General features: G+C 45.1%; 15 protein-coding genes across 15 annotated transcripts in view; 8 read left to right on the plus strand and 7 right to left on the minus strand.

Annotated features, from left to right (window-relative positions):
* SERLADRAFT_452971 (uncharacterized protein) overlaps positions 1-3,337 on the minus strand; it is a gene marked incomplete at both ends in the record, with an annotated part of 4,449 nt that extends 1,112 nt beyond the window's left edge. The window contains 17 exons of the mRNA XM_007322962.1: positions 1-22; positions 82-324; positions 383-439; positions 495-578; positions 632-858; positions 914-1,070; positions 1,132-1,222; positions 1,271-1,306; positions 1,357-1,378; positions 1,436-1,751; positions 1,788-1,894; positions 2,025-2,230; positions 2,315-2,467; positions 2,534-2,706; positions 2,769-2,883; positions 3,033-3,223; positions 3,278-3,337. The exon at positions 1-22 is cut by the window's left edge and continues 272 nt beyond it. Of these exons, the coding sequence (XP_007323024.1) occupies positions 1-22; positions 82-324; positions 383-439; positions 495-578; positions 632-858; positions 914-1,070; positions 1,132-1,222; positions 1,271-1,306; positions 1,357-1,378; positions 1,436-1,751; positions 1,788-1,894; positions 2,025-2,230; positions 2,315-2,467; positions 2,534-2,706; positions 2,769-2,883; positions 3,033-3,223; positions 3,278-3,337 (2,260 nt within the window). The remainder of the gene's footprint in view (positions 23-81; positions 325-382; positions 440-494; positions 579-631; positions 859-913; positions 1,071-1,131; positions 1,223-1,270; positions 1,307-1,356; positions 1,379-1,435; positions 1,752-1,787; positions 1,895-2,024; positions 2,231-2,314; positions 2,468-2,533; positions 2,707-2,768; positions 2,884-3,032; positions 3,224-3,277) is intronic.
* Positions 3,338-3,926: 589 nt separating this feature from the next.
* Positions 3,927-4,751, minus strand: SERLADRAFT_477702 (uncharacterized protein; the record flags this gene model as incomplete). Its single annotated transcript, XM_007322963.1, has 1 exon — positions 3,927-4,751. A coding segment is annotated over one exon (777 nt), but the record flags the coding sequence as incomplete, so codon positions are not given.
* Positions 4,752-5,544: 793 nt separating this feature from the next.
* On the plus strand, positions 5,545-6,069 carry SERLADRAFT_477703 (uncharacterized protein; the record flags this gene model as incomplete). Its single annotated transcript, XM_007322964.1, has 1 exon — positions 5,545-6,069. One exon carries the CDS (start codon positions 5,564-5,566, stop codon positions 5,738-5,740), a length of 177 nt encoding a protein of 58 aa, XP_007323026.1.
* A 275-nt stretch (positions 6,070-6,344) lies between these two features.
* SERLADRAFT_452973 (uncharacterized protein) lies at positions 6,345-9,114 on the plus strand (the record flags this gene model as incomplete). Its single annotated transcript, XM_007322965.1, has 13 exons — positions 6,345-6,370; positions 6,419-6,553; positions 6,620-6,992; positions 7,047-7,247; positions 7,310-7,318; positions 7,368-7,448; positions 7,504-7,647; positions 7,713-7,928; positions 8,008-8,190; positions 8,242-8,352; positions 8,410-8,643; positions 8,738-8,854; positions 8,918-9,114. The coding sequence occupies 13 exons, from the start codon at positions 6,345-6,347 to the stop codon at positions 8,948-8,950; spliced, it is 1,863 nt and encodes a 620-aa protein (XP_007323027.1).
* Positions 9,115-15,584: 6,470 nt separating this feature from the next.
* SERLADRAFT_477708 (uncharacterized protein) lies at positions 15,585-16,069 on the plus strand (the record flags this gene model as incomplete). The annotated part of the gene is made up of 3 exons (XM_007322966.1): positions 15,585-15,705; positions 15,774-15,868; positions 15,918-16,069. Coding segments are annotated over 3 exons (291 nt in total), but the record flags the coding sequence as incomplete, so codon positions are not given.
* An 813-nt stretch (positions 16,070-16,882) lies between these two features.
* SERLADRAFT_442417 (uncharacterized protein) lies at positions 16,883-19,198 on the plus strand (the record flags this gene model as incomplete). The annotated part of the gene is made up of 3 exons (XM_007322967.1): positions 16,883-17,304; positions 17,368-17,468; positions 17,526-19,198. The coding sequence occupies 3 exons, from the start codon at positions 16,883-16,885 to the stop codon at positions 19,196-19,198; spliced, it is 2,196 nt and encodes a 731-aa protein (XP_007323029.1).
* A 3,900-nt stretch (positions 19,199-23,098) lies between these two features.
* Positions 23,099-25,310, minus strand: SERLADRAFT_358182 (uncharacterized protein; the record flags this gene model as incomplete). The annotated part of the gene is made up of 5 exons (XM_007322968.1): positions 23,099-23,592; positions 23,661-23,971; positions 24,048-24,335; positions 24,407-24,416; positions 24,473-25,310. The coding sequence occupies 5 exons, from the start codon at positions 25,162-25,164 to the stop codon at positions 23,172-23,174; spliced, it is 1,722 nt and encodes a 573-aa protein (XP_007323030.1).
* Positions 25,311-31,259: 5,949 nt separating this feature from the next.
* On the minus strand, positions 31,260-32,444 carry SERLADRAFT_373700 (uncharacterized protein; the record flags this gene model as incomplete). The annotated part of the gene is made up of 3 exons (XM_007322969.1): positions 31,260-31,291; positions 31,490-31,951; positions 32,402-32,444. The coding sequence occupies 3 exons, from the start codon at positions 32,442-32,444 to the stop codon at positions 31,260-31,262; spliced, it is 537 nt and encodes a 178-aa protein (XP_007323031.1).
* Positions 32,445-43,675: 11,231 nt separating this feature from the next.
* Positions 43,676-46,443, plus strand: SERLADRAFT_418015 (uncharacterized protein; the record flags this gene model as incomplete). Its single annotated transcript, XM_007322970.1, has 13 exons — positions 43,676-43,879; positions 43,929-44,077; positions 44,127-44,221; positions 44,276-44,387; positions 44,438-44,483; positions 44,536-44,625; positions 44,681-44,764; positions 44,813-45,306; positions 45,359-45,474; positions 45,529-45,661; positions 45,717-45,806; positions 45,860-45,980; positions 46,031-46,443. 13 exons carry the CDS (start codon positions 43,767-43,769, stop codon positions 46,287-46,289), a joined length of 1,902 nt encoding a protein of 633 aa, XP_007323032.1.
* Positions 46,444-50,967: 4,524 nt separating this feature from the next.
* SERLADRAFT_477716 (uncharacterized protein) lies at positions 50,968-53,174 on the minus strand (the record flags this gene model as incomplete). Its single annotated transcript, XM_007322971.1, has 11 exons — positions 50,968-51,000; positions 51,030-51,312; positions 51,389-51,855; positions 51,925-52,016; positions 52,066-52,077; positions 52,143-52,177; positions 52,244-52,343; positions 52,399-52,655; positions 52,711-52,892; positions 52,957-53,021; positions 53,080-53,174. 9 exons carry the CDS (start codon positions 53,141-53,143, stop codon positions 51,610-51,612), a joined length of 1,053 nt encoding a protein of 350 aa, XP_007323033.1.
* A 594-nt stretch (positions 53,175-53,768) lies between these two features.
* Positions 53,769-55,951, plus strand: SERLADRAFT_442427 (uncharacterized protein; the record flags this gene model as incomplete). The annotated part of the gene is made up of 11 exons (XM_007322972.1): positions 53,769-54,049; positions 54,115-54,278; positions 54,358-54,493; positions 54,560-54,590; positions 54,643-54,747; positions 54,827-54,972; positions 55,026-55,128; positions 55,181-55,261; positions 55,320-55,496; positions 55,555-55,600; positions 55,659-55,951. The coding sequence occupies 11 exons, from the start codon at positions 53,769-53,771 to the stop codon at positions 55,949-55,951; spliced, it is 1,563 nt and encodes a 520-aa protein (XP_007323034.1).
* A 563-nt stretch (positions 55,952-56,514) lies between these two features.
* Positions 56,515-58,514, plus strand: SERLADRAFT_452978 (uncharacterized protein; the record flags this gene model as incomplete). The annotated part of the gene is made up of 9 exons (XM_007322973.1): positions 56,515-56,652; positions 56,711-56,877; positions 56,929-56,964; positions 57,024-57,097; positions 57,147-57,340; positions 57,393-57,468; positions 57,536-57,591; positions 57,648-57,734; positions 57,793-58,514. The coding sequence occupies 9 exons, from the start codon at positions 56,515-56,517 to the stop codon at positions 57,898-57,900; spliced, it is 936 nt and encodes a 311-aa protein (XP_007323035.1).
* A 707-nt stretch (positions 58,515-59,221) lies between these two features.
* On the minus strand, positions 59,222-59,830 carry SERLADRAFT_373705 (uncharacterized protein; the record flags this gene model as incomplete). The annotated part of the gene is made up of 1 exon (XM_007322974.1): positions 59,222-59,830. One exon carries the CDS (start codon positions 59,828-59,830, stop codon positions 59,222-59,224), a length of 609 nt encoding a protein of 202 aa, XP_007323036.1.
* A 5,761-nt stretch (positions 59,831-65,591) lies between these two features.
* SERLADRAFT_400498 (uncharacterized protein) lies at positions 65,592-65,987 on the minus strand (the record flags this gene model as incomplete). The annotated part of the gene is made up of 1 exon (XM_007322975.1): positions 65,592-65,987. The coding sequence occupies one exon, from the start codon at positions 65,938-65,940 to the stop codon at positions 65,719-65,721; it is 222 nt and encodes a 73-aa protein (XP_007323037.1).
* A 1,697-nt stretch (positions 65,988-67,684) lies between these two features.
* On the plus strand, positions 67,685-68,308 carry SERLADRAFT_400500 (uncharacterized protein; the record flags this gene model as incomplete). The annotated part of the gene is made up of 1 exon (XM_007322976.1): positions 67,685-68,308. The coding sequence occupies one exon, from the start codon at positions 68,084-68,086 to the stop codon at positions 68,246-68,248; it is 165 nt and encodes a 54-aa protein (XP_007323038.1).
* Between the last annotated feature and the right edge of the window lie 579 nt (positions 68,309-68,887).

Raw genomic sequence — 68,887 nt, forward strand, 5'->3', positions numbered from 1 at the left:
ATCTGAATAGCTCGCTGAGTGCCTGGCCACCATCAGTGTAAGATGCAAGAGGAAAAAACTCAATATTCAAGGAATACTCACGTCACTGACACCGGCATCGGTCGACCACATATCCACAGTATTCCTGATAGCAGTAAAGAGGTCCTCACGCAACTTGATCATCCTGTAGTCTTTGCGGGCTTGTCGCACCCGTTCAACTTCTACTTGCTCTTCTGGAGACTCTTCAAGGATGAGTAGAGAATCCGTAGTACGAGTGAGGCCTTTGGCTACTCCAGTCAGGGTTTGCAACTGCACCACAATCATGGTGCGAGCCTCTTCAGGAAGCTGTGAATATAGCATGATTGTCAACTAGATGATTCCAAAACGAAGTAAACTTCCTGACCTGTGTAGAAGACTGTAGAGCTTGAACGAGCTTCTCTACCACTGGACTAACAATAGCCTGAACAACAAACATGAGAAAGGTCTGCTAGGATGAACCATAGAAGATACTAAACCTGAACCGGCGGTATCTCTTCTTCTGGTGGCAAAGCCTGGATGACACTAGCGATAGACTGTAGCACCTTACATTTTTCGGTATCCTATTCTATCAACGTTAATACTGCAAATTATTATCAACAACCATCCAACGTACCGGAATACCCGTCAAGCCAGCATGCAGCTCCGCGAATGCGCCAATGTGAGGAGCGAGCGCAGTGCGGTTAGCATCGCAGAGATCACGCAGAGAATTGGCAGCCGAGAGACACAGCATCTGCTCCGGAAGTGCGGCAACGACATAAGATACGGTATTCATAAGAAGAGTCGGTGACGAAGTGGGCGTTGATGTTAGGGATTGCGTGGTAAACCATGAGGCGTATGTTCCTGGTCAAGTATTTGCGTTAAGAAGATGGAAGGGCTCAATTAACAAGTCACTCACCGATGAGGCCTAGAGTTGTGCGTCTGATTCTATCTTGCCCAGTCCTTGGTAAACGGCCAAGTACCTCGTGGCCAAAAAGTCGAGCAAGGAAAGGATTGTCTTCTAGAGGTATTGCTTCCTGAATGGACATTATACAGTGCAGCGTGGCTTCAATGTCCTGGTGAGGTGAAAATGAGTTCAGGGCCAATGTCAATGTACTCAACTAAGCAGATACTAACCTCCCAACCATCACTATCATTCCTTGCCGATACATGTTCAATCAGATCATTTAAGTAATAAGCCAGCATGTCGTTGCGCAGGATATAATAGCTACAGACACATCAGGCATGAAGGTAGATTCTTCAGATTATAACTTACGCATTGATAAGGGTATCGCCAACATCTCTCCGGTACCTAGAAAGGCTTTAGTAATGCTGAGAATTCGAAGCAAAGTGTCCACTTACACTTGATATTTGTCTCTCTGATCTAAATATCCAAGTCTCAGGACAGTAAGGCAGATGCAGTGGTGACATATTTAAATACCTTTTCCCCACCCGCTCAAAACGGTTCGGTCAGGCCAAATGACCTTTCTCTTGAGAACTTGCACCAGTTCACTGTACACAGCCTTCACCACTGCCCATTGTTCTTTTTCTTTGTCGGTTTCTTGCGGTGGTTGCCTATTTCCTTCTTCGTCTTCTTCCAAGTCGTACTCGACACTCCACAGCGATTCCTGAAACAGATACCAGAAACCAAGAGTCATCTCGCTCTCTTCTTCGTCAACACCATAGTATCCTGGAAGAGCAGTATACCCTAATATCAGCCTAAGAAAATTTTGAACTAGATGTGCCCTGGTCCTCGGCTGAGACGATAATGTTTGGCTATCTTGACTTGGAACAACGTATACTGAAGACACGATATTGGACGCGAGATAAGAGTTTGAGTGGTCTCCTAGAGCAACTAGCAATTTGCAAAATGAGTGAGAAAGAGCATCTGCGAAACCAGCTAATCGTCGATAGGTAATTAAATATCGACATTGTGAGCAATTAGCACAAACAAGCAAGACAAATGTCAGATATGCAAGGGAAAGAGGGCAACCTACACCTACAGCTCGCAGTTGATTCCAATATTTTACCTCCGTATAAATCTAGCCACGTCAAAAGTGGGTCGGTGAGCGTCCTGGAGCCAGCTCCACCAGATAAAGAGGATTTTGACGTGATTTCTTGGAGAGCATCGGAAGCAGGGACAAATATTGATTCATCAAATTCTCCTTCCGGATGTAGAGGCGTCACCGATGGTGACAGTAAATTGATCAATAAAGGTATCAACGGTGTAAGTTCACTGTATTTGATTGAGTTTGGTGAGCTTCATGACGCAAAATGCAATGGACCGAACGAAACACAGATCATATTGAGGTTGACTGACTTGCCACGAAGAATAGGAATCCATGCTTGTAGGCACTTCAACGCTGAATTGAACTCTTGGATTCTAAATTGCTCTTTTGGTTGGGTTATGGAGGATATGATGGCTTGAACGACCATCGGTGCTGCGTCCAGTAATGACTGATGCATCTGCATTCTGGATGAATGGTTAGCTTTCTAGTAGAACACACAACTATACAATGCCAGATTGGCTATCACTTACTTACTGGGACCTATGAGCGCAGCGGTGTCTATCTCTTCTGCAACGATGGACAGGAAATCAAGCATATATTCTGTAAATACTCCTCGGCCAGATAGGAAATTGACAGATGATATGATCCAATCTGGCCAATCAGAGGATCCTCCAGTTGCAATTTTCAGGGCCAAGGACGTGAGCTAGAGTAAAATGAGACTTGCAGTTGACTTGATACAGATTTCCACAGCGCAGAGAGACGTACAGCAATAAACAATTTACGCAAGATAACCTTCGTGCGTCCAGCTAAAACGGCATGTACCGTCAATTCAAGTAGAAGGTCACGTAGTTGGAGCGCGTTGTCTTGAGGGAATGAGTCCCTGTGAAGAAATATTTTGAGCCATTCTCGATTCGATAAATATACAAGGCCTTGACGGACGCAGGAACGAGAGAGCGAGGAAGCGTAGGTGGATAACTAACTTTGACCACTAGGTCGCGGAAAGTTTTGATCTGGGGTTGGAGTACTCACCAGTCTCGTGCTATTTTAACTTGCGCAGTATGTGCACCGAAAAACTGGACATTAGGATCCTGGTTCTCTAGGAATGGTACGACGAGCCCCCATGCCTCTGGGCGTTTTTGGATGCTGAGAAGCTCTTGCTGGATACGACGCTGATCATCGGGAGATATGTGGGCTCCAGGCGCATACGCCTGGTGGATCAACTGCGAAACGAGAATGAACGACTAGATGGAATCCCTGAACCAAAAGATGTTTACTTGAGCAGCTTGTTGTACATCAGACACGGATAAGACAGGAAGAAACGCAGCCGGGTTCATCGTCTAGGCGGGAGTTGGATTACAAAATTAATCGCAACACCCTTTGGCAGCAAATATTGAGAAGAAAGACAAGTAATAAGCTGTGAAGAGTATGAGCAGACTGAAGCTGGTTGTTTGCATATGCATTCAAGTCGACTGACAAACGCAGAGCATGGTGAGCCACAGACCCCAAATTTCCCGTTCCGTTTCCGATGCTGCCATCACACTGGACTCTTGCCAGAACCATGTATTTCTATGTTGCGTAACAGAACCGTATATTTTCTTATTTTTATCATATATGCCGGCGTCGAGCACCTCTACGCGCTAATGTTTGGGAATATAGAGTAAATTGCTTCCGACAGCTCTGACGATTATGGTGTCGGACTCGACATGCCAGGACGATATGCTCGAACACGGTTTTATTCGACAACTCCTGCATCTTTCTACTGTAATCGTATCTAAGAAGAATCGTCTCCACCCTGAGGCCGAGCCGAAGACCTTGCATTGATTGCCATCCTTCTTCTCCTTTCCGCGAGCGCTCTCCTTGCAAACTCTTCTCTTGATGAAAGATTCCTCGCAAGATTGGGTCGCATCAGGTCCGACCCAAAGGACATAATTGATGATGTGGATGAAGACGCGCGTTCCATCAGCTTGGGTCTCCCATGCACCCGCTCTCTCCGCTTAGACCTGACTTTCCTCTGAGCGGGATCTTGTCCTCCGCTGTGTGGAGTGGTTTTCGGTGTAAAACTCTGCAGTCCAGATGGGTTCGAAGCAGCCCTACGATTATAGGGATTTGGTCCCACAGATTCAGCAGAGTAAATGCTACCAGTACTCATTCGAGACAAGGCATCAGGACGTTCATTGATTCGCTTGGCTGTCCATCGTCGAGGTCGTGCACTGGCGGTGGGTACTTCCTGGCTGAGCAATGGTGCTTGAGACTCCCGCGTTACTACATTATCTATTCCTGGATAAATGGATTGACGACCGTCCAGAGTGCTAAGCCCGAGCGTACTCCTGGATGGTTTTGGCGATGCATAATCGGCATTATATGGGTCCAACCCGCGGATATGCACCCTTCCCATACCTTCACCTGTTTCTTCCAGTGTGTACAGTCTTGATACACCCGAAGAGGTCGAATGCCCTCTCGTAATTGGATGTGTTCCAAAGTCGCGGTTCCACCTTGGTTGGTTTCCACCTCTGCTGTTTGTCCGCCGAGGAACTGGCGTAAACTTGTCATCTTCATCTGTGCCTGATGAATTGCTCTTTCCCATTACACCTAAGGCATTCAAGAAATTTGTTTTGAGAGTTGATGTCCAACCATCTGAACCTTGTTCAGTTTTCTTCTTATCGACCTCGTCAAAGTTATCTTCGTGGCCCGGTGGAGTCATCTTCTTCCATTTCCCGTCATTTCTGCCGTCGATAGCTCTTCTGGCTCTTAAGCTACCTGAGTTGATTTTGATTGGGCCCCATGGGACATCTTGCCTAGCTTCCTGAAGTTCTGCAGGCTGCGCTGCAGAGCTTGACACTTCCTCCTGCGGAAACCTAACCGTTTCAGAACTAGGTGTTCTCACCATATCAAGTCGGGTCCCTGGGCGACTAGACTCGTCTCCAGACATGGATAACTCTCCGGGTACCATATTCGCTATTTGCAGTGGCCCCAGAGTGCGTGTGCTCTCGTGTACGCTGTATCCACTTATGACCTTCGTCGGGGAAGGGCGCATGAGCGGATATGGACCCTGCATTACTGAGAGTCCGCCATTATTGCTGTCAGCAAGACTGTTGCGGATACTTTTTTCATCGTTTCCGTAAGGGATTGTTCCATCGTTATTTGGAATTGACAAGTTACTGTTAGCAAAAGGACCTGTTGTGCTCATTTGCACAATAGACGCCGGGAGGTAGTATTCGGACCTTTCCTGACGACTGGTATTATGGTAATTGGAGTCTACTTCGTCGTCCAAGCCCAGGTTACGACTACTGCCTCCATCGCCTATAACTTCCTCTTCTATTGCTCTGCGTTGCCGAGCATGGGAGCGTGTCCGAATCCACCATGCTACAAGGGCGGCGATGCAGGCCACACCAGTGAATGATCCTAGGACTATAGCGACATAGAAAGGGGGTGTATGTGATGCCGTGGAAGGTGTCGGTGTCGGCGATGGGTCGACACTGGTTGGAATTGAGGCTGTGATGGTCGACGCTTGTGCAGAAGAAGGAGGAGATGGCGTGACTGCAAGTGGAGAAGTTGGCAACATGGTCATAAGTGTTGCAATTGGTGATGAAGACGACGCAGGGATATCCAGAGAAGACGACATCGTTGTGAATGTTGAGGTCCCAGAAGAGGAAGGAGATTCAGGTACTGGCAGAAGCAGCGAAGACATTGTCACCGAACCGACCTGCGATTCGTCTTGCTCTTGCATAGAAAACTGATTCAAAGCTTGTGTCGGTTTCCCTAGTGGTGTAGTAGTATCCAGTGCATCGGGGTCTGGGGTCTGATCGTCTCCTAAACTGGAGGTTGGGTTGCCGTTGTCATCGTTTGATGCATCGTTTAGCTCAACTGATGTTTGACCATCTGGACCAATGATAATGTCAGGATTATCTCGAGCCTGAAAAGAAAGAAACTTCTGCGGGATCACAGAGCTCATTTCTAAGGTCTGCGCACCTGGCGCAAGAAGATATATTGAGAGCTACCAGAGCACGAAAGCGATGGGAGGGTATGCAATACTCTGTAGAGATATGGCAGTTTTACTTGTAGTGATGCCAGCTACTTAGAAATATGGAGTCGATAATCCATCTTGTGATAGTCTAAACCCCTTTCCACGTCAGCCTCAAACGCCTGAAATTTTGGACTGCCAGACATTATCAGAATGGGGAAATGAGACGTGTCTCGCGTCTTAGCTTGTCACGTGACTAATATTGGTATTTGTTATTCGCGGCAATTGAAGTTGACGGTGGTCAGTGGCTTTCGTGGTCACGCTAAAGGTGTACCGGAAAGCGTTTGTCTGCATCATCGTTTAGTTGAATTACACTGGGTATGGACCACGACAAAGAATTCGAAAGGTTTGTTTTAGATATTGCATATTATGCCAGCTCATCTCCCACCAAAAGGGCGATTGCTCTTAGTTTGCAAGAATCAACTACAACCGCAAATAATCCGATAGTTATATCTGATGACGAAGACGAAGATACACACTTTCAAGCGGATTTGAAAAGAGCGATTGCAGCATCAAAAGCCGAAGGATTGTCTCGTAGCTCTGTGCGACCAGACAAAAGCCAGGACGTTGAGTCAATGTCAGGCGGACCACCCAGCCGCGATACAAATACACGCCCTCAAAGCTTCACCCCGTCGGCATTTTTATCAGAGAGGGCTCAGCTTGAGAAGGAGCGACTTGAAAGACAGAAAAGACTGCGCCAGGATGCAGGTTTTGAGGATGAGAACACAGCACCTCCTGCAAAAAGGCAACATATTTCATCTTCATCTCGGGTGAGCACTAATAGAAGGGCCGACACATCCGTGTCTGCTTCCTCTTCTAGCTCCACCAGCGCAGAGAGTGGTTCTGCAAGCATTCCTGCAATTGAGCAGGTATTCTGGGAAGGAGAACTCAGGCCAGTTGCCAATCGCCACACCGACCCCAGACAAGATGGAAAACCAACTTTTCGACTAACAGAAGTCTTGGGTAAAGTATGAATCATTTGTTTAGCATTACACCCAAAAGTAAACTGGATTGTTGACTAGAAATCCGAAATATCCTTCGCCATCCTTTCCTCCTATTCGCTATCCGTCTCGTGGATATACGAGTTTTTTGACCCATCTGTACCCGTCATTATAGTTGCGCAGCCGGACGAGTCGGGCCAAGCAACTATAAAAAATGTTCTGCCAAATTGGATCAGGACGACTCCGTTTCTGCGCTACGGGCGAGGGTGTATGCACATGAAAGTGAGTATCTATAGCTGCATTAGTAACTGGATCAATGCTGAGTTTCTCATACTTTCATGAAGTTTATGCTCGTCAGTTCAAGTCACACTATCGTCTGATATTAGTCTTATCGTTTCGCAGCTATTCTACAAGACAGGCCGTCTGAGAGTGGTCATCTCCACCGCGAACCTTATTGACTACGATTATAGGGACATTGAGAACGTAGGTCCCTAATGAGAAATGATCGTTCGAGATGAATTCTTCACTGTTATCATAGGCTATCTGGTTACAGGATGTACCATTGCGACCTCAACCCTTACCAAATGATCCAAAGGCAGTGGATAATTTTGCAACCGTGATGCAGCGAGTCTTACATGCGCTAAATGTTCGACCTGCACTAGCAACCCACCTGAAAACAGATGTAAGTTCGCGAAGTATTTACTCGCATGTCAAATCTAACCTATAGGTCAATATGAAAATGACTAGCATCCGAATTTGCCACTTCAGTCCATTGATCACCTCCGATCGCATTGGGATTGGTCGAAAGTTAAGGTAAAGCTGGTTCCATCGATAGCAGGCAAGCATGAAGGGTGGCCGAAAGTGATCTTGACGGGTCATACAAGGTTAATGAAGGCAATTAGAGATATGGGTTTGCGTACTGGAAAGGGCAAGGCAGCTAAGGACCTCGTCATCGAGTGTCAGGTATATGACCTCTACACTTTGTCATTGAAGTCAATAGCCTCGATGGCCAACTTATTGTCTTATCAATATGCAAATTTAGGGATCCAGTATAGGCACCTACTCTACACAGTGGATGAACGAGTTTCACTGGTCAGCGCGTGGCGAATCAGCTGAAGATTGGCTTGATGAACCTAAAACTCGTCGGGCTAAGCTTCCATATCCCGCCGTGAAGATTGTATTTCCGAGCTTGAAGACGGTACAGACAAGTGTTTTGGGTGAACCTGTATGTTCTCACAGATATTTCATGAATATGGCTGATCTTCGTTTTATTCAGGGAGGAGGGACCATGTTCTGCCGGGGGGTGCAGTGGAATGGGGCTAAGTTCCCGCGACAGTTGTTCCATGACTCAAATAGCACTGCAGGTGGGGTCCTGATGCACACAAAGGTGAGTTGCTATATTTCGGGGACGAGCTCGCATGCCATTACCTCGCCTTTTCCATAGATGATTATTGGGACCTTTAAACAGAAGGCTACGACCAACTCTCTAGACAGTCACGATAAGGGCAAAGGAAGACAGTCGGATGCGGATTCAGATACAGAAACGGAAACGGAAGAAGATGATGTTGTCGAGGTCGTCAATGATGCACCTATCGGCTGGGCATACCTAGGCTCGCACAATTTTACACCATCTGCTTGGGGGACCCTCTCGGGCTCGGGCTTTAACCCCATTCTCAACGTGAGTAGCACGTCTTAAATGTTTGGCCTTCTTGGATGTTTGTCCCGGTCGAGCTGAAACATTTTGCTGTTTCAACTACTAATGTCATATTTAGGTCGTGAACTACGAACTAGGAATCGTATTTCCGCTTCAGGACGAGTCAGAGTTAGAGAGTGTGTCATGTTTCAAACGCCCACCTAGGAAATACAAGGTTGGTGAGGATAAGCCATGGGTAAGCCACACCTACATCTACTGATGAGCAGGAATGGCTAATTGAACATCATGGCACTTGCAGATGCAGGAAGAATCTACTGTTTTTCAGCGATAATTATATACGCGCACCATCGTTATGCTTTTCTTCGTTTAATATGGATTACATATAGATACTAGACCTAGCTGTGCGATGGTTAACTTGCATAATCATAAGCCGATACCGTGATCGAAGCGTTTGTAATGCTGGGCAAATGCGACAATGATACCACCGTGACCGTGCCCGACCGCGCCAGTGACGGCCATAGTCTGTATGTGTGGCACTGGCACATACTTTCGTCCGAGCTTATCGATATTTACAAGTCGAAAAACACATATAATGGATCCATCGTTCGAGCATTTGCCGAGTTGACGCGTTCGTCGCATGAAATTGAAAGGTTCCTACGCTTTTGTCGATTTTCTCTATTGCAATGGGGATTTACTGGTCGACACTAGTCGCACAATCCTTCCCACCTGCTCCAACATTCAGCGTAGATGAAATCCCAGACTTGACTGGAAAAGTAGTGCTCGTCACCGGAGCAAACGTAGGGATCGGGAAAGAAACAGCAAGGGTACGCTGAGTTTTCACCAAATTGACTTTACTTCTGCACTTGACATGCAACGCTTAGACATTGCTCACGAAGAATGCTAAAGTGTATCTTGGGTCGAGAGACAAGAAGAAGGGGGAAGGCGCTATTAACGAGTTGAAGGAACTGACTGGACGGGAAGCCCACCTTTTTCAAATAAATCTGGCGAGCCTCAAGGATATCAAGGCATCAGTAGAGGAGTTTTTGAAGTGAGTGAGGCAATAGTTATGACCTATATTGGCTGCTTAAAGTAAGCATGCATGCAGGTCAGAGAACCAGCTACACGTGCTTATTAACAACGCGTGAGTTGTATGTTGCATTTTGTACAATGGTGGTAAGAGCAAAATTCGTGTTTACAGTGGTGTTATGAATGCTCCTGTGAATCTGCTAACTGAAGACGGATATGATCTCCAGTTTGGTACCAACGTTCTCGGTATTCGTTCATTTTATATTATATTTGTTACGCTGCTGACGTTGGATGATCAGGGCATTTTTATCTCACTAAGCTTTTGCTACCCCTAATGGAGTCGACAGTGAAAATATCACCAAAGGGGACAGTACGTGTGGTCAACGTCTGTTCAATGGCTCATATTGTCAGCAACCTCCATTTTAACACATTCAAAGACTCACGCGCAAGGAGAAGGATGCCGTCAATGAAACTTTACGGGCAGAGTAAGACAGTGAGTACTTCGGTGAATCATAGTAAATATCCAGTTAACAGGAAGAGAATAGGGAAACATCGTATTTTCTACCGAATTACATAGAAGGTACCAGGAGAAAGGAATCATAACGATTTCTGTGCATCCAGGCAAGCTGTAGTCACCCCAAAGGATGAAGTTTCGCTCCGTGCGAACTGATATATACTATAGGCCTTATCAAGAGTGAACTGCATCGCCACAACAGTAAAATTTTCGATGCATTCCTGGTTTGCCTCCCTCTACCCTCGTTCTCTGTACCTTCACTTATGGGTTCATTTAGGCTCTTTTCTTATACGATGTCCCGTATGGAGCTTTAACGCAGCTTTACGCGGGAACTACGCCAGACGCCGAAGCACTAAAGGGAAAGGTTTGTCCATCTATTTTCGTCCTCGTTTCCAGCCAGAACGTGGCTTATCATTCAATATACTCTGTACTCAGTACCTCATACCCTGGGCAAGGATAGGCAAACCTCGCGCAAATACCCAGGACCCTCAGCTTGGTAGAAAGCTGTGGGAATGGCTAGAGGGCCAGGTCCAAGATCTGTAGTGATTACTGAGGCGCGAATGCCGCATGCGAGAAGTGCGAGCGGGACAAAATGTTCAAAAAGGAATTTAGATACCTGAAATACTGGAATAATTGTTGATTTTCACGGCAGGCGGAGTAAAGCTTCAGGGAATGCTATTATCCTACCAATGTTCTGAAATGCAAGCAGGGAAAACCATCGGGATACTCGGTGCGTTCACAGCGGCCCATCAGCTAAAAGGAGAGCTAACCCTGTATAAAATGGTAAGTATTGGCAGACGATGATACTATATGTGTGTACCCTGAGGTAACATTGAGGTCATCTAGACTTGGGCAACTACACGCCACTGCCATATCACTAACACCAGTTCCTCCTCGACTCGGTCAATGATTCACTCACGTTAGCGTCCGAGAACAGTCAACGTCAATGTTCGAAGGGACTACTGCGACCACGCCTCAAAATGGGGCATGACCTATAATACCATATGGTGTCCCAGGCGGTGCACACTGCCAGATAAAGCATTTCTGGGCACACGTATACATGAGGTAAGAAAGTCCATACTTGTCTTAAACACGACTCGTCCTGACAATGATTAGGTGGACCGTAAGCGGCGGAAACCTCATGACACACTTTGCATTGAATCTCCTGGCACGAAGTATGTATGGGAGGCATTGACACCTAATTTACAGTTAAAAGTAGGGACGGTAATGGAATATTACGTGTTACTTATCATTCAAGATCTATCCACCGGCGCAGTGATGTGACCCCGACTCGATTGCTGTACCTCGTCAGCCGGAAGATGGAAGCATGGTCACTGCGTAGGGGTGTAGTGTTCAATTGAGAACTTCTGGGAAGTGTCTAGCCACTTGCTGAGAGTTAACAGGGACAGAACTACAGTCCAGTATGAGTAACTAAAGAATAGGAATACTGGATTCTGCAATATTAGTCCAAAGTTTTGTAAACAAAGGTAAACAAATCAGCCACAAAGGCAAAATTATAGAATGCTCAGTGAATACTGAACAATAGAGCAAAAAGAATAAAGAGGAAAGTGATTTAGAAAGAAGGGAAATTAGATAGCACAACTAGGTGCAGAATCACCAAAACTAACATGTAGATGTTCTTGAAGGAGTTGCTCGACATCACTAATGGCTAATATGCATTCATTACAGGAAGGTGACTCGTCACCAGCCCTTGCAATTGCCACGAGGCAGTGCAATGCTGGATAGTATGCGCGGCGCTGAGGTATGTGTTATATCCTATGGTGCGGGCGGTTCACTTGAGTGCCGCTACTTTTGTGCAAAATTCTCGCCCCCTTCAGAAAAAGTCGGATTTTAATTTCCTCTAGTAAAAATGCTCCTTTTGATGAGGGGAACATAATTACAAGACAGATTTTGAATTATGTCAAAACTGAGGGAGATAATTATTTCAATGACCCCAAATTGGCGCATAAGTACAGAAGTCGCCCAAAATCAATCAAAAAGACGTGCAATAGCTTCTGGAACCCGTCTATGAGACTTGTACTTTGCCGAACTATGTAAACTGCTGGACCTGCAGCTGAGCATCTTTGGTCTCAAGTCCCGATCGGTAAGCCTCCATCCACTGATACATCCTGTGCTCCCACAGCCGAATTTCAAGGTGGTCAGGGTTAGTTCAGATGGCCGATTTGGCGCTTGCACAAAAGTAGCGGCACTCAAGTGAACCACACCAGCATCTGCAAAGTGGTCAAACTCGCTTGATAGTTTTATGGCTAAGCGCAATTCAAAAATCTGAGCTAATCCCATTTGGGTTTCCAAAACTTCCTCCAACATACTTTTGAAGACCAATTTCGGTCAAATGCATAGCTATGTGCTACACTATTGGTGCGCTATGCACGGATGTGCCATGCACTGGTGTGTTAGGCAGGAGGGACATGCTACACACTAAGGGAAGGTGGGATGGGGGCGACAAGCAGACTAAGTCCAACAACTACGAAGTGGAATGTATCATGGATGTACTCTGTGCTACAGGGGTCTAATTTCAAAGAGAGAGAGGGCCAAGGACGACACACCTGAACAATCAATTTGTCTGCAGAGAAGGAAAGCATTACAGTTTAAAAAATTGAAACCTGCAATGTACACATACCAGCATTTCAAAAGCAGCTGGCATAGGCAGATCTGCTCAATTCTGAGGAGATACATCCAACGGAGAGACTATTCTTAGGGCTCAGCATGAGCCTATGATAGCCTCCCAGAACTGTCAACTTTTGCATCATAGACCTTACTCGAGACGTCCTGCCACATCAGCCTCATCAGGTGGGCCATACATGTGAACAAGTCAACAAGTGGGACTCCTGATTTATCTAGGAATAGAAATGATACTGTACGGACAATGCTGGCATGAAAAGGATCGTGAGAGAATACACATGGGAATAGCCTTCAATACTAAAGTCAAACAAAGAGTGTGATGGTGACCTGTGAATAGATATTAATTGCGAGACCACAGAAGCAGTGACAGGACATCAGAAATGTTGCCGATGTTGAACATTGAACATTGGATTGTGTACAAGATCAATCCTACCAGAAAATCTGTAAGTTTCAATATTTTCTTGCAGTACAGATTAAAGTTTCGACCTGAATAAGCAGCTGACCTCGGACTTTCATTGCCAGCAACATTGAGGGTGATGCCCATAATTACAGCTAAATCTATATTGATAAACTGTAGAGAGTCAACATTGTCACTTTAACTGTAGAGACAAATCACATGATTCAGACTCGTTACATAGCACTGGACTTTACTCTTGTTTGTTCCTCAGTTGTTGATCATCAACACTGAGGTGTGTATAACATTATATTAAGATTTCTTGTAGACTAATATTCTATCAGCTCTGTCTAGGTTAGAACATTAATAATAGTTGTTGATCATCAACACTGAGCTCTGTCTAGCTTTCTTTAGGTTATGAGCCCTGGGCTTTAATCAGATCAGAGCCCAAATTAGCCCGGAAACAGACGTGCATACAGTTGACAACTCATCAGCTTCACAGACACAGTCAACGCAGTCATCAGATCAAGATGGGAAAATTCGATCACATCCCAGAATTAACAGGTGCCAAAATTTTTCATGAATGGCATCGTCACACCAAAACTATAACAACCAAGAGTTAGTTACTCTGGCGCACACAAGAACACACTATAAAGAAGATGTTGAGGGAGTGGTTACCCCTTAAGCTGCAGAGAGTTTGTTGGTATACAACAGGAGGACTCGCTAAGGAGTCTCCTGGATCTATTGGGGTATATATACTAATACAGAGTGTTTGTACTTATGTACTGTACAGTTGATAAAGTTAGTGGCTGATGATGTTATGGGGCCTAGCCCGCATGACCAGCTCCACTGCGTGAGAGAGTTGTATCTAAAATAAGAAGAAGGCAATGTGGCGCAAGAAAGAGGAGTTTGGACAAAAGGGGAAGTGCCGCATGGCACCATGTGTGAAAGCTAAAGTGTACAAGGTTAAAGCGGAGAATGAAAAAGAAGGAAAGGTCTGAAAATTGTGTTATCGTAACAAAAACACTGTTAGTCGGGGAAGGCCTGTATAATCACATTAGCAAGGGAACTGATCCGACAAATTTCTTTGAATATGCGTCATTGTTGCCGTCTCCTCTCGACCTGAGTGCACCAACATCAACAGAAGTCCAATTGATTCAATCATGGATCAAAGACGACAGAAATGCAAAAGGAATCATCCTTCACAAAGTGAACACCATCATATTAAACATTATTCCGGATGATGTTTCTCTACTAGCTCGTGACACTTGGACCATACTGGCTGATCAATTTGATCACATTGATATCTCTGTTCAGTTCACCATTAAGAATCAGCTGAATGACCTCAGAATGAAAGATGCAGGTGACGCTCAATGCTATGTGTCAGCTCACATCTCTGCAAACAAACACTTATCACGCATACAAGTAACACAAACTCAGATTGCGATCACTTCCATATGTCATTGACTCTCAGTTCCTCTCTAGGTTCTCAGTGGAAAAATTCCGCATTGGTATCTCAGCAAGGACTTACAAGTTGCTTTCAGGTTGATGCAAGGAATAAATCCCGAACAATCTGTCTATCCAGAAAATGGTCACATTTCTGATCCACATTGGGCCTCCATCAACAGTTGCTGGTCGTCTTCTGGGTTTCACACTGATATTACAAATGTATCTAACAGGATTCAACAATTTTATCATGAATCCTTGGAAGAACCTTTCATTGCACTAATACCACAGCCACAACCTCGATGTATTGGAGCTACACCATACACTCTATTTGCAACCACGTGACTTCAGAGAGACATTACTAGGGCGACAACCTCAGGCCCAGGGCACACAGAGTCCGCCACGTTCTAAAGTCTTTCGGAAACATTATCTTCTATGACTGTCACCCGGACACAGGTCCGTACCCAAATTGCTTTCTTTCTGTTCCATCACTGACATATGTGCTGACAGGCCATCTTACCAGGTGTATTAAGCGGTGCATGTGATAGCCTTCGCAGACTCTTGCAGGTTTTCATGCTATGGATTATGAAAGAGATGCCGAAGTCTCTAGTAAGCGATGCATATGTTCGTTGGACAGAGAATCTTAGCGTCATCATTGCCATTTTTGAGGCTCTTGATATGGACACGAGGTTCTTCTCCCCATGACTACGTTTTCATTTCCGCACGGCTTATTTTTTAACCACAGAGATATGAAATTCGACAAGCTCCGGCCAGCACTCAAATACTGTAGTCTGGTCCAAAGTAAGGACCTTTGGCAGGAACCCCCGCTTTGGTAGTAATAGAGAAGGCACCATGAACGGCACATTCGGCTTGAACTCAGCATTTTGTGGCTAGTCACACCAGGAAAAAGCACATAAAGGTTTCAGCTGAAACAGCTACTGTAGAGAACAAATGTTATGTTTATGATCCCTACTATTGTATCGCAACTACGTCAATTTATGTAGCACCTTGAACCTATATGACTCTGAATATCCCATTTCTTTTTGCCTGTGTTTTGGTTCAGGTGTGTCTGCAATTCATAGCGGCGTTTTAATTGGAGTGGCTGACAGTTTCACTATCTCAATGGCTCAGCATCTGTTTGGGATGGAAGAAAAATTTGAAACTAGCATTGTTCGTCATCTGAGAGCTTCACTATCAACTCTACCGATTCGCACAAAGGCTAAGTGGTGAGTTACGCTGGTTGAAGCAATAGCTAGCCTTTAATGTGATGCTCAGCCATATTCAATCGGAGCAGTTGAGTTTAAAATCAAGGTGCCAAAGAGCTCAATATTCGCGTTATTGGTACCGAAGGGAGGGTTCACGCCAAATGGCCTTACTTTGGTGCAGACCTTATTTACAAGATATCGACTTATCATATATTGAATTAGGTAAGCAAGGGAGACTACGAATACTGTCTCATGCACTGCCCAGGAGGCAATATGTCTACATTTTATCGTGCCTTATTCGTCCAACTCTCCTGCTTGCATCAGCAACTAGACATCCACCAGGCTCGTTTTTATGCACATTACTACCGGAGTTACTGTTACTTCATGAACCTAATGTGGCAGTCTGCAATCGACTTGATGCCTGATCAGCAGGGCTACTGCTAGTAGCTTACGGGCTTTTCCCCCCTCCCTATGCCACGATCCTACAGGGACTAATGTTCACTACTGGATGTCTGGGACAATCTTCCTAGATAGTTGTATGAAAGCGGAGGACATAGTTACAGTTTCCGACTGACATTAGCTGCGTTCAGAGTGTAAGCGAAGCCAGGGGAAAGTCCTCCAGAGAGGATTTTTAGACTAACGAAGCGAGTCCCCTGGCGTTCGGTAAAGATAACCGAGGAATAACTCGGGGTAGATTTCATCTAGGTTTAGAATTACAAAATGAAAATACATCGAAAATACCACTTCTACCTCGTATATAAGATCAAAACGAGATCTGGGAAATGCTAGTCTACCCCATCATGCCCACAGCTCTCACTCGAAACCGTCCGACTATCCGCCAGCAACGGCGCCAGCAGTTAGATAGGACTGTCAAAAAGGTCCTTCACCAGCTAATATTCGTGGCAAACCTGAATTTGCTGAGGCGGATATTCTTGGGAAAGCTAGTATATTGAAGTGCCGATTCAATCCCTTCATTGATGGGGACGCTCCTCCATGTGATGACCCACTAGCAGCCTTCAAACCTCGAGGTTCCTCATGTCATCCCACAGCGTCGACGACATCTCCGACAACGACAATCAGAGCCAACAGCTGTCTGGTGAAGGCCACAGCATCACTAAGACTCTTACAAGTTGCAAGACAGGATCAGTGCAGACTCTTGCGTCCCAAGGCAATCCCCCGGCTCCATCTCGCATTACTTGGTCAAATCAACGCACTGACCGCATAATGGATTGGCTCGAGAAACATCCTGTGCGACGTCAAATGCTTTTTTCTGATTCCTTATCTGTAGCTAGGGGAGAAAATCGGCCAGTTGTGAGGAACACCAAGAGCGTCAGGGTCCCAATTGTCAGAAGAATTGCTCGACATGTCTTCAAGAACGACTCAAAGGAAGAACTCCGCATTGCAGTTGACCATCACCGCAAGCAATTTGGAGAATCAGTGCAATCAAGACTCGACCAGTACATATTTATATATTATTTTTAACAGACATAATGATATTAACATGATGAATACTTCTGAAGCCTCGGGAAAAAATATAAGGAGTGTGTGCGCACATTGTCAGGTACAGGTGCTGGATTGTCTGCTGAAGAGTTGGCTTCGTCGGGTTTTAGCAACCCTATTGGTGAGCTTTGAATCAGTTGGGATTTCGGAATGGAAGCATATAAATCTCTACATTTAGAGAAAGTGCGTGGGCAGTTCAGATGGTGGGATCGTCTGCATGCAATGTGGAAGTCATCGCCAAAGTACACATCACAACCCGAGTCGTCCCTGCCTGGCCAAAATCTCGAAAGTAGTGCTATGTCGCTGCTGTTCGGTGCAAAGGCTGATCAAGATCCCATGGACAACAGCAACTGCCAGAGCAATGGTGACTGGAGCCTCATGGAATACGAGGATGGTAGTTTAGTTCAGACGTCACAACACAGCATGCATCACCCTACGCCTCAGCAGCAGTTCGCTAGTCAGCAGCAGCAATATTTGGCCCTCCCTCAGCAGCAGTTCGCTAGTCAGCAGCAACAATATTCGGTCCTCCCTCAGCAGCAGTTCGCTGGCCAGCAACAATACACTGGTCAACAGCAGCAGCAGTTTACCGGCCAGCAGCAATATGCTGGTCAGCCACAGCAGCAGTTTAACGGCCAGCAGCAATATGTTGGTCAGCCGCAGCAGCAGTTTAACGGCCAGCAGCAATATGTTGGTCAGCCGCAGCAGCAGTTTACCGGCCAGCAGCAATATGCTGGTGTTAGCACTCAGTCTTTTGGCGGGAACCATGTATATAGGAACCCACTACCCTTTCCCGCCCATCCCTCTTTTTCTAGTGCATCATTTGACAGTTTTAACTCCTCGACTCCTTCTGTACACTCAGTTTCGTCGCTCAATTGGCCTCCCACTCTTGCACCAACCCCAAGTACACCAGCCACAATTGCTTCGCAATCTGATCATTCGCTTGTGACGGGGCCATCCACTACTTCAGTTCTTACGTCGCCATCCGCCACATCTCTTCCTGGCACGAGGTCTGTTACCGCTATTCGTCGGCAAAGTCTCCAAGCGAGCGCCAGTGCAATCCGGGGCTCTCAAGATGCTTCCTTGAGTCAGACGCCTGCGCGAGGTGAAGATGACTCCCTGAGTCAGACACCTTCACGAGCATCCAAAAAAGGCAAAGGGAAATGGGCGCGTGTTGATGATGCACCAAACAACCCAGCAGATGATGTATCACAGACTCGCCCCTCCGAAGCTGATCAGATGGCAGACTTCATGCAGCCAATCATTCAGTCTGCAAAAGAGCAAGAGACTGCAGCATTGGAGGTCAAGCGGCTGAAACTAGTTCACGGAAGCGACGTCATACGGTACAAGAGTCTCAAAGTGCAATCTAAAATAGACGAAACAAAGAAAGAAGAACAGATTGAGATCACTAGGTTGCAGGTGGAGCAGGATCTGAAGATGGAGGAGATGAGGCTGAATACACACAGGATGGAGAATGACGCAAAGAACAACATGGAGATGAAGAAATTTGAGTTGTTGGCACGCCTGGGCGTATTTGGAAACCAAGGCGGAAACCAACAAGTTAACATGTTACGTGGCCTGCTAGGATCCTCTGTTCATCTTCCCTCTCCCCCTGAGTTTTCTCCCTCACAGATCCCGTCAGAGCTGCATATTGGACGCGCCAAGATTAGCCATATTAGGCTGGTGATTACTAAATTAACTCCCTCTGCTGACATGAATTATGATGATGCTGATATGCCTAGTCAGTACACATCCACCTCATCCGGCCATCATCATCATCCGTCGGCCCAAAACCCATCCATTTTTCAAAGGGACTATCACAGTGGGGATGCTATTTATGAGAACGATGTATAACTTTTTGCTTGCGTGTAGATATGTCCATGTTGTTTTAGCAATGTTTATAGTGTTATATGTATGCTTACAATGTATGAATGAATGATTATACTGCATTCTCTGATTATCTATATAAGTGGCTAGCAAAAAGAGCGGCCAAAAGGGTGTCTCTCAGGTTCTCCGTTGTGGCCAGGTCTATTTCAAGGTCCTCCTGGTCCGATTCTTCCAAGTCCCCATCAGTTGACGCTTCTAAGCTATCATTTAGTTCTCTCCGCCAGTCCCTGTCTATCGTACTTTTATTTCCCTCTATTTCTATGATCATATTGTGAAGAATGAAGCAACACCGAATCCAAAGTTTGGTGTAACTGAGTCGGTGAACTGAGCTGACTTGAATTCGGAGTTCCTTCAGTGACTGGAAGCGAATTTTCAGAAGCCCGATTGCGTGCTCAGACCGAATGCGGACACGGGATAGGTAATAATTGAAGTGCCGCTGTCGGCGTGTCAGAGCCCCATTAGGCGGCTGCTTGAAGGGTGGGACGCATGTGGCTGATAGTGGATAAGCTGAGTCAGCCCAAATCCACTCCCCAGGTCCCAAGAATGATTCTGGTTGCGTTCTCAGGCCAGTGTCGAGATATGCTGAAGCATCGTGGATACTACCTATGTGACCAACACAGTAATCAACAATTTTCAGATTATGTGGGAGAGTCACAACCTATATTACAAATAAAAATTAGAAAATGAAAAACAGTTTCTATCAAATAAAATTACCTGTGCATTAATGGAATAATTAGACTTCCTATCATAGAAAGTCTCTCCATAATGGCTAGGTTTTTGAAATAAATTGAAGGTTGTCCCATCTATGGACAAATACCCATTTCGCCAAGCAGGACAGACCTGTCTCTCGACCCAACATTTAGCGGCTTCTTTTTCAGCGGGAGTTGGTGCCTTGATGACATCATCATGGAGGGAAATGATCGCGATCATGCACCGCTTTGTGCATAACTCAACGCCTCCCACGGAAACGCCAGACCAATCGGCAATGTCAGCCACCGAAGCCCTATTGCCATAATGGCCTAATCGGGTAAGGAATATGGCCAATTGGACCTCAACTGGAATTTGCTCATTATTTGAATTGTTGTGGTAAATAGGGTGGTGGCGTACTCGGGCAAGTATTGCGTCAAAAGTGGAGGGATATACCCTCAATTGATGTCGGAAACGGGTCTGATTGTGGTTTCTGGACCATGCCAGTAAATTAAATTGGGGCTCACGTGGTGCAGGCGGGTGCACTGTGAAAACGCGTGTTTTCTGAATTTGCTGACATAAGTGACGGTATTTAGTAATCACCAGCCTAATATGGCTAATCTTGGCGCGTCCAATATGCAGCTCTGACGGGATCTGTGAGGGAGAAAACTCAGGGGGAGAGGGAAGATGAACAGAGGATCCTAGCAGGCCACGTAACATGTTAACTTGTTGGTTTCCGCCTTGGTTTCCAAATACGCCCAGGCGTGCCAACAACTCAAATTTCTTCATCTCCATGTTGTTCTTTGCGTCATTCTCCATCCTGTGTGTATTCAGCCTCATCTCCTCCATCTTCAGATCCTGCTCCACCTGCAACCTAGTGATCTCAATCTGTTCTTCTTTCTTTGTTTCGTCTATTTTAGATTGCACTTTGAGACTCTTGTACCGTATGACGTCGCTTCCGTGAACTAGTTTCAGCCGCTTGACCTCCAATGCTGCAGTCTCTTGCTCTTTTGCAGACTGAATGATTGGCTGCATGAAGTCTGCCATCTGATCAGCTTCGGAGGGGCGAGTCTGTGATACATCATCTGCTGGGTTGTTTGGTGCATCATCAACACGCGCCCATTTCCCTTTGCCTTTTTTGGATGCTCGTGAAGGTGTCTGACTCAGGGAGTCATCTTCACCTCGCGCAGGCGTCTGACTCAAGGAAGCATCTTGAGAGCCCCGGATTGCACTGGCGCTCGCTTGGAGACTTTGCCGACGAATAGCGGTAACAGACCTCGTGCCAGGAAGAGATGTGGCGGATGGCGACGTAAGAACTGAAGTAGTGGATGGCCCCGTCACAAGCGAATGATCAGATTGCGAAGCAATTGTGGCTGGTGTACTTGGGGTTGGTGCAAGAGTGGGAGGCCAATTGAGCGACGAAACTGAGTGTACAGAAGGAGTCGAGGAGTTAAAACTGTCAAATGATGCACTAGAAAAAGAGGGATGGGCGGGAAAGGGTAGTGGGTTCCTATATACATGGTTCCCGCCAAAAGACTGAGTGCTAACACCAGCATATTGCTGCTGGCCGGTAAACTGCTGCTGCGGCTGACCAACATATTGCTGCTGGCCGTTAAACTGCTGCTGCGGCTGACCAACATATTGCTGCTGGCCGTTAAACTGCTGCTGTGGCTGACCAGCATATTGCTGCTGGCCGGTAAACTGCTGCTGCTGTTGACCAGTGTATTGTTGCTGGCCAGCGAACTGCTGCTGAGGGAGGACCGAATATTGTTGCTGCTGACTAGCGAACTGCTGCTGAGGGAGGGCCAAATATTGCTGCTGCTGACTAGCGAACTGCTGCTGAGGCGTAGGGTGATGCATGCTGTGTTGTGACGTCTGAACTAAACTACCATCCTCGTATTCCATGAGGCTCCAGTCACCATTGCTCTGGCAGTTGCTGTTGTCCATGGGATCTTGATCAGCCTTTGCACCGAACAGCAGCGACATAGCACTACTTTCGAGATTTTGGCCAGGCAGGGACGACTCGGGTTGTGATGTGTACTTTGGCGATGACTTCCACATTGCATGCAGACGATCCCACCATCTGAACTGCCCACGCACTTTCTCTAAATGTAGAGATTTATATGCTTCCATTCCGAAATCCCAACTGATTCAAAGCTCACCAATAGGGTTGCTAAAACCCGACGAAGCCAACTCTTCAGCAGACAATCCAGCACCTGTACCTGACAATGTGCGCACACACTCCTTATATTTTTTCCCGAGGCTTCAGAAGTATTCATCATGTTAATATCATTATGTCTGTTAAAAATAATATATAAATATGTACTGGTCGAGTCTTGATTGCACTGATTCTCCAAATTGCTTGCGGTGATGGTCAACTGCAATGCGGAGTTCTTCCTTTGAGTCGTTCTTGAAGACATGTCGAGCAATTCTTCTGACAATTGGGACCCTGACGCTCTTGGTGTTCCTCACAACTGGCCGATTTTCTCCCCTAGCTACAGATAAGGAATCAGAAAAAAGCATTTGACGTCGCACAGGATGTTTCTCGAGCCAATCCATTATGCGGTCAGTGCGTTGATTTGACCAAGTAATGCGAGATGGAGCCGGGGGATTGCCTTGGGACGCAAGAGTCTGCACTGATCCTGTCTTGCAACTTGTAAGAGTCTTAGTGATGCTGTGGCCTTCACCAGACAGCTGTTGGCTCTGATTGTCGTTGTCGGAGATGTCGTCGACGCTGTGGGATGACATGAGGAACCTCGAGGTTTGAAGGCTGCTAGTGGGTCATCACATGGAGGAGCGTCCCCATCAATGAAGGGATTGAATCGGCACTTCAATATACTAGCTTTCCCAAGAATATCCGCCTCAGCAAATTCAGGTTTGCCACGAATATTTTTTGGGTTTCTATCCACAAAAATACCGTAGGGTTTGAGGTAAGGCCATTCGGGTAGCGATGACGTGCCTGTACAGCAGCTACGCGAAAACAGTCTGTAGCTAAGCGTAGCTACGCGAGGACGCTCTGAACAGAGCTATTATACTTTACTTCAGAATCAGGCATTACGTGTTAATTTGATCTTGGTAACTGGAAACCCAACAGGGCTCGCGGTGAACTAGATCTTCGGTGACCGAGGAACAAAATCGTCCAAGTGTACTCGATTTACCTTAAGGTTTTCGTAAACATTATTGGTTCACTGGTCTTTCTTGGTGCCATTAAGTCCGTTTACTCAAAGTAATACTTTAAATATTACACTTCCTCTTACCATGATGCAACTACAAAAGCCCCAGCACCTACACTCCCGAACATCATTTCGTCTGATCCTGCCGTCGCCTGCCCGCTCTCAAACAGCGTTTTCGTAGCACCTTGGCTCTTTAGCCCAACATCGCTCCACTTCACGCTGGCACTCTTATAGTTGGTATTCAAGCCCACGACAAGCGTCTCTCCATTCACAGACCACGTCGAAACATCGACGCCGCCTATGAGGTAGTTTGTTTTCACCGCAATGGGAGAGTATAGGAAAGGCACGAGGGATGGGAGGGCCAGAGCGAGCGATGAGGCGGAGGTTTTGATGTCAGCTGGTGTGGGGTCGTCCCAGGAAACTATTCCCAAAGCGCCATGGTTAACACCAATTAGCGACTCAATGACGAATTCTTGGCCTGTAGGTGCGCGAAGCCAGTATCTAAATCTGGAGTGTTAGCTGATTGTGACAGGAGTGTAACATGTTAAATCATAAGGGCTAGTACTGACTCGCTGCCTCCAAATCCTTGTGGGACCGTCCACAGTGCCTTGGTCCTCTCCCAGCCTTGGGCGACGAGCCGGTTGAGGTGGGTGTCCACACGATCACTAATATCGAAGAACGATGAAGAGCAGTCCTCGCCTACGCCTGTAGTGGCATTTCCACCATAGCATTCACCAACACAGTTATCACATCCACAGTCGCCATAATCAGGCGTACACACAGTTTGCCATTCGTTGGACCAAGTAACATTGTTACTGATGGAATAGGCGTCTTGCATAACAATGTCCGTGCCGGCGGTATAATATTGCCATTCATAATCCTGGTAGATGAAAAGCGAGGATCAAAAATTTAAGGTCTCAGGTGTGGCGCTCCGATCAAGGAACCTAACGACATACCTGGCAGTTGAGCACCAAACTAACGGGATGGTATCCATCAAGACTATAGATAAGATCGTACGCATTCGATGTAGCGTTGAGGGGATCAGATGTGCCGTCAGGCTCGTCCGCTGTGTACCACAGAAGTAAGTTGGGCCGGTTTTTGATTGAGTTGACTTGTTCGGTGACTGAAGTGAGGTTCATGTAGGTGAATCTCATATCATACATGAGGTACATCCCAACTTCCTGCATCCGATCGAGGACCTCTTCAAAGGCTGTCATGTTGTCAAACGTCGGTACAGGGTGTATCTAATTGGACAACAACAGAATTTAGTCAGCGAGACTCCTTCGATCCGTGCTTGAAGAGGTTCAATACATACAACGGTGAAACTGAATAAAAACGGTCAACTCGAGACCATACGAAGCGAAAGCAAAGAAGTACTCACCCTTGCTCCTTCAGCTCGTTGACGATGGACAAGTTGGTTGACAAATATCCATCAAAGGTGGTATAGAATCCCATCGGAAACACAGGTGCATACTCACCACCCAAGCCTGTGGCAGGCTTTGCTAGGAGTGCACCTGTTCTGAGATCCATCTTGGTGACAGAGCTATTAGTAGGGTTGGGAATATACGACAGAGATGCCGTTGTGCTGAACGACTGGCTCTTTGCGTCAGAGGTACCGGAGTATGTCGCCGAGCAGGTCAGATTGTACGGTGTCATCTGGGGCGTGAGGCCTTCCAGGCTGAACGGTAGCTCAAAAGCAGTCGTATTAAGGGGAACATCACCCCGTGCAAGCGTTTTCCCGTCGAGTGAGACTGTAACATCAATACTACCTGCCTGAGAAAGACCTCTTGAAGGAAGAGAGATGGGAGCAGCGCCTGTGATCTCATAGTTCACGACAAGCGCGTCGATGAGGATGGCGGCGGGTGAGTGTACGTCTTCAGCGAGATAAGGCTTGATCGCAGGACCACAGCGTAAAGCGAGAAGTGGGGAGTGTGAATACGTGGGTATAGGAAAGTTACCACCGGGGGGCACGATAGACTGGTTAGCCATATAATTCTTGTTGCACCATGTCTGTGCTGAAACGCCTCCAAAGAGGTGAGTGCCGAGTAAAGCAGCGAGAGTGAGCAAGACCATCGTCAATGGCGGTCACAACTGCGAGGACGACGTCGAGGACAGCACCAATAGTGCTTGCTGAACGAGCCTGCGAAAATGCCTATGATATATATGTTTTGTGGGTGAACCATGTGGTAAAAGCGGGACTCGGACTCGGACGCGTGATGACATTTGGGTTCTTGTTCTCAGCGAAACTCTTCGAGAACCGATTAGCTGGACTTGGCAGGAGTTAGTTCGTCGTCGTGGCTGTCATACGCGACTTGCCGTTGCTGCCTTGACGTGAACTTGGACGACAACGACGAATATGAGATTTCCAAGTCGTCATATGCCTTGCTGACGCTCGTTGACATCGGCGTCCACAGTGGTCCTGGAAAAGGACACGGCTCAAGTTATCCGAGTCCACAGCCCGGCATAGAACCTTTATTCCATAGATGTCTCATGCCAGTACCTAGAAGCCCTACCAAACTGGAACAACGGATCTCCGTCGAAAATGAAGCTCGTATCACAAGACCAACACACGCATGTGTCTAGTACACAATGAATGAAAATCATCCAGGGAGACATTGTGATCATGATGTGATCATAGCTATTAAAATAGATTCATCCAAGCGTCAGATTGATATACGCCGAAAGATGCCGACCTGACTCGCCTGTCAAGGTCCTCAGCACAAACCAGGTGCGATAAAGCCCTATAATGTCTGTCCAGTATTGGGATTTTGATTCAATGATATATGGCAAAATAATTTGTAGATAATTTGTAGCAATATCCATACATCATTAATTACTGGTTACAAAGAGGTTGGACTGGGTAGGTTACTACAATATGTCTGTTATGCTAATACAATATACAAATCAATGGCTCTGTTCCAATGAAGTTAATGTCTTAAGTCTACTATGGAAGCAGGTCTGAAGGGAAAAGTAACAAATGCTGGATCATATAATTTAAGAAGTGCATAAGGACATCCATTTTAATGTTATAATAAATAGAAAGTAAAAAGTACAACATCCTGTGATATCCAATAAACTAGTCAACATGAGCAATAAGTGGATAGGGATACATAGAAGAGATTAGAGCTGAAATATAATCTACAAATGTGCCGCAGCATGCCTGCAAGTGAATTTTGGGGCAGGACGGTTGTGGTCAATATCATCATCAAAAAGATTGTTGTTGTCTGCAATATTGTATAACAAATCTAAGTGAAACTAACCCACTGCCTAAGAGGCTATAGAAACAACTTTATTATTTACCTAAGTGAAACTACAATAGATGTTAGTTTAAGGTGATCTCTAATAAATGTAATGTAACATACCTCAGCCACTGCCTAAGAGGCTATAGAAACAACTGAGGTATTCTTATACTAAACCCCCTACTACTTATAGTCGGAGGTGCTACCCGCTACAGTATAATAGCTCCTAGGAGTACAATTGTGCTTCTAGGAGAACAATGGTGACTCCATGAAGCAGCCATTATGCTCCATGGAGAACAATGGCTGCTTTAGCAGAGACCAGGTTTATCCGGTTTTGTCATTGTACCCGTTATCCTCCAATTGAACTAAAGCAGAATCATTATTATTCAACACCTTCACATTGCGCTGGCCTATACCAGACATCCACATGACAATGAACTGACCTTCAAGAGGAATTTGGCTGTCCCATTCAGGCCAGTTGCCTTGTGGGAATGTAGAGTGTGTGGACACATACAAAATCCAAAATACATCCAAGTGCCAGCTCCAGATGGGAGGGCTTTGTTTCAAACCATATTAAATCAACCATAATTGAATAGGTGGTATCAATTTTACCCAGGAAGATTGTTCAGTGAAGTCAAAGAAAGGAGAGAGGGGCAAAAACAATATAGCAATATCAGGAGGTAGTGGCTGTTTAGTAAAATCAGGTACAGGGGAATCCAAGTTAGCTCTGAACTAGAAACAAAAAATTGATTGTAAAATAGTACTAACCACAAACAGTGATGGACACTCACCATAATGTCACTTTTGACCAACATACCCTGGCTTTGAAAATTGCTGGCAGAATGATGGTAATTCTCAGAGAGAGGGATCTAGAATAATAATAAATATTAACAAATAAAGTATGTAGAAACAATCTAATCACCAATCTTGAAACTTCAGAGTACCCAGCGTCTATTAAAATGTGCATTTCATGGGGTGCAGGTTCGGTGGAGAGAACTCCAGAGCTTTTCTGAATCATGGGCAAAGCAAATACAGCATATTCTTTGGGAAGTTGTACTGATACATATACTGGCTAGAGAATGCTGACAATAACCAAGAGAGTGGGAAATCAGAAAGGTAATCAATCTCACAATGTTTTGAGCTGCAAGTGCAGGAGGCAAATCTCTTACAATAGATGTCTTCAGCTTTACAGAAGGGCAGCCAAGCTGATTACTGTGCTTTAGAGAGTGAGAAGGATTGGTGTAAATGACTGAGGTTGCCAACAACATTGTGACAACAAGAGAAGGGACTTGGAAAGAAGAAAGCTTGCATGACACAGCTTTGGGAGTTTGAGCAATGCTGTCTCCAGTGTCCCATGCTTCCTGTTGTTGAGTCCTGCACTTCCAAAATCCACCTGGATGATTGGTGTTTGCTCAACGGCCCATATGGCGAAGCAAGATCATGCATGGGACAATGTATCCTACATGAGGCATATGAAATAAATGAGTTTGCATTCAAGGTTACACACAACTCAATTTCCTACCATTCATGCCCAAAGCTGCAGTATCATGGTTGAAGGAGCCCTCTTCCACTGGTGCATTTTTCCTATCATGGATACATGTCAATTCAAACCAAGAAATTTGACCCTCAACAGTTTACAAGCATTTGCAAGGCACAAAACGTGTTTGCTGTTTAGTATGCCCTCATACCTCAGGTGTGAAGTCGATGAAAGAGAGTCACATACCTCAACATGAACGGTCACAGAAACATAAGGACAGTCTTTGAACCTACCTTGATTGTTAAAACTGTGATGGAGACCTGATATCTACCAGCAATATCTTCAATTTGGTCCACAGAGTTCCAGATTTTTTTAACAAATTCCTTCAGTTTAATACCCTTGGATCACAGTTAGCTGACACATCTCCTGGTTGTGATGGCTCTACAAAACTAGGTGGTACAAATTGTGACACGGTTGAGCATGAAGAATTCACATCAGTTCAGTCACCAAAAGATACTCCAATGTTTGCATTGGATGATTGTGACTCAGGTCATACACCTGTTACACATTTGGCTGACCTCTGGCCACGTGAACATGGTGATCGTGTATTTGAAAATAGGGAGACCAATATGGACCTATTTGAAGAGACCTTAGAAGCCACACAAAATTGGGATGATTAAGATGAGCCTCTTACTGCATAGGGTATAACCAACAAAGAACTTGAAGACTTCAATATAGGGGAGTGTATCTATGAGGACAAATCAGATGGTATGTGTATTTTACAAGAGTTGAGATGCAGAATTTACTAGTCACGTAGACAAATATTTCCCCATTCCTACATCTCGTCACAATCAGCATAAAGCTTCATCCAAGTCTCCGTCTTATCCCTGGCCATCCATGCAGGTATGTATTTTCACTCTATCTTGCTGGTTTGCTACTACTAAAATAATCACAGATGTACCTCACCAACCTATTGTTCAGCTCTCCCTGGTTGTGATTTTCCAAATTGCAGAAGTCTGCAGTTTTGTAATGGGCAGTAGAGATGGGGGCGAGGAAAGTTCCATCACTTGAAGCTCTCAGGAAATGCTAGAAGGATGTTTTTGAAATTATTGGCAATCCCACACAGAAGGTGGTGTCATCTTCTGGCACGGTGTCGATGATGAGAACTGTTGTTAGAAAACCACACACAAAAACAAACTAACACACAATCCTCCCAGATTCCACAGAACTTGTTTATGGGCTTTGCCTCCTAGAACAGTGGGTGCTCTGGTTGTTCGTGGGGTGGTATGTATAAGGGTCCTTCAAAGTAAAACCCAGAGATGTATGGGTGTGGGTTTTGAGGAGGAGGGATAGTTGGACTATAGAAAGATAGGGGCTTTGTGGCGAGTATAGACGAGCACTACCTTGCTAATCGTAGCACAAGGTAGGTTTGAGAATAACAATATGACGAGGTTCCCAGTGATAGCAGGCTCCTGACGCACAAACTGTAGTGCTCAGAAGGACTCTAATTGAAAGGGATGACAATGACTTCAAAAATGGGAAGTGACGATGGCAGCAGTTGACAGTGGTAGCAGTGGGAAGTGTTGTGACCACACTGGATCACAAGTAGCAGAGTAGTGAACTTAAGAGTAGAGAAGAAGTCTGGATTTGAGTTCTTGTTCTTTTTACAAGGTAAAATACAGGGGTTTATATAGTAAAAGAAAAGTAGGCTATGCACAGTATAGCTGTGCAAAAAGAATGAGAAAGAATATGAAGGAAGGAATATACACTGACTAATCCTGCGTAGGTAGTACAGGATAAGATTGTCAAAAAAAGGAAAAGAAAGGGATAGAACAATAAATGCTGTGAGTAATGTCACAGGTTTGTACAGCCATTAAGTAAAGTCCAATAGCAAAAAGAGAGCAGGAAAATCATGATGTCATGGGAAGATGCAGTAAAAAAAAGGGCAAGGCAAAACACTATCAGTATCAACACAGTTCCTTTATTGTCAGTCAGGCATTCTAAAAAAATATGTGTCCATAAAAATGATTCAAAAATCAAAAATAATCGCACTGTAAATGAATGTTCTGCTGAAAAAAAAGAAACTGGAGCCACCAGTGCACCACCTAGTCCAAATCCGACGGTTCCATGGCCTTACCAATAGACTGGTTGTACTGGACCACCTGGTCAAACAAGGGAGGGAGGGGAGTAGTTCCAATTTGAAACAAGTGAGTCCCAGGCAGTGTGTGGTAGCTGTAGCTGTAGCGAAGACGATGGACAAAAGCTTTTTGTACCCAAGTGAATGGGATGGCGATGTACATGGGCAATGCAAGGGGATGAACCTTCTCCAGCTCAAAAACTACCCACCCACGCTCCAACCAGGCAAGACGAGCGACCAATGTTTTAATGGTATATGATGGAAGATCAATATCATGAAGATGGACCTTTTGCCCAATTTTGACCAGCCACTGGGGCTTTGCTGATATCAGCAGCGGCACGTGGTGGTCAATGGATCGGTGACAGAAAGAGCTGAACCAGAATAGGGATCCAGAAGCGACCGTTGGGTGAGAATAAAAAAGAGAGCAAGGGTCCCATGGTGGGGCTGAGTAAAGAAAAAAAGTAAGGGAGAACAGACAAAAGCAAGTGCGCAATGTGTAGCCAGTGGCGACACGAAAATTTGCTTAAATGCCAAAACACGGAAAGTACCGAATGGAAAAGCAAAGGTGAACACGACTGGATTGCCTAATAGAGGTGGTGCTGATCAGCCACAAATTCAAAAAGGCAATATTAATTACTATTCCACGTGGCACTGTGCCTGTGTGGCGCAAAGGTGAGTATTTTTGAATATTTGCTTCATTCTTGACACCTGTCCATGCTACCAATCAACTTTGGTGCATAACACCGCTAATCAAATCTTGCAGCCTCTCGTTGTTTTGTGAGCTGTATAAGCTTGGTGAAAATGTCAAAAGTAGCTTGGATTGGTTGGGTTACATGGTGGGAGACAATCTGGAGGCTGTTACAGAACAACAGCATAGGGAAGCAGGATTCAAGCCTCTCACATGGGCTCATGTTTTGAAGGCCTACCGTAGATATAAGAAAGATCACCATATTTAGTCTTACATACACTCATTTACATTTACACTCGTAATCAGACAACACAACATTGTTTTGTGCATTTTTACACAGAAAATGGCCAACATACACTAAAATACAGTTTCTACACTTCAGGATACTTGTGTTCTTGAATGCAAACATGGTTACAGCGGATCCAGCTTTTGACTAAAAAAAACCAAGTGTTAGCCTAAAATGCAAGCTAAAAAGAGAAAATTGTACCACAACTAAAGCTCTCTTCAATTGGATTCAAGTCTGGAGAGTATGGCGGCAAAAAGATCAACACACACCCTACACTTTCTACAACTTCACGGACAGCGTTCATTTTGTGTATTGCACAGTTGTCGAGTATAATGATGCTTTTATCTTGAGAATACGGGTTCATCACAGGCAGCTGTAACATGTTAGAATGATGAGCATGAATATAAACAAAAAAAATGTACCACATTGTTTACAATAAAATCGAAAAAATCCTCACTATTGACAGAACCGTGGACTACGTTCATGGCCAGATATCTGTTGAGTGTGAGTGCTGCTACTAAACTGTAGTGTTCTCCCCGAACAAAATTAGCCTGAACCACAGCACGACAACCTTTGGGCACCCGTCCGTAGTGTCGATAAATTGTCCGGTCATCCTTGCTGGTTTCATCAATCATGATGAACTGGCTGGCTGTAAAGTGTGTATTGATGTCCTTCAACCACTCCTCCATCCAATTGTTATCCCTTTCTGCTGCTGATTTTTGTAGAACCTTATAAGTTAGCCCTGCATCTCTAATATGCTTGAAAAAAGCGGTCTTCAATATGTGCACATCATGTGCAAGGGCTAACCAGTCTTGAATTTTGGCCAGGTACATCTCTGGGGTGTCTTCAAGCAGCAAATATATCCTCTTGGCTTGGTTTGCACCAAGGATATATGGGTGGCCTTGAATGGGGTACATAGGAGGTGCTACAGAGCCAAATGCTTCTTGATTGGCCTCCCAGCAGCAAAGGGAACACTCAAAGATGCCAAAAATGTCGCAGATATTGGATGGGATGTAGTTATGCTCCTCAACCACTTAAAATTAAAAGATCGGCAGTCTAGAAAACTGACTGAAAAGTGGATTGGTCCTTACCGGATTAAGGAAGTCAAACCCAATGCAGTGGAGCTGGAACTCCCAAAATGAATGAGGGTAGTACCCACCATCAATATTAGCCGTGTGAAACCCTACAAAGGGACGCTGCCAGGACAGTGCGTAGGCCGGCCCGGACCGGTTGTAGTCACCCAGGAAGGTGAAGAAGAGTTTGAAGTCGAACGAGTGGTGGATGCTGTGATGCTGTTCCAGAATTTTATTCTAAGAATCCCTTGGCTTCTAGGAAGCTTAGAGGCATGGATTTGAACCTTTTTAATTCCCCTTTTCAACCTATGCCCGAAAATTTAACTACTACCTCCGGTATTTGGTCTTGCCTGGAAGTCAAGCCTTAGGAGGGGGGTAGTGTTACGATACACAATTTTTGGACCTTTAACTTCCATTCTCCTCTTTAAACTTTATACTGTAGTTTTCACACATTGTACCAGGTGGCACTTTCCATTTTGTTCAAACTCCACCTTCTCACACTACGCTGCTTTTATTCTTATTTTAGCTACAAGTCTCTCATGCAGTGTATAACGTTCTCACTATTCCGAACCAACGGAGTGATAACGTCAATCTACTAGCAGGTAGTTGAACTTGGTATATTTAGAAGAAATCAAAAGCTGAGATATGTACAAGGGAAACTAGCTACTTATATATGTGGAGGAACGTGTCAGCCTTAAGGCGCTGACTGAGAAACATGAGGATTGTGCATGGCTAATGAGTAAGTAGATGAGTAAGTGGTCATGTGACTTTAGAGTCACATGACAAGATAAGATAAATATTGTTATGTAATTAGATATGGCGATATGAGTGTTTCTACTTCAGAGTTCAATAGATAAGATGAAAGTGTAGGTTGCGGAGTTGAGGATCGTGACACAGTAGAGCTGATCGCACAGGCTACACCCTCTGACATCATCAGCCACTGCTTTGTCAACTGTATAGTACAACATGTACAAACAAACCTGTAGTAGTATATATACCTCAATAGATCCAGGAGACTCCTTAGCGAGTCCTCCTGTTGTATCCTCACAACTAACTTGTTGAAGCCTAAAGGGTAACCACTCCCCCATCATCCTCTCTATAGCTTGTCTGAGTTGTGCGCTGGAGTAACAAACTCTTGGTTGTTACACTATGGTCACTGTACAGGATAAGCTAGATAAAGATCAGAATGCAGCTACACTAGCTACAATAAAATTAAATGCAAATGCACCTAGTCAGGTATGTTAGTCACCTCAATCACTATAAATCTGTAATTATTATACTTTTACAATGTGGGATTATCATATGAGGTTGCTGGAAAAATTTTAGAAACATTTTCCTACATATCTGGTGGCTGTAGTTGATGAGATTGCTAAATATGTTTGGTAAGAGCTTACTACATATTTATATAGAAATATTTTCTTAACCTCAAGTATTCTTGTAGGAATGTGGGGCAATCTGATGTTTCTGAGCTTATATTTGATTTTGATGCTTTAGAGGAAGCAGCAAAAGCGTCAAAATCATTTTTATAAATATTACTGCTGCAGCATTTTTAGAAACCAATATAATTTGCTTTATTAGTGATTTTTTTTGGATATGTTTGAGTATGGATTGATATAATTGCATTTAGAGTAAATTATAGTGAAAAAGTGCAAGGTCATTTTTGTTTTAACAACTATGCTATAAACCATTTTTTATGATATAGCAATATCAACTTACTCCATTCCTGCAGTTCAAATATCAACCGGATTCCCTCGCTTTTTTATCAGTCCTTTTCTAAAGACCTTTTCAATCCTTCTCCAAAGGATCTTTGCTCTGCTCCCTTTCATCCTCTACTTCTTCTCCATTCACTTCCAACGAGTTAGGAACCAAGGTCCATGGAAGGGTTTAGCACATGAGCTAAGCCAATTCCCCATCTTGTCCTCTGTACTCCGTTACTCCATCCCCATACTCCACAGCTCTGTCATTCTGAAGAGGCCACAGTTCTGACAGACAGCTTTGTTCAAACTAGCAAATATGTGACTGCATCCAGAGTTTTCAATGACATTGACTGCAACCAGTACAATATCACAATATGTGATTGTGATTGTGGCCACTGTAGTGGTCACACAATAATGGTCTACAGCTGGAAATAGAGGATGTAGACTAGAGTAGATAAGCAGGGGCTTACATTAGGTTACTACAAATATTATTCTAGAGATGGGAAGCGGCAGATTAAGACAGAGTGGTCCTATTGGGTATTCAGGCAATACAGTGCTAATCTAGACTTATGGTTAAAACTGGGCAAAAGGTATGTTTTGTTTTGTATTCAATTCTCTTGGAGACCTGATACCAGTATCAAGCTTAGGAACAATGGCCTCTGAATGCCGCAGGAACATGGTGGATACATTGCGTAGAGCTATGGGACTAGTAGTACAGAGATGGAGTAGGGGGGGGGGGGGGGTAACAGAGTACAAGATTGAAAGTTGGCTTAACTTGTGCACTAGGCCCTTCCGCAGACCTGGGTCCCTAACTTGTTGGAATGGATGGAGAAGAGTAGAGGATAAAAAGGGAGCAGAGTAAATGTCCTTCAGAGAAAGACCAGAAAGATTTCTAAAGGGACTTGTAAAAAGGCGAGGGAATCTAGTTGATATTTGAACTGCAGGAACAGAGCACAGGAGCTATGGCTTAAATACTATTGGAGGAATAAGAGTTCATAAGGAGTAGCTTGTAATGTAGGTACAGAGTTCCATGCGGACAACTATTTAGTGGGGGGAAATCATATGTGGAGAGAGAGTATCATAAATTCCAAATTACAGAGTCAATGAGAAAATGAGAACATGCAGAGGAAATATATGGCAACTAGAAGTCCGGTGCAGGAGTATTAGAGCGGATATCCAGAGTACCATGTGGAGGTGGGGCACAGGGTTATGCCAAGTGGCAGAACACGAGGAGTGTAATCCCAAGGGTACCAAAGATTTGGGGGTTCAGACTTGAGAATTTTTCCTTTTCAGAATTCTGGAACTATGCCTTCTGGCATGGATATGACATATACTATAACTACAGATATACTATACTAATGTCTGTTGGTTCACCAGGTCTGCCAAAAACTTACCAGATATATCAGACTTGTAGAATATTATCCTAGTATCACATGAAAAAAATCACTGGGTGAGAAAGTCAATAGCACCTGGTACAATGGGTGATTAAAACTCATACAATATATTGAGGATAACATGCTTGGTCAGTGTTAATCTATGCTAGTGGTGACAAGTGAGCAGTGGGTGAATTTGGACATAAAAGTAGTGAAAGTCACCTGATTAATTTGTCAGTTTTTCTAGGACTTTTTCCCAGCTGCTAGTGATTATTACCTGGAAACTGATGCTTCTTAACCTTTATTCAAGTGCTCAACCAGGTGATTACCACCTGCTTTTAAGACTACAGTGCTGGTGAGCAATTTCACTCCTTGCAAAAATGGGTGCAACGTCTGTCTAACAATAGTACTGTGACATGTAGGATGACTACCTCTGCTCATTTTATCTCATGGTAGTTACAGTGTCTTACACCCACACCGCACTTTGGGAAATATAATGTTGAGACTTTACCATGTCAGAATCCTATGTAATTGGTGAATAATGATAAGGTAGGCCTCATGCAGAGGCATCCTATGTTACGTGTTTGGCGTTACAGAAGTGTAGCATTTTTGCGTTTCCTGAGTTTTTGCAGTTTCTATTTTTTCATCTGTGCAGTTTGGAAAAAATTATTACATTTGTTGTTGTAGACAGGCTGTAATCTTCTGATTGAAATTGTAAATAAACAATAATCCATTAAGGTGCCAATATTTTCTAGATTTGCAAACAAATCTCGGTGGTTTATTGATGGATATCAGAAGGGCCTCAATGTCACGCAGGCTGCATAGGCTATCAAGGAGTATTGTGGGCATCGGGTCCTTCCAGAAAGCATTATGAAGGAGTTTGATGATACTCATTCCACCGAGCCAGCTCATGAGTGAGATTTAATTCATATCTATACTAATCACACATCTAGTATATAATAGTACTACAGTATATTCTTTGTTGATAATATCATCCCTCGTAGTACAGTGTATTTAATCTGCCCATCCTGTTGATGGAACTTGCTAATCTGACTTATCCTTGTTGGCACCCTGGCATCACTTGTCTTTCAGGACTGTCACAGACTTGTCACCTCACGTGACGTTGGATGCCTTTGCACGAGGCCTACCTCAAGATAGTGATAAGAGAACATCCTGACATTTGACAAAACCGGATAAACCCAGTCTCTGCTAAAGCAGCCGTCGTTCTCCATGGAGCATAGCCACCACTCCATGGAGTCACCATTGTACTCCTAGGAGTCATTATACTGTAGTGAGTAGCACCTCCTAATAAAACTATGTGAAACTCAGCCGCTGCCCAAGAGGCTATAGAAATGACTTTATTATTTACCTATGTGAAACTACAATGGATGTTAGTTTAAGGTGATCTCTAATAAATGTAATGTAACATATCTCAGCCGCTGCCCAAGAGGCTATAGAAACGACTGAGGTATTTCTATACTAAACCCCCTACTACTTATAGTCGGAGGTGCTACTTGCTATAGTATAATGACTCCATGGAGAACAATGGTGACTCCATGGAGAACAATAGCTGCTTTGGCAGAGACCGGGTTTATCCGGTTTTGTCACTCCCACTCGAGTGCAACTGTAGTCCCATAGCTTTAGAGAATTTCCAGTGTTTTTCGTGAGTGAGGGGTTTAGTGAGAATGTCGGCAACCATATCTCCTGTAGAAACATATCTGATTACTGCCTCTCACTTTGATACTCAGTCATCTCAAATAAAATGATATTTCTATTGAATGTGTTTTGTGCGAGCACGGAACTGTGGATCTCGTGTAAGAATAATAGTTGCTTGATTGTCACAGTGCAATGTTGTAGGTCCATTTTGAGCATGTCCGATTTCTTCAAAAAATGTCCGAAGCCATGCAAGGTGTTGTCCAGCATTGCTCAATCCAATGTACTCTGACTCCGTGGAGGATAAAGCTACCATGCTTTGTCTTTTGCTTGTCCAGGAGATTGCTCCTCGGATGGTGATAAAAACAAAACCTGATGTTGATCAAGACATGTCTGGGTTTCCAGACCAATCTGCATCCGAATATCCATAGAAATCCATGTCCATGGAGACATCTGTGCCATCATATTGTAGTTCCATGTCCCTGGTTGCTTTCAGATATCGGAGGACACATTTTGCAGCTTCCCAGTGATGGCTCCTTGGAGCTGAGCTATGTCTGCTTAGTATTCCAACAATGTAGCCAATGTCTGGGCGGGTTCCGAGCATGACATACATGAGGGAGCCTACAATTGAGAGATATGACACTTGACGCCCTTCAATATGCATCTCGTGTTTCACAATATCTTCCCCTGGAGCATTTGCAAGGAGTTTTGATCCATGGGCCATTGGTGTCCATACTGGTTTGCAGTTCTTCATTCTAGTACACTCCAGGACTATGTCAATGTATTGGCGTTGCAATAGGGATATTGTTTTGTTTGAACGATCACGTTGGATTTCTATTCCGAGGATTTATTTTGCTTCTCCAAGGTCCCACATTTTGAATATGGATTCGAGTTTGGCTTTTGTGATATCCATAAATTTTTGGGATGAAGCTCCTAGGAGGAGGTCATCTACATAGACAACAACAAAGCATATTTGTTTGTTGTCCCGGAATACATAGAGACATGTTTCTGCATTTAGTCTTGTGAAACCGAGCTCCTGGAGCTTGCGATCAAAAGTTTTGTTCCATGTACGACCAGCTTGTTTTAACCCGTAGATGGATTTCTTCAATCTCCAGCAGTATCCAGGTTGGATAGGAACACCCCATGGAGGAAGCATGTACAGTTCTTCTTCAAGTTCTCCATTGAGATAAGCTGTGGATACATCCATTTGATCAAGTTCTAGGTCGTACTTTGCTGCCAGGGCTAGAATAATTTGGATTGACTCTGAGTTTGCAACCGGAGCAAAAACCTCCTGGTAATCAATCCCCTCCCTTTGAGTAAAACCTTATGCAACAATCCGGAGTTTGTATCTCTCAATGTTTCTGTTTTGATCAAACTTGATCTGGAACACAGGTTTTGATGTGATGGGTTTTACTCCCTTCGGAAGTGGAACAGTGTCATATACTGCATTAGTATTGAGACTTAGGAGTTCCTCCTCCAAGGCAGACTTCCATAATTCTCCATCCGGACGTGATAAGGCTTCCTTTAGTGTCCTTGGAAGGTCTGTGTTAGATGGACCGGTACTTGCTATTCCAGCAAAGAATGTCTCCTCTGTATCAGATGTTTCTTCATGAACCTCAGGAGTGTTAGCTTTCTCCATGGAGTTGTCATGCTGCTCTTTTTGAGATTGTTCCTCATCTAGAGTCCTTTGATAATCTCAGTTTTTGTCTGTAGGACGGGTCTGGCGACTGCTTCTGCGTACTCCTAGGACTTCAGCAGGCATGACTGCTCTTTTAGGAACTTGTGCAGGTACTCCAGGGAGTAGACACATTTGTGTATTTGTTGCCCCACTTACTCCTGAAGGTGTTGGATGACTCCTCGGAGGTGTTGGATGACTCCTTGGAGGTATTGTATATTAAGAACAAAGCTTGAAGGAAGTGTCTAGCTACTTGCTGAGAGCAATCAGGGACTGGAACTAGAGTCCAATGTGAGTAACTTTATTATTAGAGAGTATGACAGGTATACAGTACCTAGAGTCCAATGTGAGTAACTAGAGAATAGGAAGCATTGGACTCTGCAATACTGTCCGAAGTTTTGTAAACAAAGGTCAACAAAGCAGCCACAAAGGCGAAATAATAGAGAACACAATCAATAGTGAATGATAGAAGAATAGATAGAGAAAGGAATGAAAATATATAGGTAGCACAAAGGTGCAGAATCACCAAAACTAACATTGTATGCCTTCCAGAAGCTGATCCAATGGACACGCTGTCTAGCTGTATTCGGACTTTTTCCACATCAGCTGGCTGTATGTTGAGGGGCTGTCCTCCCACTGACTGTAACTCTACTTTGGCTTTCCATTCTGAAGATGGCCAGTGTTCAGGTCTTGGTTGTAGAGACTGTTGTGGAGGGTGTTTTAGCTGATCAGGTGCTCCCACTGCGCTCGGAACGTCTCCACGGAGGTATTGCCCCACTGCTCTTGGAACATCTTCATGCTGATATGGTTCCATTGCTTGTGGAACATCTCCTTGGAGATGTGGTTCCATTTGCAATTCATTTGGATCTCGGATCCGAGGGTCAGGATCATCCTCCTCCAATGTATTTTGGTCTGGATAGCATTCTCTGGAATGAGTCCCTCCCACTGATCTGTGCTAGTGTCTGTGTTCCAGGGAGCAGTGTTGTCCTTTTGTACCTTTCCGGATTCATTGAATATGACATGCCGACTGGAAAACACAGTTCGTTTTTCAGTGTCTAGGAGTTTGTAGGCTTGCTTTCCATGTGTGTAGCCAATCATATGGCTTTGCGCCCCTTGGAGTAAAACTTCCCTTGCCTTTTGTCTTTCGGAATCAAGGCATATGCTTGGCATCTGAAAGGGCAAAATAAAGTTGGATCAACAACTCTCCTTTTAAACAGTATTTCATATGGGGTCTCTCCATGGAGTCCTGATGCTGGGCTGCGTGCTGTGATATATGCAGCTGTTTGCATGGCATCTACCCAGAATGACTTTGGGAGCTTGGAATCATAGAGCATAGTGGTTGCTAATGTAGCCAATGTCTGATTCATGTGTTCTGCAATGCCATTTTGTTCCGGAGTATCTGCAGCTGTAGTTTCTTGGATGACACCATCTCCTCGGAGTTGATTTTTGAATACATTTATATTCTCCTCCCCCATTGCTCCGGAGGAATTCTGTGTACAGTGGAGTGAAGTTTTCTTCTCCCAAATGAGTCCGGAAGAATGTTTGGACATCTTCTTTCCATTGTTTGTATCGTTCCAGTGCTTCACTTTTATGTTTTAGGAAATATATCCATGGAAATTTGGAGAAATCATCTACAATGATAATCCAGTACCAAAAACCCTCCCTGGAAGTTGGTTTGATTGGTCCTCCAACATCCATGTGCACAATTTGTATGGAGCGCTTGGCTTGGTTTCCTCCAGTGGACTTGAAAGGTAATTTCTTCATCTTTCCTAAAGCGCAAGGTTGACAAAACTCCAGGGTTCCGGTAAGGGTGTCTATGTCCTGGAGCTGTCCTTTTGTAACCATTTGTTGCAAGCGGTCCATTCCAATGTGTCCCATTCTCCTGTGCAATAAATTTACATCTACTGCTGCAAAACCTGACTCCGGGTTGATTTTGGGTTTTGCTTGGATGTGATAAAGTCCTTGCTTGTGTAAGGCAGTGAGGATAAGTTCCTTCTTTTTCCGAACTTCACAAGCATTTGACCCTGCTGGAAAAAGTGTTGATAACCCCGTTTTAGACAATTTGTGGACAGAGACAAGTGCTAAAGTGAAGTTTGGCACAAGTAAGACATTTGACAGTGCAATATTGTAGTCCTTTTTGCCAATGGTTGCTTGTAGGATTACAGTTCCAATTTCAATGGCATTTACAGAGGATTCATCCCCAAAACTGATTGTCCTCGGAGGATTCAGAATATGGTATGTTCCTGGCTCAAACCAGGAGCAGTGAGGGACCATGTGAGATGTTGCTCTGGAGTCAATGATAATTGTTGTTTTGGTCTTATCGGGTTCCGACACAAGGTAAGCTTGAATGCGTTTAGCAAGGGGCTTGGAAATATGTATATGTTCCAATGCAATATGACTCTGTTTTTCCTCGGAGTCAGATCCAGACAATTGCTCCGCCGTATTTGCGTTTTCCTTCTCCCTTTGACCTTTTCCAGCTGACTGAAGTGTTCAACACTCCAAGGTGTTGTGTGATTTGGCTTTGTGGAAGTCACACCACTTCTCCTCAGATTTGAGTGCTGATTCGGAACCTCCAGGGCCTTCCCTGACTGTCGTGCAACTTCTGCAGTAATCCGGATCACAACTACATCAAAGGTAAGTTTATTTTCTTCAATTGTGTTGATTACCAATGACTGAAATATTTGCCATTCAGGAGTGCATGGGAGAGATTGGAGAAGAGCGAAAGCCATGAGTTTGGTATCAACTCCTAGTTTCATTCCGGAGATGTGTGAATCAATTGTCCGGATTTTTGCAATGTGGTCCTGGATAGGTGATGTCCCATCCCAGGACAATTTGGTGAGTTGCTGGAATGAATAGAAGGCTGAGGCAATGTTGGACGTCTGATGGAGTGAGACAAGTTTATCAAATAACTCCTTGGAGCTGGTGAGGTCTCCAGTCCTCATTAGGAGGGCATCAGAGATGTGGTCCTGAATGATTTCATGTGCCTTCTCATCCTTAAGTATCCAGGTGATTTCAGGATCCTCCGAGGACGTAGGTTTTCCTGGTGAGGGCTTAAGCTCCTCTCCAGTAACAACCTGGAGAACTTTTTCCCAACGTAGCTTTGAGATGATCCGGAGTTTCCATATCTGAAAATTGTTGGGTCCAGTGAGAACTGGACATGTGGATGTATCGTGTGCTGTGGTCATGGTTCCGAGGTTGCCGTTTCAAATAAGAATTATTTCCTGCGTAGCTTTTGCGCACCAGGGCTCATAACCTAATAAAACTATGTGAAACTCAGCCGCTGCCCAAGAGGCTATAGAAACGACTTTATTATTTACCTAAGTGAAACTACAATAGATGTTAGTTTAAGGTGATTTCTAATAAATGTAATGTAACATACCTCAGCCGCTGCCCAAGAGGCTATAGAAACGACTGAGGTATTCTTATACTAAACCCCCTACTACTTATAGTCGGAGGTGCTACTCACTATTGTTACAATTGACATACCAGTACATACTCACACTTTACTTTTCGCACTTCACTTTTACTTTTTCCAAAGTCACATGACCAGTCATGTGACCATTTACTTTACTTTTCATTTTCGGACCTTTCCTTTGATTTTCATTCTCCGCTTTAAACCTTGTACTGTAGTTTTCACACTGTGCCATGTGGCATTTCCCTTTTTAGTTCAAACTCCACCTTTCTCGCGCGGCGCTGCCTTTATTCTTATTTTAGATACAAGTATCTCACACAGTGGAGCTGGTCACACAGGCTAGACCCCATGACATCAGCAGTCACTGCTTCTAGCAACTGTACAGTACATATGTACAAACAAACATGTATTCAGTATATATACCCCAATAGATCCAGGGGACTCCTCAGCGAGTCCTCCTGTTGTATACCAACTAACTCACTGCATCTTAAAGGGTAACCACTCCCTCTTCATATTCTTTATAGTGTGTTCCTGTGTGCGCCAGAGTTTATCTTGGTTGTTACAGCTATAGTATAATGACTCCTAGGAGTACAATTGTGCTCCTAGGAGAACAATGGCTGCTTCGGCAGAGACTACGGGTTTATCCGGTTTTGTCACCTCCATCCATAAGTAGTAGGGGGTTGAGTATAGGAATACCTCAGTCGTTTCTATAGCCTCTCAGGCAGCGGCTGAGGTATGTTATGACAAATTATGACATTTGTTTATAGTATGAGAAAACATGCATTGGCCAGGGCTTGAACCTGGGACTCCAGCTTTCATGGTCTGGTGCTTTACCAACTAAGCTACCAAGGTGTACTTGGAAAGCATACTGATTGGTTGCATGCCCAGAAGGTCCAGAATCACTGTACATGGGTGCGGATCCCATTGTGTGGTGATATGTTACATTACATTTATTAGAAATCACCTTAAACTAACATCTATTGTAGTTTCACTTAGGTAAATAATAAAGTCGTTTCTATAGCCTCTCAGGCAGCGGCTGAGTTTCACTTAGATTTATTAACATTATCCTATCATTTGGCTCCATTTTGCCATGAAATGGTTTTGTTTATATCTATTAGGTAAAAGCGCATCTCACGAACTGTCCAATTCCCTGATGCGACTGTGGAGAGGTTCAGATCGAAAAAAAGTTCAGTTGCTTTAAAATAATTATCTTATCATTTTCCAATCTAATCTACATCTATTTCTGGTGACTGTCCGATTTGGTCATGTTCCTCGCAATGGCGAACCCCTTCTTTTCTCCCTAAGTTGACTCCTACGGTATGATAATCTATCTTTTCTTCGATGTTATTTCTGACTTCTTATCTACCCATAGTGTCCCTATTCTAGGTATATTGTTAATCAAAGAGCTCCGTCCAACTGATGTGGTCCCTATTCTAGATCTTCACTTTTTCAAATCTTGAGCGTTGTAGAACCAAAGTGCCGAATTGTAGATGTTGTAACGTCCGACTCGGACACCGGTCTTTACCACCAATACTTCCATATCGCAACGTGATTTGTTCCTGGATCTAATCCAGTCTGAGTCACTATCATTGAATCCCTCATGCATATGTACCCGCTCAAAATTTATTCGATGACGTCCATCTGGTTTCTTGTGAGTACGGGATATATTCTATTTGGCCAGGCTAAATTCTGAAAACGATATGACTGTGTCGAGATGGAACGACACTGCATTTGACTTGTTGAGATCCAGTACATAGTAGATCGGAAAGATGTGGGGGATCTGGGGTTCAGAATGTTAGACGCTAAAGGCACGCTGCGATCAGTCAAATATAAACACCGACGGGACAGGATTAAAGATGCTCCACTTGCGCTGAAGGCAGGTGGGGATGGTTTGGCGGGACGCCTTACGATATATAATCAAGAGATGCATGAAGCAGTTGAAGCACGGCTTTTCCCAGGTTCGAGATGTCCTCCTCTAACGAAGGCAAAGTCGTTCATGAATCGGTTGCTCAGGTCGAGCATACCCACCACCATGGTCATCGTACCCGTGAGCTCGATGCAAAAAGCAAAGTAGTAGCGTATGCTATACCCTATCGACCGACGAATTGTTTCTCATGAATTATCCAGGAATACCAATGCTAAACTTACAAACCCTTTGCGTGGTATCCCATACAATCAATTGATGACGGATGTTGAAATATTTGCGCAAGAGAGAGGTCTCGAAGACATCATTGATGAACTTAAAAAGGGCGCTCTTGTCGCACAAGACCCAGCTGGTATGATTTCCATCGTGTTATTGCTACTTAAACTGATTTTTTTCATCAGCTTTAGAACGTCATGATGTGTTTACCGAGGAGGATAAACGGGTGCTGCGCATGGAGGTGACTCATAAGTGGCAACAGACAAGAACATTATACTATGTAAGTATCCAGCGAAGTATGCCAGTAGAAAGCCAGTTGCTCATCGCCTTATAGATGGTATTCATGAGTTCTATGGCGGCGGCTGTTCAGGGAATGGACCAGGCCGTCATCAATGGTGCCCAGATCATCTACCCGACGCAGTTTGGGATTGGGGATACTAATAGCCGTACGTATCTAGCGCACTTTTTTGAGATTGATCCTCTTACATTGTCCCAGAGCGTGATTCTTGGCTAGTTGGTCTTGTCAACTCTGCTCCATATCTGTGAGTTTGTCTGAAATATATTTGCGAGAAAGAAAATTGAGACGGGGTTTAGTTGTTGTGCTGTCGTTGGCTGTTGGCTCACCGACCCTTTGAATCGGTGGCTGGGACGGAAAAAGACCATTTTTATCACTTGTATGATCAGGTTCGTCTTAAGCATCGGTCAAAAAAATTCATTCGTTAACACGCCAGCCCCTTAGTTTCCTTACATGTATCTGGAGTGCCCTTACCAATACATGGTGGCATCTCTTCATCGCTCGCTTTTTCTTAGGATTTGGTATCGGGTATGCCTAATCCTATTTGCGGGGCGTATTGTACTAATAATATTCTAGACCAAAATCCGCCACTGTTCCCGTTTATGCAGCTGAATGCTCCCCAGCCGCCATTCGAGGCGCACTTGTCATGATGTGGCAAATGTGGACTGCGTTTGGTATCATGTTTGGTGATCTCCTCGATGTAGCATTTTATTTCGTTCCTGACAAACCCAACATAACTGGACTCAATTGGAGATTGATGTTGGGTTCTGCAGGATTCCCTGGTCTTGTTGTTTGCTTGCAAGTTATGTTCGCCCCGGAGTCCCCTCGATGGCTTATTTCCAAAAGCCGATACCACGATGCTTACAAGGAACTTTGTCGACTTCGACTCACAACGGTGCAGGCCGCCAGAGATCTGTACTATATCCATGTTCTCCTTGAGGCCGAGAATGAGATGAAGGAAGGCAGGAACCGATTTGTTGAGATGTTTACCGTTCCAAGGAATAGGAATGCAGCCCTGGCAAGTTGGATTGTCATGTTTGGGCAGCAATTTTGTGGTGTTAACGTCATTGGTGAGGTTTCCAAGGCGAGACTACCTACAATTATTAACCACCTTTGATCCAGCATACTACTCGTCGAATGTTTTTGTTTCCTCCGGATTTACCCAGGTCTCTGCGCTTTTAGCTTCCTTCGGATTCGGTTTAATCAACTGGGTTTTCGCGTTTCCTGCTGTGCTCACTGTATGTGATCTCATTGATCAGACTTTACAGTGTCTATCTAACATTTACCTTTAGATTGACACGTTTGGACGTCGTAACCTTCTGTTGTTCACGTTCCCTTGTATGGCCATTTGCCTTTTGATCACAGGTTTTTCGTTCTGGAGTACATCCGAGAAAGGCAAACTAGCTGGAGTGTCCCTTGGCATATGTGAGTTTCATGACCTGTTTAGCTCAGTACACCGCTAACTTTGAAGCTGTATTAGACCTGTTCGGCGTATTCTACTCCCCAGGCGAAGGACCCGTGCCTTTCACATACTCTGCAGAGGCCTTCCCTTTATATATACGCGAGATTGGTAATATGTTAAACTGAATTTACTGGTGCTTATTAACGATGCCGCTTGTTTAGGGATGTCATTTGCGACGGCAACTACATGGTTCTTCGACTTTATCTTGTCAATAACGTGGCCTTCGTTGGTCCTGGCTTTTAAGCCTCAAGGTGCCTTTGGTTTCTATGCCGCATGGTGCTGGTGAGTGTCGCCACATTCGAGATGCATTTGTTTCCTGACTAGTTGAGTAGTGTTCTATGGGTGCTTATCTTACTCTTCGTTCGTGAGACGAAGGGAAGAACGCTCGAAGAATTGGACCAAATCTTTGCTGTTCCCGCCCATGTGCATGCTGCGTATGGACTCAGACAGATTCCGTATGGCGTTAAGAAATGGGTATTGTGGCAAAATGTTAAGCCTGAGAGCCTTTATGATTTCGAAAGCGAGGACTCGAGCGTGGTTGACGAGAAGGGACAAAGAGAGTTGAGAGAGGATGTAGAAAAGGCGAGTTGATAGCCTTGAATTTTGATTGTCATATCACCGCTTTCTCTCTCCACGAGTCTACGGATACATGTATTTTATTTCAGCCCTTCTCTTTCAAAATGTCTGTAGTGTTGCTGCTCTAATGTTTATCGGGGCTTGCATACATGAATTCTATCCATTGACATTATTTCCAAAGTATGTGTGTGATATAATTAATGCTGATGGAGTGCTTGCTTCTCGGTTGGAAGGTCAAAGTGTGCTTATGCTTATTAAGATGCTTTTTGAGATTTTGGATAATAGGCTCAAAGGTCGGGTAGAACAATAAATCGAAGCTTTTGGGTCGTCTTCTTCGCTGTCTCGGGGTGTGGAACTTCCACACCATCCTTCACTAGCTCCACTACACGTGCACATGGCAAGAGTATCCACATCTTGACCCACGTGAGTTTAAACTCATCATCAACAACCATCACGATCGAGAAGACCCGGAACTAAATCGAGTCGGTCAAATAAAATGAGTTTATAGAGGTCCCGGTCACACGGCCACATATTGTCGACTACCATTACTCCACCTGCCCGTGAAACCGTGTCTACATCGTGTCCACCGTGACAAGTCTTGCATTGCATCGATGTCATTGTGTATAAAAGGAGTTATACGGCTCAGCAATACCATGTATTGACAACGAGGAGCCGAGGAGGTGCTATCTCACGACCCCATCAGCGTTTGCTACTCATATCATTCAATGCCAGTGGTCGTGAAGGACTCATCTAACTATGATCAGTTCATCAGCGGCATTTATCTGGTTCTTTTCAGTTTATGGTGAATTTTGCGTTTCCATGCCTTTCTTATCTCACCCTCGTCTCACCAAAGGAAAGGTTCCCACAGCCTTCAAAACTCTAATATCAGACTGGTTTGACAGTCAAGGGTACTAGTCGAACTTTATAACCTACGACAAAGAGTGTTGTGGTTATCATGCCAGAACCAGAAAGAGAATCACAATCGTCTAGTACCTCGAGCTCGTGCATCTAAAATCCCTTTGTTATGCGTTCATAGACTCAACTATGTTTACAGATCACACTGGATTCTTTTGGAGATCTTAGAAACGCTTCAACAGTCTACAATTGTAAATCGCGGCGGTAAAGATGTCCGTTCTCGATTTTGGACTACATACAGAACAGAGGCCGCAGAATACGACGGAGAGTTTCTGGATAAGTACAAAAGCGACATGGATATAGTACTGATATTCGTAGGTGCTTTCTCGGGGTGGCCCGTGTCGTTCTGATTATTGTATATATGACCATCTGTCATCGCAGGCTGGTCTCTTTTCCGCTGTCAGTACATCATTCATCGTCAGCTTAGAACCCAACCTGAGCCCGAATCCAACTGACACAACGAATGCTCTGCTCAAGCTTTTGATACATACCATTGATAACAGTACAGTTTCAGGTCAAACTATTGAGCTTCCAACATGGAATGGACCTGGCTCCACTGTTATATGGATTCAAACTGTTATGTACGCAAGTCTCTCGGCCAGTCTTCTCGCTGCTCTAGGCGCTGTCCTAGGAAAGCAATGGTTAAGCCATTTCAGTCGTCATGGTAGAGGTACCATTGCTGCTCGTGGTAGGCGCCGACAGCAAAAATTTGATGGTCTACAAGCCTGGCACTTCGACGCTGTGTTGGAGGTTTTACCTTTATTACTACAGATCTCCCTGTTATTGTTCGGAACTGCACTCGGATCCTACCTCTGGACACAACAACAGACAGTTGCGTCTGTTGTAATAGGCACCACTGCATTCGGCGTTCTGTTCTACGTCGTTATTGTGCTTAGTTCTCTGGCTTCTCACGATTGTCCCTACCAGACTCCGGCGTCTGCTATCCTTCGTACATTCACTGAAGGGATCATCCACTATTACGAGCAACTTCAAGGAAATTATGCCAAGGGTGCAGTGATGTTCCGGTTAATGCTATATATCCCTTATTATGCCATCCAGACTCTCGGCTCACTTCCTGTGCAATTAAAATTGGCCTGGAAACGTCTCGTCAGAGCTATCAGAAGATCTTCGTCAATGTCTTCTGAAGCACTTTCATCACCCGAGTTGTCCACCAGTGATAAAAACACAGAACCTTCAGATGCACCCTCTATTTTGTGGATCCTCGAAACTTCTACCGATCCCGAAGTCATCACTGCAGCAGCAAAAATGGTCCCTGATGTAGAGTGGTCATCAGACCTCGATGTATCTGGTGCTTTACTCCAACTTCGTGACTCGTTCTTAGGTTGTTTTGAAAAACTTCAACTTGGGCACCCACTATTAGTACCACTTGGGCGTGACCGTGCACTTGCATGTGGCAGGGCTCTCCTATATATATATTTGGAGCGACAAGACAATGACCATCGCAATCTACCCCCACTGTTTGACGCTCCATTGTTGTCTACAGCAAACTATAAAACGCATCTTCCGAGCATCGAATGGCTGGGTTCTCTTCGACTGGATACAGATACTGACTTGGCCTTCATCTGCCTTCTTCTTAGAAATGTATTTGTTCATTCGGCGTACAGCAGGAAGCTGGTTCTACCGGACATACCAGATGTACACCTCTCCTGGTTTATACACCCTCTGCTTCACTGTCTTTGTGACTCAAAACTTCCATTGAAGGCAAGAAATGTTGCTGTACAGGCCATCTCCAGATTGCTTTCTGTGACCCTACCCCCGAGAAATGTTTTGGCCGATTGCCTGTTGGCGATTGGCTTACTTACTGGTCTACCGATGCACCGAAGGGAACTCGTCAGACTTGATAAAAGGTGGGCTCAATATACTTTGCATGAACACCTCGCTGAAATAATTGTGTGTTCAGTGATTCGATGGAGACTATTTTGAAAACAGTGTTGCAACAATTACAGCAGGCTTTACCCTCACGTAGTAACTCGTGTTTGCTAACGTATCGCAGTTTATGTGCGGTCAGACTACTGGAACCTCTGTCAAACCTTCTTCGAGTACGCGATTTCCGCAGGATATTCTATGCCAGCTGTATACCTCTGTGGAGTCTTCATGTATCGAAGGCTTTAGTCCAGGAAGCCCTTCGAGGAGTCTCCCTACCGAGTAATAAAGTTTGGAGTTATGCTCGCTCGACCCTCCACTTCAGCATCTCAACAGGCTCAGATTTGAACCTTGCACCAGATGTCGTGCAGCGGATGTGGGACCTTGATGGCTTGAAGGAATCGGGATCCAACCGCGAAGAAGCTCTCATAACTATCGATATCCAATGGCTAATCGAATATATCGAGCACTTCCGAGCTTTGTCAGACGAGATTGCTGTTGGGGACGCACTTTTAGCGTTAAGCGTGATGCCCCGTGTAATTCATTACGAGAAAAAGGCCATATTGATGGAAACAATGATCTGGGCGATGGGTCCAAGCATGTCAGTACGGACTCGTCACGCTTCTCTAAAGCTTGCCCAAACTCTGAGAAATGTACTGTCGCATCCCAAGGACGAACCGTTGCAAACCATTCTCTTTACTAAATTCTCGCCTGCTCTCTGTTTTGCTGCCTTCCCTCGTCCATACACCCGACCCTCGGACTTCTTGTATCACCCAGACCAGGCATTTCCCGACGATTTCCTGTTTTACGAACGTGATTTAAGCTACCTCCAAATCGTATTTTGCCTCTCCAGGAATGACGCTTGGAATGATTTGCTCCACCACGATGGTCATTACGAACGATGTAATGTTATTGCGCGTGCTCTTCAGCAAGTTACCCTGAGAGACTCGCAGCGGTCACATATGTCAGCATATATTGTAGCAACGCTTGGGAGGCCCGTCTTAAAAGAAATGCTAGCGGACAGTATAAATGGAGATATAGAATGGACACTTGTCTTCAAAGCATGGGATTTTATCCGCTATGGCCCTGGTGCAGATGTATCTGCCATGCTGCCTGCTATGCGACCGATTGTTGAATATACCTTGTCTTTGGTGTCAAAACGGTCGAGCGAGGTAACAGAAGAGTTCGCAGATTGTTTACAAGGTTCTCTGAGGCGTCTGAAACGAGGAGCCATGGACGTGCAAGAACCGATATTGTTATCAGTGGAGGCCTTGGTGAACTATACGAAGGGTGAATGAGTCCTAGTATGCGTCAGTTTGTGGGATTGATGAAAAAGGCCACTCCCTGGAGGCACAGCCTGATCCAAACCTGAATTTTTGAACTGGTGAATTGTTACTCTCTTCCCGATCCCCACTCTCCGCAGGGTAGCAAAAAGGTTCGCAGAGGCAGTACACCCTTCCGCTATACCCTCTCTGCCTTCGATCCGATTCCAAAATCACCGGTGCCCTGATTGTACAGACTGGTCTGGGGACTCACTCACCCCTGCTCTATTCACCTTCACTTCCGATCCCTCCTCGACCATACAGTGGTTGATCAGATCAGTCACTTACTCAGACCTCCACAGAGACTCCACTGAATCAAGGCGAATCCCTTACTAGCTTGCATCTACCAAGGTGTGACAGAAACAAGACAACGAAAGTATCTGAGTGCACATGTAGGCTAGGAGAGTCCACTTGTCTTATTGTGTTCGAGAGGGCGAAAAGCAAAATGGTTCAAGAAAAGCACAGTAAGCGGAATGGACGACGTCGTTTCGTGTGGCTCCACATGTCCAAGGAGATGATGCATGTGATTGTCACATCTCCCATGTAATAACGAATGCTTGATGCATTTCTGATTTCTGGTTTCAATCAACCTCGCTTTATTTTTTGATATCCAGTACCATTATGGATCGGACATATAAAGTTCTAAGGCTTGCCTTTTCTTCTCGTAACGGGCCGCATCCATATTCCAATCCTTTTCCTTTCCTCTGTTCCATATTTTGCGCCGGTCATCGCAAATAATTTTGTTGTATTCACATCGCGTTGTATAGGTCCCCGCTTGATTAATATCTCATCATTCTCGCCCGCCATGTCGACCGAGAAAACAGACCAGGCAACGCATTCCGAGCATCAACATGTAAAACTTGATGCTGAAACAAAGGTTTGGCGTACGTTTATCGTGTACGTAGGACGGCAACCTCCTTTCAGTAATACCGATGTAAAAGTTCAGGGTGTGAGACATAGAAATATTTTGCACAAGAATGTGGATTAACGCACATAATCAATTATATCAAGGAAGGCGCTTTCGTTGCCCAGGACCCCGAAGCCTATGAGCAGCACGATATGTTCGTGGAGGCGGACAATTGGGTCGCACTCAGGGAGGAGGTGACAAATCGGTGGAAGCAGACAAACGCGCTTACAGAGGCGAGTGCAGCTCATCTATTGTTTCCCTTATTTCAATATAGAGTATTACAGATGACTCGATCGAACACCAAAACTCAGCTAGAATTCACAGGTACAACAACAGTTTCACCGATATCAATTGCACCAAACCCTCCTTCCTCTTTCCAGTCACCACTTCGTGCTTGGCAAAGTCTCACGAGAGGTTCCACCGCCTCATCGTCACTCCCTGCCCAGGTGGCAAAATGCATTGCAAGCGAGTGACGAGCTCGTACGTCTTGCGCGAGTAAGACGGCATCTTCTGGCGAGGCGTGAGTGGTTGCGAGATGGGTTTCGTCTGCGAGCTGGACACAGCATCATAGCGTTAAACTCTTGAAAGAGACAACAATGTCACAAAAGTTAACAACACGCACTCGATAGCCTATTTGCCCCAGAAAACTTAGGGTGGCACCTCGCCAGATAGGAATCATTGCGAGGTCAAAGGGCCCGAACTTTTCACCGATCTCTACAAACCTGTGTAAGTTAATGGCTTGAAGGTGAAAGGAGGTGAATACCTTGAAAAGCAGCTTTGAATTGTAAGACAAACGTGAGTGCAGATGAATGAAAATATACGAAATCGGTTGATACTAACGGCAGGGTCCGCTTGCTGTCTGGTATCCCGTATCTCTAAGAGCCGATAATGACACTCCAGTGTGAGCAGTATACTCAATCACGTTAAAAGAGAAGACGGACCCTGCAAAATACACTGAAGCCACGGGGTCACCGTTTGTCGATTTCTGCTGAAGGACCCAACTTGACCATAAGGAGCCCTTTTGATCGAAGACACCTCTTCCTAAACAGTGATAGCCATGAGCACAATAAGACATATAGCTGGAATAAAAGCCGACCACTAGTGTGCTGACATGGAGTACATGTGAATACAAGGTCGGAGGCATGGTCAAGTTGAGCATCAGGTGAGAAGGAGGAAGAATACGACGGGTATGCGATAGAATCCCACCAATCCAGCTCTAAAACTTGAGACTCGGGAATGCCTACAGCTACCAAGGTGACCCGAACTCCAAGTGGAACAAGAAACCGAGTAGGCCTATCAGGCGTTGATCGCTTCCAGATGGCCAATAAGGTATCCGTATCGCAGTGATCATAACTAAAAGCGTTAAAGAATCACATATGCTGCTGCATAGTTCAAGATATGGACTTACTGATTATGACTTATTACGACGAAATCAATCTCAGGAAGGAGATCGATAGTACATGGCGCAGGAAGGCGTCTGCGTAAACCCCTGAACACATTAGACGGATATGCAGACTCTGCGAAAATCGGGTCAAAAATGATATGCACAGGTTTTACATATCCACGAGCAGGGAGCTGCACGAGAAATCCCTGTGTTCGGAACATATTTCAGACCCGCTGCGACTATACGTTCTAAGAGTCTACAGATACTCACGGCGTGACCAAGCCAGGTAGCGCATATGCCAGCCTTCCCCTCTACACTATTGTATACTGTAAAGTCTGCATCGATCGATTTCGTGACTTGAATATCTCCTGTAACAACGGAGTCTGCACGGACCAAGGGCAAAGCTAGCTGCAGGAGACTCCGCAGGCTTTCTGAGACAGTCTTGACAGGTGGCCATGGATTGTCGAAAGAGGAATTTGTATCATCTTTATGATGAGGTGGTAGTGAGGGCATTGGCTAAGTTCGGGTCATGGGCCCCAAGACATACATTATCTATAAGTTCTGTCTTTTGTGCGATAAGCGCTGAGGAGCGTGGTCACATGATCATTTTTACTGGTAGGTGCCAGTTTATTAGCGCTCATAAATAGACGCGGTAGTAAAACAGAGTCTGCAACACGACCGTGACTGAGGGTGCCTACGCTCCTTTCTAGAATTCTCCTCCTTCCCTAGCAAGAATTCAAATAGATAAATATTAAATGATTTGTCCAAAAATTAGTTTTCTGCCCATGGAAGGTCATTATCAACTGATGTACCGTTATCAACAGCTGTCCAGGCATAGTATACTTAATATAGTGCCAGTGATCATGATACTTGGTACGAGACTCCGCGACACTCAGACTGGCAATTGACGCGGGACCTGGCTTGCTTCTCCTTTCATCGGTTTCGGCACAAGACCACAAAGCATATAGTTACATATGTTCATAACCTCGCTCGTAAACCAGTGAAAACACGACAACACCATCGTTTTAATCTTTCTCTGTGTCCTCTCTTATCAGACTTGCACGCGAATCCACAAAATCCATATGTCAAAAGCATCTCGAATTCCACAGCCAAAGGCTGCCGCTGCTGCACCTTCAACTTCAAGGACGGCGGGGGCTGGGACTAGTCGGGAGGCGCCAATGATGCAAGCGGAGATGGACGTGGACGCACTACATGCACGCCTCGCCCTTCTCGGCGCGCCGCCTGTATCAAAAGAGGAGTTGGGGAGACTTACAAAAGGTGCTTTTGGAGAGGCGTTGTTCTTCCTTGCGGAGAGTGTGAGAGGGAGGAGCGGTGTGGGGGTGGTTAGGACAAAGTTGGACGAGTGAGCGTCTTATTTCTTTGTTTTTATGATAAACATTTTATCTTCCTGGATTGCATCGCGTGTAGACTGCTTAGCGACGAAGTTTCGAGGAGGAGGCTTTCTGGGGATGGGATGGGAGCGGCGAGAATGGAGATGCGGAAGGCTTCTTCGAGGCTTGAAGGCGCGAGACGCGAGGTTGAGGGTCTGGAGGTGCAGCTAAGGCAGCGGGAAGCCGCGCTATGCTCAGATGGTAAGCTTTCCCTCGTGTGTGGCGTGCAGCAAGGCTCGGAAGTACTGAGAACACTCCCGATTGTGATTGTGATTTGCAGAAAAAGAGGTGAGGCGGCTTGAGGGAGTGCTGGTCCGCGAACGCCACGTTGATTTGCTGCTGTTGGCTCTAGAGAGGAAGGAAAGGGCGAGAAAGGAACGGGTTGAGGCGATGGAGGGGTTGTTGAAGGAGTTTAGGTGAGTGGTAGAGTTTTTCCTTTGACGAGAACTGATGTGATGACTTGTATTTTTGTATGGGTGAAGGCAACGTGTGCAGGAGCGGAGCTTACAAGTAGTAATTTCGTTCTACCCACTCAAACTGTTAGTCGCGCTAATACGGCTTCTAGAATGGTTCTAAGAGAACGGCTCCTGTCCTTACTCAGCAGGTCATCAAACAACGGCTACCCTCTCACAAGCTGATGAAGACAAGCCATACTAAAGACGCTTTGACGGTAATCAATATTACTAGTTTAGTTTTCAGGATGCTGATTCTAACACTCTCCCTTTTTCTTTTCCGTTATCCACCTCTAGCGGCTACATGCCCATCATATATATCTCAGCAATCTTGCTTCTCAGGGACAAGGTCAAGATTCAAACAAACTCGAGCTTCGCCTTCGCAAAGCTATAGCTAGGTCGGAAAACCTTGTAGAGTCTGACGAAAGGGTGGAGGCACTATTGTGAGTAAATTCCCGCCTCATGAGTGTAATGATGTTTCAATTTTGGCTTGTAGCCAGCATGTCAAAGCCTCTGCGCATGCGAACGCCAGAAGCAAAGTGCATTTTTCTTCCGACAACGTCAAGGCAACGGACCCTGCTGAGGCACTGGCATCTAAAGTATGAGACCCAGCTTATGTGGCCAATTAAGAATTAACGTTTGCTTTTCTAGAACGCGAGGCAAAAACTGTTGCAGGAGGTATATGATCGTTCTATTGCACTGGGATTTCTGTGCGATCATCATCTTGCATCTGTCAGTACAAAAATTCTGTTCCTTTTATTCAATTCAGACTCGTTATCGCGATCTACAGTTATACACTTTCAGTACTCACACTTCTGCTGCTTTGCGAGCCGCACTGCAGGATGAGGCGCCTTTGACGAAGGGGTATATCAGCGCGCTTTCACAACACATTACCGATGTTGCTGTTAATAAGCCTGATACCACTAGTCTGCGGATACAAGAAGAATGTGGAGTATTAGGCAATGTGGTACGTCAATATGCGTTTGCTCGAGCTGTTTAGGGGCGTCTCATCGAGTCACTCAAAGACGCAACAATATGTACTTGAAGTGACAGAAAAGAAAATAAGAAGAGGTATGTGTGCGCTTTACGATATGTGCCTTAGGGGGTATTCAAAACCGGATTGGTGTAGTGCATGATGCGGAGACGTTCCTCGTAGGAGTGCAGATTAATAAACCACATACCAGTGACGAAGACTCGCTGCTCATCGGTTCGTTCCCTGCTCTTTTCCTCAACAAAAAGGCTGCGCTCTCATCTCGCCTTCCCCCAGCCAACTATACCCGTGATTCAAGGCTGGCACACGATCAGGCCAGCAAGCTACTTGCGCGAAAATCGGAAAAGGTCGAGATGGGACAGGCGATTTTGAAGGATATCGAGACGATTCACAGGGAGGCTAAGATGATATGTGATGCTGGTTTGGTGTAGGATTTGGTTACGACGATGATAATGTGGATATTTGTGAGTTGTCCATTTCATGCTTGAGCCTCCACATAACGATCTGGCTCATTGTATCAGTGCTTAGTTTGAAATATACCTAACGTAGGGTTATACTTTACAAAAAACCCATTGGCGTTCAAATTGTTGTATGGGCTTCGTTGTGATAGGATAGGTATAGGCCGTTCAGGACCGGCGATTGCTGATGACAAAAGTCCTCGGACTTCAAGGTTCCATGAAGGTTAACGCTTTGAAGCTTCCGTCAAACCAGTACACGACTACTCACGGCAAAGATGCCGTATTAGCCTGTGACATCCATTAATTCCGATGGGAGTATAGCTCTATGTGGCCGACTTTGTATTGCCAGCCGCTATTAATACGAGGACTCGGCATGTTGAACGACTTGAACGCGTTGCATGTATGGCCGGCATTGGTAGCAACGTACGAAATCGAAATGAAGGTAGCGGTTTGAATATAATGTGATTCTTCATGATACTATGAGTGTCATCTCATCCCTCTACAACAGCTATTCTCGTGTGGCCTCAATCTTCAATATGGGAAATTTCTGGTCCCTAGTTCAAGAGACGTTTCCCCCTACATCAAAGTTTGGCATCGATGATATTCCCGACATGACTGGAAAGGTAGTGATTGTTACTGGTGGGAATACTGGAATTGGGAAGGAAACCGCTAGGGTACGTTGTATAATTGATATATGAGCATTGAATGCAAACTGGACAATGTTCACCGCAGGTATTACTTCTCAAGAACGCACGAGTGTATATCACTTCCCGAGACCACAAGAAAGGCGAATACGCTGCTAAAGAGTTGTTAGAACGTACTGGAAAGGAGGTGCACGTTCTCAGGTTGGACCTGGCAAGTCTGAAAAGTGTCAAGGCCGGTGCGGAGTATTTTTTGAAGTGAGTGGAGGTTTCCTAGATGTGGTTATGTGTAGCTGATGTTTTTGATAGTCAGGAAACAAAGTTACACGTCCTGTTCAACAATGCGTGAGTCTCCTTCATGTGTGTCTCCTCTCAGATTGTTGACAGCGGTGTCCATATCTCAGAGGCGTGGCCAACTGCCCTGTCAATCTAGTGACTGAGGATGGATATGACCTTCAGTTTGGGACGAACGTTTTAGGTAAAATTAGTTCCAAGTAACGTCCAATTCTTACTCCCGCATCTCTTAGGACACTTCTACTTCACAAAGTTTCTGTTGCCGGTCCTATTATCAACAGCCAAGTCTTCACCGGATGGTATCGCACGCGTTGTTAACACTTCCTCCTCGGCACACCACCTTAGCGGCCTTCACTTCAACACATTTAAAGACTCGCCTGCGCGGAGGGAGATGTCTTCGGCGAGATTATATGGGCAGAGTAAGACGGTGTGTGCAGCTTTCAAATTTCTCCTGTATACCGCGTTGATGTTCGCCGCAGGGAAACATTGTGTTCGCAGCTGAACTAACACGTCGCTACGGGCAACAAGGCATAGTATCTACGGCCCTCAACCCAGGTAAGTATTACGGAGGAATAACATCAAATCTTGCTGAAGTGAAACGATTCACGTCTGCGCGGTATAGGAGGCATCAGGACGGAACTATCACGCCACAGCAGTAATCTGTTCACTATGCTAGTGGCAAGTATCTTCTCACTCAAAGTCCAGTATGAATTAATTTATCAACTTTGATGCAGGATGTTCTGCTGTATGACGTGTCATACGGTGCGCTCACGCAGCTGTACGCTGGGACTATACCGGATGGCGCTTCGCTGAATGGAAAGGTAAATGTTTCTGTTTTCCTCACTCACACCACACGGAACAGCTAAAAATCGGTCTTAGTATCTCATACCATGGGCAAGGGTGGGTAGACCCGTCGCAAGCACACAAGATCTTCAACTTGGAAAGGAGCTTTGGACATGGCTGGAGGAACAAGTTCAAGATGTATAGTGGTTCGGAAATACGCATATGTGGTGTGCGACCCGTTAGCTTTATGATGTGAGAGCCGAACGGATCACTGAATTGTTGTGCGAGTCGAGTTGGACGGAAATGTAGACGATGCGAAAACCTACGGTGGTCATTTGGTTACGGTTGGAATGCCGGCGACGGCATCGGATTTCTTTCAACGACCGACAATTCCGATAGGTCTCTTTGAATATTCCTAAGGGCATGACCATATCTGTAAAAATGAATGTAGTATATTGTGCTTATTCTCATATGTGGTAGCCTGTATTTGTTATATTTACATTGAAAAAACAGAAAAGTAATCAACGAGCAGGAAACAAGAGATGATAATGCCGGTGCAAAAGCGAGAATACCTGGATGAATCAGTAAACACGGATAATATAATAACTTACAATATGTGACTGCCCGTAAAACGTGGGTGGCAACTGTGGCGACAAGTGATAAAGTCATAAAACAAGAATAAAATAAAAACTCACGTGTTATCCACGGCACCAGGGTTGCTATACCGTTATATGACCACCAAATTAGCAACATTGTATGGCCAGATTATCAGAGCTGAATGACAGGGCTTGGTTAGTTGACTATAGTGCGACAGCCATAGAAATTTTAGTACTGCACAGTTATGCGGATCTGTGGCCATGTTATTAGTTACAGGTCACACCATCACACGACGAGGTTTTTTCCTTACTACCGCTCACTGGGTGCTCAATCTTACGGTGGTCGTTTGGTTACGGTTCGATTTTGGAGGCAAGCCGAAGTCCGGCATTATATTTTTCAAACCCCGTAGCTACACTGTAAATCTATCCCTAATAACCAAAATTTGATCAGAGTTTGATCAGAGCTCGTGAGTTCGTGATTTTCGGGATCGAGCAAATGTGTGCTTCACTATAGCGGTTTATTGCATGGGCATCATCTATGTTCTACAAAAGCATACGTAACAAAGAAACACTCTTAGCCATGAACACGACTAGACATAATGTCTGCCTCGACTTCCTGTAGTGCTCTCTTTATCGTAGCAGACCCCTACAAAAATGTACATAAAATGCATTAGAGGAGTATACATCAATTGAGTTCAAAACATACCGCTATTGCTAAGGAAGGGAGTCCAAAATATAAGCAATATTCATTGCATTTGTGCAATGATGGGAAGTTGTCCAGAGTTGCCGTCCAGTTTCCTTCACCAAAGTTATTTGCAAACTCACTGGGGGCAAAGATGAGAGCTGGTAACTTGATAGGAAAAAAAGACTGACTTGGTTGTGATAATCTGACAGTCGGTCAGGATTTTACTGGACCCTGAGAAGCAAAACTAAGTAAGAGATAGAAAGAGACAAAATAACATACCTTGAAAATCTGAAACAAAGACAAGACCTTGCGAGAAATGATACTGTGCGTGTTGTGCAAAACACAGGAATGTTGCGATCTCCAGTTTGGCTGGGGCAAGGCTATGGCGAGGAGTTGCACAGTTGTTGTTGATATACTTGACAAACTGGCCGCTAATCCTTTCTTCCAGAAGATACACGGCATTGTGTGACTCTCTGGTATCTTGGGGGATGGCTAAAGCAGTGTGGACAATACAGAGGCGAGGAATAATTGGGGGAGAATAGACGAGGGGCCTGCAAATTAGTTTGTCGTCAATGAAATTATACACTAAAGTCATTAGGCTCGTTGCCCAGTAAAGACAATTGGCTTCGTCAAGCATCTTCACTAGCTCGTCCTGAACAGCCAGCCGTTTGCGCCCACCCGAAGGACTTGATGGGGTCTTGCTCACTTCGGCCCCCTCTACCTGTTTTCTGTAAAAGCAACACTTAGCCACTATGGTTTCCACCTGCAGAATGTTGTCCTCTGGTTGCAACATTTCACTTCGTTCTAACAACGCCGGATAACACGTTTTGAAGCTTCCAGCCGGTCCAAGCATTGCCTTGGAACTACAGTCAACCGTCAATATCACTATGGGGCGATTAACCTGGTTCATGACGCCAAAAGGGACTCATTTCTTGAGGAGGTCTGTAAATGGGGTTGAGGGTACCAGGAACAGCACATACACTCCTATGTTGGTGCTTATTTCAGTGTTGTATTAGTACATATTCATGAAAGAGGGTGTTCCACTTACAAATAGGCTTTGCCAGGCGCTGAACATCCCCTTGAGCCATCATCACACATTGAAGAACAGCTTTGTCCGGCACACTAAATGGTGGGACATCCAGGGGTGGGGTATCCATAGAGAGTATCCTAGAAGGCAGAGATTGGATGCTGGAACTCAAGGGAGTGAGGGGGCGTAGTTCGGGTAGTGGTTGTGCCCTGCTATGAAATAAGCTTGAGGTTGAAGTTGTCATCTCCGTATCTACATGATTACTAGGTACCTGCAAGCAGTAAGTATTATTTGTAATTATATAAAACCCAGGGACATACCTGTTCTCCGGCTGGTATTTTCTGGTGAACGGGCACAGAGCCACGTGTGGGAGGAGGATACTGCACTGATGTCTCTTTTGCACGAGTTTTTCTGGCTTGTTTTCCGCCTGATGTTGCTGCAAGAAATATCTATGAGAATAATAGTATGAGCATAGCAAAATAATACATAACAAGAAGTATTAACCCTATCCATTGGACCACCAACATCATCATCCTCACCAGATGAGATCCCCGGACTCTGAGCATCTTCATTGCACAAGTGTGCTTTGGCATGCTTATCTTCTTCCTTCCACAGCAAGACATCTTCAAAATCTTCCTTCAACATCAGGAGGACGATGGAGACTTTGACGTTTGGCAAAAACTTTGGTGTAAAGTCTTTACCAGAGGCGCGAAAAAAGAAGTTGTGGAGGATTAGTCACTTGGAGTACTGCTGAGGCTCTTCAGGGTCATAAATGAGTAGTAACGGAGCCTTGAGCATTTGTAGTGACTCGAGCGCCAACCAATGGTCACAAGACCAGACAACCCATAGACACTTCAGGTTTTCTATGATAGTGTCATGTAGTTGGCCGCATTTGATGGAGAGTGGTACTGAAATATCCCGCTCAATGTTCTCAACCCAAAATATGAGCGAGTGTCCTCAAGAATCAAAATAAAAGCCATGAACTCACCCCAACCAACTCTGTCCCAGACTTTCCTTCATCCTTCACATGATGTAGAGCAATCTGAATTGTGACCTGACATTGAGGAGCCACTGTAGAAGCCAGCATTTTTGTGCGGTGGTGGGTGTGGAAGTTGTGGTTATGAGTGTAACCTATGTCAGGCAACAAATACGAAGCTATATAACAAAGCCCAATGTCTGGTCAAGTCCTTCCTTGAAGGCGGTGAATCAGAGTATGAGAATGAAGAGTATCGGTAAGAGCGCAAATCCAAACTAATATTGAACTGGAGAACAATACATCAAGTATGTACTTCTCTATATAGTGAACGACGATGGTCAGACCGAGAAAGGGGAGTACTGAGAAAGTGGTCTGACCAGCTAGCTAACCAATAAGAAAAAAGGAAGAAAGTGGTCCGATCTATCGTCTTTACTAATCGTATGAGAAAGCGTATTGGTAAGGGATGTACGATTGGCTGTATCAGTAAGCCCATGAGAAGGCGCTGACTCACAACCTTCTTCGCTTATCAATATTCCTCCAAAGTATTCCCAGACATAGCACTGGATCGTGACTATGTCATCTGGATATCTTCTCGAGGGTCGACAACGAGTCTACCTCGTCGTAGGTACGATAGAACGTGAGTGTGAAGAGAGAATAAGAAGAAAAATGATAAAAGTAATAAGACACCTGCTGTAATCTCTAGTCCAAGGGCAAGAGGAGTGACGGGGATTGAGTCTGCTAACCACGACATGACGGGAATGCGATAAGAAAAATCGATTCCTCACATTAGCTCCCCTTTTATAAGACTCGTGTCCTCATGAGTCCGGATGCGGCACTTTGGAACTTGTTACTAATCCAATCAAAGAGCATGGGAGGTTTGGAAGTGGCGGTGTAGTTTTCGTAAGGACGGAAGTGGAGAGAAGCGGTAATAATCCGAGGGGCGGCTGGATTTGTTTTATGGAAGGCGGCGAGTAAATCAGCGACATGCGTAAGATTGGTGTCGGGTTCCCAAGTTCGTTCGGAGACTGGATAACCATGCCAGTGAATGAGGTAGTCGAGTTTACTACCTTTCAGTTTGGTCGGTCTGGAAGCGATTATACTCTCTACTTCGTATTCGTCTATCCCTTCCACGATCTCGGGTGGTGGTCGCGAGGAAATTGGTTGATTGATGAATTCGGGAGCGTGGTATGGGGAAAGGATGGCTTCGTTGAACACGGGATGAATGGACTTCCAACTTTTAGGGATATCGAGTTGATAGGCGGAGGGTCCGACCTTTTGGGTGACTTTGAAAGGTCCGAAGCGTTTATCGTCTAATTTCTTCATTGGTCTATCCGTTGTGATGTTATGCCCTTCTAACCAGACTTTGTCGCCAGCTTGGTACTCCCGGGAGGGGGATTTCTTACGGTCGTAATACTTCTTCAGATTCTCGTTTGCTACCAGAAGGGAGGATTTCGTGATATCGTGGAGTTTTTTCATTTGTTCGCTAAATTCTGCTGCAGAAGCGGAGCGAGGGGATAACGTGGTGGTGATATTCGTTCTTGGGTGTAACCCATAGTTCAAAAAGAAGGGTGTTTGATTCGTTGCGGTATGGAGGTGGTTGTTGTATGTAAACTCAGCAATGGAGAGCCAGTCTGCCCAGTCATCTTGTCGATGATTTATAAAAACGCGGAGGTAGTGCTCTAGATCCTGGTTGATCCGTTCGGATTGTCCGTCTGTTTGAGGGTGATAGCCTGTAGAGAGGCCTGGTGTTATCCCCATTAGGTCGTAGAAGTCTTTTGTGAATCGAGACATGAATTGAGGACCTCGATCGGAGACGATCTTTTCAGGAATTCCGTGGAGTCGTATTACATTATCTCGGAGTTGACGTGCATAACCGGCCGAGTCGAGAGTGACGAAGGTGGGGACGAAATGGGCCATTTTACTAAATCGGTCAACAAAGACCTGAACGGCGGTGTAGCCCTTGGATTCCGGTAATGCGCCTATGAGATCGGTGGTGATAACCTGCCAAGGCCGATCTGGTATCGGGTTCGGGTGTAGAGGGGCGTTAGTCTTTGTCCGGTGTGCCTTGGTGCGTTGACAACTCTCGCACCCTCGTACATACCGTCTGATATCTGTACGAAGACTCGGCCACCAGAGCTCTCGGTTCACTCGTTCAAACATCGTTCTTTCTCCTGGGTGCCCGGCTAGGGCTTCGTCGTGATGATCTTTCAATATTCGCGCCCTTAGTTCGTGATTTCGGGGAACGTATACTCGGTCAGCTAAAGGGATCGGGTAGGAACTCGTCGCGGACTCTCTTTTGATCCAGACGATCCTATCCTTCATCTTCCAGGTATCCGGCTTCTCTTTCAAGTTCTTCCTTACTACGTCGTCTTGTTTCTGGAAGCTTTGACGTATATCTGGTAGGTATCCTTCGTTGGTGTCAAGTAATTCGAAATGTACGTCTGGGAGAAGTATCTGATCTTCGTTATCGTTTGTGCCTTTAGGATGATCGATCCGTCTGCTTAACAGGTCGGCCTTCGTATTCTGATTTCCTTTGACGTGTTCCATCTTAAAATTATAATCTGCAAGCTGGGATGACCATCGAGCTTGGCGTCGATTGTATTTCTGCGGTTGACGGAAGTAGAGGAGGTTTTGGTGATCTGTGAAGATGGTGAAGGGGTGTTTCGATCCTACAAGGTGATGTCGCCATTCATCTAACGCCGTCATGACTGCGAGCATCTCTTTGTCGTAAATTTCATAGTTCCGTTCTGCAGGGGTAAGGGCTTTCGAGAGGAATGCTATGGGTCTGAATTTGTCGTTTTGTTTCTGGGATAGGACGGCTCCTACAGCGAAGTCAGAGGCGTCGGTTTCTAGTTTGAATGGGTCGTCGTCGTTTGGTATAGCAAGGGTGGGGGCAGTAGTAAGCGTTTTCTTCAACGTTTCAAAGGACGTCTCTTGTTCGTCTTTCCAGGTCCAGTCAACTTTTCCAGTGAGCACAGTGAGTGGTTTCGCAATTCGTCCGTAGTCTTTAACAAATCGTCGATAGAAATTGGAGAACCCTAAGAATGATTGGAGTTCCCTTTTGTTCTTTGGTGCGGGCCAGTCAGCGACCGCTGCGACTTTTAACGGATCCATACGGATAGTGTCTTTGGAGATGATCATGCCTAAGTACTCGACTTCCTGTTTCTCGAATTCGCACTTCTCTGGTTTAAGATACAACTGATTTTGTTGCAGGATACGGAGGACTTTGGTGACTATTTGACGATGTTCTTCGAGTGTTTCCGTGAAGATCATAATATCGTCTAAATATACAATAACTTTTCCTTCCGTGATCAGTTCTCTTAGGAGGTGGTCCATCATGGTCTGGAAGGTTGCTGGCGAGTTGGTAAGTCCGAAAAACATGACGAGGGGTTCGAACAGGCCGCGATTGGTCCTGAAAGCGGCCTTGTGTTCGTCTCCTTCTTGGATTCGGACGTTGTTGTATCCCCATCGTACGTCTAGTTTTGTGAAGTAATTGGCACCTTTGAGTTTATCGATAAGTTCGGATATGAGGGGGAGGGTGTAGCGATTCTTTATGGTAAGCTCATTCAGCTTGCGATAATCTTGGACAGGGCGTAGTGAGCCATCTTTCTTTTTGATAAAGAAGAATGGTGATGCGTAAGGTGATTTGGATACTCGAATTCGTCCACTTGTTAGATTTTCGTTAAGGAATTCGTCTAGATGGTGTTGTTCGTCTCGGCTAAGAGGGTACGTTTTACAGTCAAGACCATTAGCTTCGGGTATTAACTCGATTGCATGGTCCCAAGGACGTTTCGGGGGAAGTTTGTCGAATGATTCTTTGGTGAAAACGGGTTCGAATTCATGGTAGATTGGAGGAACGACATCTCGGAAAGTAAGCTTTGACTTTGCCTTTTCGGAGGATTCGGCGATTTGTTGACTTTTAGTGGCGAATGCGTTCAGTTCTAGCTGTGTTATCTCCATAATTCGTGTTTCAAGATCGACGGCTAGAACTTTATCCCCTTCTTCAGGATGATACTCCGGATCATCAGCAGGGAAGGTAATCTTGTTGGTCCGCCAATCAATTGTTGGATTCGTCAGTATCAACCAGTCGTATCCAAGCAGTATGCGTGGTGAAAGTAGAGATGCTACGATGACATCTATCAAATGTTCTTTCCCTTTCACATTGATGTGAAGAGTGACATAGTGTGTTACTTTCTGGGATCGACCATCGGCTCCTGCAGCGTCAAGAGGGATGGGCAGAGGCGTAGTATTGAGGGTATACTTGTCAACCAGGCTTCGATCGATAACCGAGTTGGTGCAACCAGAGTCGATAAGGGTTGGGACGGTGAATGTCTGTCTGTCGTCTATGGTAGTGACTTGAGAAATGACGTGGAGGCTTCGTTTTGACGTAGGGTTGTGCGACGAGGTGTAAGCATGGATGCGTTCTATAATGTTCTCTTCGTCGTGGTTCTTTAGCATCTGTATCGCCTGCAGGGTGATATGCTTGTAGTGATCTTTATGGGCCCAGTTTCGTAACAGAGCTCTTGCTCTTTCTGGTTTCTGGTCTTTGATTCGTCTGGCCAACCATTCCGGTGAATGTGGCTTTGCGTAGGTTTCAGTTACAGCACGTAGATGTTGATCAACTCGTTTCATTGCAGTCGTTGGTAATATACGAGGGTTAATTACAACATTTCGGGTCAGAGAGTCCGTGCTTACTCCTGACCTTTCTGAAAATCCTTCGGGGGTGCTTCGATTTCTTTTAATGATGATGTAGTGGGAGTGTCTTTGGTTTCCTCCGTTTCCATATATCGTATTGCCATCTTTCCATGTGGGCAATTTCTAGCAATGTGGCCTCGTTCGCCACAGTTGTAACAAGTAACATTCGGGTTGGGCCGATGTTGTCTCTGCGTGTTGGAACTCCCAATCTCCATAGGTACACCTGATCCTCCAAACGTTCCTGCTGTGTTTGGATGGACTGCATTCTGGGGCGGTGGTCTATGAGATGGAGTATAATACGGTCGCTGTTGGATATATTGTGGTCTTCGCGTCTCTGTTCGCGGTACTGTCTGTCGATACTGTGGCGGAGGGTAGTCTCGGTTCTGCTGATAGCGCGGTTGATATCGTTGGTACTGAGTTGGCAGCCTCTGTTGAGGTGGTTTATCTCTCCTCCTTTCCAGATTAAGCTCTTCATTTCGCTGTTCCCATTTCCTTGCTGCTGCCTTCCACTCTAAGTACGTGGTGGGTAGGTTTTCCTGTTGCGAGATACGATCACGAAGGAATTGAGAGAGGTTGCGGCGAAGGATACTGTGAATGAACGGATAACTTTCATCTGCGTCTGGTGGTAATCCTGCTTCCATGAGTTTGGATTCGAGTCCTCCAAAATATGCGTCTACCGTCATCTCTCGCTGTTCGTAATCGTGAAGGGCAATCTCTGCTTTCAACTTGAGATGGGGGTCCAAGAATTCGTTATCTAACTCCTTGATGAATTCTGAGATAGTTCCCCAATTTCGCGGTGCAAATAGGTCTCCTAGCACTGCGGTTTTGTTGTTGAAATTCGCCTTCCATGTATGACAGGCGTCATTGGCTTTATCGGACGAGATCCGGGATAGTGCAAAGAGGATTTTGGAGGAATTGGTTTGGAAACTTCTGGGATAGGCGAAAAAGTAGTTTGCTAAAGCGTTCTTCCAGTCAACGTATGTTTCCTTTTTACCGATGAATTCGAATGGAGGAGTGGCAAGGACAGCTTTACTTCCTTGATTTGTTTCGTCGGCCATTGCTGCTGCTAGATCAGGTTCAAGGTCCAAAGATTCCTGATCGAACCAATCGTCGGGTTGGTTTTCGGGTTCCGGAGTTGAAGGTGGGGGAGGAAAGTTTTCTGGTCCTGCTGATTGATACAGATCGTCTGGTTCTAGAGCTTCAGCAGCAGCTCCTAGAGATTGTGGGGGAGGTGTGTCGGGAGTGACCAGAGGACGGGGTTCTCGATAGGGCTCCAGATTTTCAACGGGTTAGATAACGGGTTTTTTAGATAACAAGTCTTTCTAGATAACTAGTCCTTTTTTATTTACTCGAAGTCTGGGTCAAACGTAAAATTACTAGGGAAGTCTCCTCCTTCTGCTTCTCGGGGTCTCCAGTATTCTACGCTTTGAGTAGACTCTTCACTTTCCGACTCGGTTTCGCTGCTAGATTCTCCTCCAAGTATATCTGTTAATGAACTTCCTGTTTCTCGTTCTATCCTTTCTGCGCAAGGTGCAAAAAGTTGTTCAACCGACGGGATGAGTGGTGCTTCTCCTCTCCGACCTTGGTAGGTGTAAGAGTATTGCGAATAGATACGAGTTCGTGAGCTATGGTTGATAACGGCCCAGAAATCGCTTTGGAGTACTGTAACAATGAAACGTTCGGGGTGATCAGATTGTTGGTTAACAACGAATGGAGTGAGGATTTCTAGGATCCAGTAATATTCGTCAACGTATTCTGAAACGTGTCGAATGTTGTCGATTTCGGTCGTGTAGTCTTCTCCGTCACGGGATTTCCTCTGAGCAGTTGCGATGAGCTGATCAAATCGTGCTAACGCAGCAACAACTCGTCGAATATGATCTTTAGTAGAGGGCGTGACAATGATAATGGAAGTGCTGTGTTGAAGACCAAACCGCGGCCCGAATGCGTCAAGATCGTGGACTTCAGGGAGGTAGAGAGTTCGGCGAAGTCGTGTCAGATATTGGACAATAGAAAGGTGGTCTAGATGATTGCCGATGCAGAAGTACTGGATGGGTTGGTAACTGACAGGAGAGGCGGAGTAGGTGTCGTAGTAGTCAGATGTAAAAAATGAGGACGGGATATCGTAGGTAGGTTCCTCGTTAGGCCTCTTCCTTAACACAATGCCACAAAGCAAGGTGTGTTCGAAATCGTAAGGGAGGAGGCGGCTGGGTATGTCTGGAAAAATGAGAGGGCGGATTCGATAAAGATCGAGGAGATCTGGGATGTGGCTCTGCGAAATAAGTTGCAGGTTTCGTTCTTGTACGTTGGCTATTCCTTTCAAAAGCTTAACCCTCTGAGTGTTCTCGTAACTCGGGCGTACTAGGCTCTCGAAGTAGTCTATCAACGGAATTTGTTCGTGCCACAGGGATATGAAGATTAAAAGTTCTCTCCGTGCTCTGTCGGAGATGTTGGAGTATCTCCTCGAGACTGCGAGAATTTCTCCTACAGATGGCGGAATGGTAAAAGATGGATTGGGTGAGAGCGAGTGCGTCGTTTATGTCGAGGATGATATCCTCGATCAGATCGATTGGTGAAGACGAAGCAGAGGAGTCTTGATACAACTCAGTGATCTGTTCGACCGTTCCTTCCACGTCTGGAGTACGGGCTTCGGTAGGGACGGGGAGGACCGGGAGCGGTTTGTTGAGAGTTGCGAGGAAATCTCTCTGGTGTCTGCGGTCCGCTTCTGATACCCACTCTTCTGAGAGCTGTTGGGAGGTAGACACGATGGAGGTACACGACGTCGCTGTCGAGTCCGGTTTGTAGGTACCTGATGATGGCAAAGAACGCAAAGAATTGGACGAGAGCGGTGATGGTAGAGAAGGCGTCCAGTTTGGGAAGACTGAACGACAATAGGTGTAATGGGGTGGATAGTGAGAGGTCGATGACGATAGTGAGGAGAGGGATAGGGATGGTAGAGAGGTGGAGAAGGTGATGATGAAGGTTTAGACCGGTGCAGTGGCAACGACAGTCTTTTTCAGGGTGTAAGGAAACGGTTTTCCAAAGAGGGGCTCTGGAAAAGGATTCGAGGTAGGTGAGTTCAATATTTTGTCAGGCAACAAATACGAAGCTATATAACAAAGCCCAATGTCTGGTCAAGTCCTTCCTTGAAGGCGGTGAATCAGAGTATGAGAATGAAGAGTATCGGTAAGAGCGCAAATCCAAACTAATATTGA

The sequence above is a fragment of the Serpula lacrymans genome (genome assembly GCF_000218685.1).
Source record: "Serpula lacrymans var. lacrymans S7.9 unplaced genomic scaffold SERLAscaffold_14, whole genome shotgun sequence".
Lineage (NCBI taxonomy): Eukaryota > Fungi > Basidiomycota > Agaricomycetes > Boletales > Serpulaceae > Serpula > Serpula lacrymans.